This window comes from Lutjanus erythropterus, chromosome 14 (assembly GCF_056507025.1).
Source record: "Lutjanus erythropterus isolate fLutEry1 chromosome 14, fLutEry1.hap2, whole genome shotgun sequence".
In the NCBI taxonomy this organism is placed as follows: Eukaryota; Metazoa; Chordata; class Actinopteri; order Lutjaniformes; family Lutjanidae; genus Lutjanus; species Lutjanus erythropterus.
In genome coordinates, this window is record NC_139330.1 from 2,993,858 (window position 1) to 3,062,837 (window position 68,980).

The 68,980-nt window shown below is 39.6% G+C and overlaps 5 protein-coding genes across 7 annotated transcripts in view; 2 read left to right on the plus strand and 3 right to left on the minus strand.

Annotated features, from left to right (window-relative positions):
• LOC146315020 (cationic amino acid transporter 2-like) overlaps positions 1-3,589 on the minus strand; it is a 6,239-nt gene extending 2,650 nt beyond the window's left edge. The window contains exons 1-7 of the mRNA XM_084736516.1: positions 3,579-3,589; positions 2,793-3,163; positions 1,778-1,933; positions 1,504-1,669; positions 1,145-1,281; positions 626-848; positions 145-281 (exon numbers count right to left, since the gene is read on the minus strand). Coding sequence (XP_084592642.1) covers positions 145-281; positions 626-848; positions 1,145-1,281; positions 1,504-1,669; positions 1,778-1,933; positions 2,793-3,163; positions 3,579-3,589 — 1,201 coding nt within the window. The remainder of the gene's footprint in view (positions 1-144; positions 282-625; positions 849-1,144; positions 1,282-1,503; positions 1,670-1,777; positions 1,934-2,792; positions 3,164-3,578) is intronic.
• A 2,339-nt stretch (positions 3,590-5,928) lies between these two features.
• Positions 5,929-12,574, plus strand: LOC146315021 (high-affinity choline transporter 1-like). Its single transcript, XM_084736259.1, has 8 exons — positions 5,929-6,174; positions 6,963-7,079; positions 8,421-8,576; positions 9,995-10,143; positions 10,277-10,420; positions 10,626-10,779; positions 11,232-11,449; positions 11,637-12,574. The coding sequence occupies exons 1-8, from the start codon at positions 5,991-5,993 to the stop codon at positions 12,189-12,191; spliced, it is 1,677 nt and encodes a 558-aa protein (XP_084592385.1). The 5' UTR covers positions 5,929-5,990; the 3' UTR covers positions 12,192-12,574.
• Positions 12,575-17,634: 5,060 nt separating this feature from the next.
• LOC146315022 (high-affinity choline transporter 1-like) lies at positions 17,635-22,327 on the plus strand. 2 transcript variants are annotated; one of them, XM_084735552.1, is made up of 9 exons: positions 17,635-17,881; positions 18,168-18,284; positions 18,880-19,035; positions 19,338-19,486; positions 19,580-19,723; positions 20,021-20,174; positions 20,740-20,793; positions 20,911-20,957; positions 21,200-22,327. In XM_084735552.1, exons 1-9 carry the CDS (start codon positions 17,698-17,700, stop codon positions 21,758-21,760), a joined length of 1,566 nt encoding a protein of 521 aa, XP_084591678.1. In that variant the 5' UTR covers positions 17,635-17,697; the 3' UTR covers positions 21,761-22,327. The 2 variants fall into 2 exon arrangements, with proteins under 2 accessions (XP_084591678.1, XP_084591676.1); XM_084735550.1 differs by having other exon boundaries at positions 20,740-20,957.
• A 768-nt stretch (positions 22,328-23,095) lies between these two features.
• LOC146315023 (high-affinity choline transporter 1-like) lies at positions 23,096-32,971 on the minus strand. 2 transcript variants are annotated; one of them, XM_084735554.1, is made up of 10 exons: positions 32,841-32,971; positions 32,071-32,133; positions 30,686-30,878; positions 30,205-30,321; positions 29,677-29,832; positions 29,427-29,575; positions 28,692-28,835; positions 27,856-28,009; positions 26,318-26,535; positions 23,096-25,206 (listed from the first exon to the last, which is right to left on the minus strand). In XM_084735554.1, the coding sequence occupies exons 3-10, from the start codon at positions 30,867-30,869 to the stop codon at positions 24,652-24,654; spliced, it is 1,677 nt and encodes a 558-aa protein (XP_084591680.1). In that variant the 5' UTR covers positions 30,870-30,878; positions 32,071-32,133; positions 32,841-32,971; the 3' UTR covers positions 23,096-24,651. The 2 variants fall into 2 exon arrangements, with proteins under 2 accessions (XP_084591680.1, XP_084591679.1); XM_084735553.1 differs by having other exon boundaries at positions 30,686-30,881.
• A 4,873-nt stretch (positions 32,972-37,844) lies between these two features.
• ankrd1a (ankyrin repeat domain 1a (cardiac muscle)) lies at positions 37,845-45,055 on the minus strand. The gene is made up of 9 exons (XM_084736317.1): positions 44,899-45,055; positions 42,858-43,040; positions 40,859-40,987; positions 40,664-40,771; positions 39,775-39,873; positions 39,584-39,682; positions 39,238-39,336; positions 39,044-39,142; positions 37,845-38,224 (listed from the first exon to the last, which is right to left on the minus strand). Exons 1-9 carry the CDS (start codon positions 44,923-44,925, stop codon positions 38,129-38,131), a joined length of 939 nt encoding a protein of 312 aa, XP_084592443.1. The 5' UTR covers positions 44,926-45,055; the 3' UTR covers positions 37,845-38,128.
• Positions 45,056-68,980: the final 23,925 nt, after the last annotated feature.

A 68,980-nucleotide genomic window follows, 5' to 3' on the forward strand; every position in this document is an offset into this window, starting at 1 on the left:
CAACTAACAGGACTTAAAGCATCTGATGCTCATGTCTTGGTGCCAGACATTGGCAGTGATACTGAAATGGTGCAATATAAACTTAATTCTTATAATCTGTGACCGTTTTACATGTAGTTTCAGGTATAAATGTGACTGGCTTACCGGCCACGGCTCCTGAAGACAGTGTCGCTAAGACAGGACTTTGCCTGGAGCTCATGTAACGAAGAGGCTTGAAGAGCAGGCCGTCTCTTGCCATGGCAAAGAGGACTCGTGGCATTGGAAACATCACTCCCAGAAGGCTGTAAAAGAAATCAAGTGCATGAGAATAAGGAGAGTTTTAATGAAAAGATGCTACAAGTTTTCCTTTTTTTTCTGTGGGGAAATGCAGGGTCCAGCATTTTTGCAGTTTGATCCTTACAAGGAGCTAAAAGTTTTGATTTTGACCTATCCAATCTGTCTCTGTGTGATGCTAAACCACAACTGCTTTTAAGTTTATTTTGTAACAGCATCAGACACCTGGCACACATTTCATAACTATAATACCAATGTGGAAATTTCAAATCATTACCTCTTACCTGTCTTTAAGGACTGCTACAGACACTACTAAAACACCACTGTCCATGCAGAGACAACAGACCAGTACCTTGTTGAGAGTGCACAGAGGGATCCTGCAGCCACAGCATACTTTGCAGGCTCCCAGCCAACATATTCAAAGGCCACAGGTAGAGGACTGTGGGGATCGAGCAGATAGTAGGGCATCAAAAGTGTCAGAGCAGCTGACACGCCAAAGTAGGCCAAGAAGCAGATGAGCAGGGACAGAACAATCCCAAGAGGTATAGCTCTCTGTGGGTTCCGCACCTCCTCCCCTGAAAAGAGCAGAACTGTTTTGTTAACCTATCTCAGTCAGTACTACTGCAGACATCAAATAATAGGTTATGTGCCTGGAGAAACACCATCACAGTAAATTCATTAAAAAAACCACCCATATTTATCTCAATTGAATGGTTTTAACTGGAAATATCAAATTATTAACTATTAGTCATTTTCACCTAAATGAGTTTACTCAACATTTTTAAATTACTATTTATTTCACCATTTTTATCAACTAATGTTTGTAAAAAATAATTGAAAGAAATGCAGGGGGATTTGATTTTTAATGTACCTGTTGTGGCAATGCAGTCAAATCCAACAAAAGCGTAGAAACAAGTTGCTGCTCCTGCTAATGTACCGTCAAAACCGAAGGGAAAGAAGCCACCAACACCAAAGTCAACAGTTTCATTCTGTGTCGCTGTAAGGTTCCTGTAGAAAGAAAAAAATACATATAATTGATTACTTTCAGAGTGTAAATTATATCTAGCCAATAGTACAGGAAGCTAGCCACCTGTTAAATGCCAACAGAAAAACTGTGAATGATTCTAGTGTGCCCTCCCAAGTTTTGTTCAAAACATGAGAATAATAATTTCCAGGGTGGTAGGTGTTTTTCCCACGCCATTAGCTTGAGTGTAAAAGGAGAAATCTTACTCCATGAGACGAGTTACATTCAGGATAGTCTCCTGACTGATACGCCAGTTGTTGAGGTCTCCTTTTATAAAGCCGGCGATGATGATAAAAACCAGTACAGCTACATTCACTGCAGTAAAAACAGTATTTAGGATGGCTGACTCCTTCACACCATACGCTAGAATCCCTGCAATGAAATCCAAAAAGAAAAGGTGTAAGATTTTAGCTGAATTTCTGAATATTCTGGTTCCTCTAACCTTGTACCATCTTAACTTTCAGATAAAATTACAGATACCTGCAAGCAGCATAATCAGCCCAGCAGCAAAGAAGTCTGGGTATGGAGCCAAGCCAGGTGAGTCCATTGGTGTATGTTTTCCCAGAGTTTCAGCAATAACGTTCTCTATCAGGTCATCAAAGGTTCCGGTCCAGGCTTTCGCTACACTGGATGTTCCTGAGAAGAACAAACAAGTCCATTTTGGTTAGTCCTTCTTTTTTTTTTTGTAAATCAGACATGCAACACTTATTGGTCACTTGAAAATGAGCTAAATTTTTCCAAATGTAATGTTGCAGCATGTTCACGATAATTTTACCCTGGCAAGCTAGCTAGACAGTAATGAATGTATTGCTTTGATGTCTCGCTATTTGCTACTTTAGCTTCATATGAATTCATTATTTTGAAAATGTTTCTCATTTTTATAAGATATTAACCTGTTAGATGCAGAGACTCTGTCCTCCGTCTGTATTGCTTGATTTTTTTCTCATTATTTTGCTGTGCTCAGCACTTTACCAGCCCAAAACGTTGCTATCTTTCTGGTGCGTTATTGAAAAGCTCAGAAAAAGTCTAGTCTTACCTTTTATAAGTACAAGCAACTGATCTTGCAGTTTTTTTAAACCTTGGTAATATGTAATTTTTAATTTATTTAATTTCTTCAGCTGTGTGTGGGCTTGGTGAAGAAAAAAAATCATTTTGTGGAGACAGGAAATAGAGAGCAAAATTGATGGGCTGTTATTGCAAGACATATGGACTTTCATCACATATTAACCTTAGACTCAAAATATTGCACTCTCACTTTCTGACCAAGTCCTTCTCTGTAAGTTTTAACACCTTACACACATTTTCCTGAACTTTTTGGTGGTTTAGACATCCTAGTTGGCCTAAATTAAACATTCAGCCTGCAATCCATTCTGTAGTTTACATCCCAAAATGGCTGAGGTGCAAGCACTCTATTGTCTACCCAACTTCTTCATTTTGTATTTTTATCTCCATCAGCCCCTAAAACACATGCACCTTTACTGTGTGTTTTACATACCAATGACGTAGGACAACAGCAGGTTCCAGCCAGTCACAAATGCCCACACCTCCCCTACAGTCACATAGCTGTAAAGGTAAGCTGAGCCCGTCTTTGGGACCCGGGCTCCAAACTCAGCGTAGCACAACCCTGCGAAGACCGAAGCCACCGCTGCAACCAGGAAGGAGATGATGATGCTGGGACCGGCCACTTCCCTTGCCACCTCTCCTGACAGCACGTAGACACCAGCTCCGAGCGTGCTGCCAACACCCAGACCCACCAGGTCCAAGGTGGTCAGGCATTGGCAGAAGTTAGACTCCTCACCTTCTGGCTCTAGAGGCTTCTTACGGGTCAGGGTCCGAATGAAGCGTAACACTTTGCCACAAATGATTCTGTGTAAAATATGGTATTGAGGAAATGTTATTTGGTTAAGTAACAAAGGGAACTACCTGGCCTATGATAAAACACATCAAAAATTCTTAAAAAATGGTTTTTAATAAGGGGCCAACCTCCTAGTGATTTAACTTTTTTAAAAAATTAAATTTAGATTTCAACTGTGTCAGATGAATAATCTGACAGAGTTGATGTTTTATGGAGTTGACAAAATGCTGTTCATCAAAATACACAATTTTACAGCAAAATTCTTGTTTATCTTTGATTTAGAAGGGCTACAGAGTCGACATGTTATGGTTGAGACACATCTGATAGCAATATTATTTAATTAATTTGTCCAAAAATAGAAAAATTACCAGTGCTTGAGCAGTATTGCTGCCTTTTTTAAACCAGGAAGTGACACAGGGGCCTTACCTGCCAGCCATCTCTGAGCTGGTGTGTTCAGACTGCTGTCAACATTGGGAAAACAATAACCAGCTTGTGTCCACTGCTGCTGATGTATGTTGGATAGACAAACAGATTAGAAGGGAAAAGCTTGTTTGTCCCTGCAGCTAGCAGACGTCCTCCAGCCCTGCTGCCTGCTGCAGATACACACCTGAAATCATTTCATGCAATCAGTGCACAGAGGTGTGGCCCTCCTGACTGGCATCATCTGCTTCTACTGCATCAGTGTGTGTTGGGACCACATTTGTTAACGGAATCAATATTAAAAGTCACAAATGTACTAAAAAACACATGCAAAATTACTTGTACGGTAAAATAAAAATTACCCCACAGTGGAATTTTATGTGGAACTCCCATTTTTCTAATATTTATCAGGAATAACACGGCTTCTCCTATATACACTTGTTAGAAAATGGAAGAAGGAAACAAACTAGTGCAAAAATATCTATTCTACCAACAAATTCATATCATGATTTGTAGATTTTGGTAACAAATGTTAAGCCTGCAAGAAAAACAACTAAACAAAACAATTAATGATCTATTTTAGAAATGCTGGTATACATTAGAATTCTGGGGGAAAAAGTTACATAAACCAATCATTCAATTAAAAAAAAAAATCAGATCAGTCCATAAAATCAGGTTCTCAAGGTCTCACTCATCATGTGAATCATTCAGGATTTAATTTAAATGAACAGGTCACCAAGTATATTTATATATCTAATATTCGAAAAAATATTCCACAAAGCAAACCAATTACAAACTAGGTACAAATAGAAGGAAGCAACAATGCAAGTGACAAGTAAGAAAAAAGTCAGAGAAAAGAAAACAGTGGCAGTACTCATCATACCTCAGTGCTATGTAAGGAAATGCAATCCTGCGGTACTTTCTAAGCATCACTAGATGGCGTCAAGAGACCATGAATGAATGGAGACAGTTTTGTAACCCTTTTTCCTGTAATATCTTAAAATGCCACTAGAAGGCACCAAAACCCACCCCATTTTTCCTTTTTATGACCTGTGTGTAATGGTGAGGTGTGCATTTTAGAGATGGCTCCCTTCATCCTGTGGTTTACATCTTATTTTGTATTTGCTCTTGAATTAATTGGAGTCAGGAGAAAATAATTAATATAGTGAAGTCAGATGAAAGTTACTTTTTTATTCCTTTTTTTTTTTTTAAATGAGGATAATTTGCTATGCCAATCTGTGGTGCAGGTGGCGATGCCATCTTACACCAGCGCAGTTATAAGGCAATTATGGGATTATAGGATTGTGTAGTGGTTAGAGGAACCTAAGGGTGGTTGGTGAGAAATCCCACCAGAGCCCGTCTTGTGGCCACAGTGCACCACCTCTGTCCAAGATGGCCAGGACCATGGATCATCTTGATTTAGTATGGAGCTGTAGACTGGAGCCTGGGATAATCTGGGTGTATCAGGGTGGCTGCCGGTGGCTTTGTAGCAACAAGTCCCATGCAGCAGAGACAGTGCCAGCTGCTCCTGCGTCCAGCTCAAGGGGGCTGGCTCTCCTCTGTCGCTGGACCCTCTGGGCAGATCAGTAAGGTGCTTGTGTTCATGGAGGCCAGCCAGAGAAGGGTGGCTGCAGAGTCAAAACACCATCTTGGACATCAGGGAGGTGGATGATCAGGATGCTGGGACAGCGAGAGTGGATGACTGTTTGAATAAAATATGCTTTGACTGCTGTTGCATAGACAAATTTGTCAATTTGTCGTTCATTCCTTTTTAGGAGCTTCAGCTTCAGGCTGGACATCATCCTTTAACTGTGACTAAGCAAGTTTGCTGTTCACACACACAACCATAATAGCGTTATCTTATACCAAGCAAAAGCAATTACCAAGAGGGGACTCCTGGCAATTCCTTTAAAAATGTTCAAAAATCATATTTGTAGTAATATTGTGGAAAAAGTATTTGGTAAGTAATTGTAAATAATTGTTCTATTTTATTGTTGTATTTTTTAAAATGACCAGAACTGTAGGTCCACACTTGGCCAGTGTAGCATGATGATGTCCACTGTTAGTAATATAGGAATGTGTGTGTGTGTGTGTGTTTGTTTGTGTGTGTGTGTGTGTGTGTGTTGTGTTGTGTTGTGTTGTGTTGTGTTGTGTAACCATCTACAATTGCTTTTGACTGGAGAGTACTGATGTATCTTTAAGATGTAGGCTTTCCTGTTTTTTCTGGAATGTGTCACCCCCCAGATGACAAGAAAATCAGGCATTTTCACCAGAGGGCACTAAGTTATCAACATGCAAGACATTGTTGCTTTTCCTTTTGTTTCCCCTTGGATCTATCCACCCTTTGCAAAATACTCAAGCGAGTCAGTCACTCAGTCAGTCAGACATCAGCTGGAGAAGCCAGTCAGCTGGACCATCATGGCTGTTAACATCCCAGGATTGATAGCGATGATGTTCTTCTACCTGCTGGTCCTTGGGATCGGCATCTGGGCTTCTTTCAAGTCCAAAAGGGAACAGAAGAAAAGTGCAGCCACTGGAATGGACATGACCCTGCTGGGAAACCGGAATATTAGTCTGGTGGTGGGGATCTTCACAATGACAGGTGAGGAGAGCAAAGCTGATAAAACTAGGATTGAATCTGTATGACTGTAAACTACAAGAACTCCTGATTGTTAAAGACAAATATTTATAAGAATATAAGATCTTTTGAAACTGACATGTCTGTGAATAGAAGAACTGAAGCCAGTGGTCTGGACTAGTTAGTGAAGGGTATGTGGTGAGGTCTACATGGTCCTAATCCACCTTTTTCCTCCTGTTCCTGCACTGTTAAATAATAAATAAATAAATAAATAAATAAATAAATAAATAAATAAATAAATAAATAAATAAATAAATGTCAGAGACATTATTAAAATAAAAATTTATTCATTAGAATTTACATATCTTTAAAGCAAAAGATTCATTGACTGCCAAATGACAAACAGGATTTTGTGATGATGAACAATGAACAACTTCTGCACTGAAAGTGCTGCACCGAGTTCTCACTCAAACGGCCCACAACAGCTAAACTATGAAATATTAACAATGTGGTTGTAGGTTATTAGCAGGAATGAGGACTGTGACAACAGGATAACACTTGAGTGTGTTCCGTGTGTGTGTGCATAACTAACGGACCTGCAGTTTGTCTGCAGCTAATCTCGCATACCACTGGACCAGTCAGCCACATTTTTTCAGTGCACATTTGTAACTGTATGCTGAAGTAACTCTGTGATTCACTGTGTCTTTTTTGTGGAGTGACAGCCGAGGCCTGAGGATCACCTTGGAAGTTAATGATTTTTAATTATTACCAAACTTACTTAATTCCTTACTGTGTGTTTATCCATCCTGCAGCTACATGGGTCGGAGGAGGCTTCATTGTTGGCACAACTGAGATGGTGTACACACCCTCTATGGGACTAACTTGGACACTGGTGATGTTAATGGCTCACAGCTCAGCTTTTATTATGGGTAAGAGGTGGAAATTACATCTGACATGCGTAACAAAGCAAGACTCATGATGACCCAGGAAATTCCATAACTTGACATAAATTAATTGTTCTGCATGATGCGTTCTCAGTCAAGAGTTGGTCAGTTATATTCACTAACCCTGAGATCGACAAGATGCATATTTACGGAATACGGTTGCTAAAATCTGCCAAAGGTGCCAAAATCTGCAGTTCGTCAAGTCACCACTTGAGGCTGATTCAAAAAGCCAGTCAATCCATAAACCCCCACATTAAAATGCCCAACTTTACCTCAGAAATAAACATGTTTACAGCCTGCCTTCAAACTATTTAATGCACACCTACTCATTGATTATCTCGCTTACACCATGGTAATTTGCCAACAATATGAAATAAAAGCATTCTCAGATTTTTTGGTGAAAATATTGCACTATTGAGTGCTACAGAGTAAGTGAGACCTTACTGTTGTCGTGAGAGTTAATAATTCTAGTTCCTGTTCTAGTAACTGTTTCACTTTTAAGTCACTGGGGAACAAAACTCAGCCAGCTTGCCAAAAGTTTTTTTTTTTTTCATTCTCCTTTTCAAGATGTTCCTATAGAACAGACTGCAGTGGATCATATAAAAGGTGGCACTTCTGCTCAACCTTGTTAATTCGTCTCTTGTCATCCCTTTCAACAGCTTTGATGAGGAGAAAGAAAAGAAAAGTTTAGGACATCACATAAATTTTAACTGAATGAAATAGATTGTAGGTGCGTGAACCTTTGCTAAAATAAATTTGGTGTGATCAGTTTTATTGTTAAGTATAAACGCACCCAGAACGTGACTTAAAATGTTTTATTCAACAGATATGTCTTCAAATTCGTGTCAATAAAATGGAAAATGTAAGCATAAGAAATCATTAAGACTTTACAAACATTTTTGTTGTTGCAGTTTGAAATTCACATTTAACAACTCATTAAAAGAGAGAAAAAATATATAATTATTATATTAATCTGCGCATGTAATAATAATTTAATTGTTTTTACTGGTAGCTGTTACTGACACTTTTAAACATAACAATTAAATTGTTATGCTTGGCTTTTTGTCCATGTCTCTGTGTGTTTTGCTTATGTCTTCTGTAATGTGATGTGATTCTCTGTTGTCATGTTTTAATTGCTTATGCTGACTGTATTTGCTATGTGTTCTAACCGGTTAAAAAATATCAGTGGAGGGCTGAAATTAAATTAATTTAAAAATGCATCTTGATCTTTACACCTCATATGTTTTCTTCTTATTGTTTTGTTTTTCCTCTCTTGATTTTTTTTTTTTTCAAATTGCGATGTTGTCCATCCTCTTTTAAATCAAGGTGGCTTACTGTTTGCTAAGCCGATGAGAGAGAGAAAGTGTATGACGATGATGGAGCCTTTTCTTACCAAGTATGGAAAAGTATTTACAGCTGGACTGAGCCTGGGTCCACTTTTCATCGATCTGGTCTGGGAGGCTGGAATACTAATTAGTTTAGGTAAAGTATATGCACTTTAGTTGCACATATAGAGCATTTCAAAGTGTGTGTTTACAGTTCTTTTATCTTTCAACCCTCCTGTTTTGTTCTTTTCGGCCAACACTCATAGTGTTCCCGGTCACTTTTGACCAGGATCATTCTATTCCATTATAAATCTACAATAATCATATATTATCCTAATGTTGTATTAGATCTTTTTATCAACTTCAGTTCTTGTGAACATTACAAGTTTTGACCTTGTATTTGCTGTGTATGTCCTGCAGGCTTCATTTATTATATAGATATTATTTTGACTATAACAAATACCAAGATGAAACCTACTGTAAGTCACATTTTTGAAACCAGTTAAATTTTCTAAACTGTGGCACAAAATAACTTTTGTGTTCCTGGTAAAAACTGACCGGTATGATTTCTTCATTGAAAACAAAAGCCCACATGTACACAGAGAAAGCTTAGCTATATTACAAAAGTAATGCTTGAACCATACAGTGTATGAACATATCTACAATTTTCTCATGTAGCTCTGAAAAGACAGTGCCACAGTGTCAAACCAATGATCCTCAGTTTTTTGTCCTCTCATGCACATATTGGGCAATATACTGAGGTCACTGCAGAGCTTGTTTTTTGTTATGTCTTGGTGCACACAGTTGGCATCTCCTTCTTTTGCCTCTTCCTTCTCTGGTTGGCCTTCTCACTATCAGCCTGGCTTCTCTCCTCTTGATCACCGTCATGGACAAATATGAAGTCCAGAGCTTCACGTGCAGTGTATCTCTGGCCATCATGCTGCCACAGACTGAACTGTGAGCAAGGCCTCAAAAAGGTTTTATATACCACAGCTGCAAGACAGTTGTATGATTGAAAACATTTCGCAGTTTTGTTTTTAACAGGTGTGGTTCCCACTGGCTAAATTAAATCATTGAAAGGTTCCCCTGGGGGTTGAAAAGGAAGCCAAAAAGAGTATGTGTGTGTATGTGTGTGTGTCTGTGGTGTGTATGTGTGTGCGCTCAAAGACACCTGTGTGTAAAAGTGTAGTGTAGAAATGTGCTCGAATGTGTTTTTATAAACTAATTGTAGACTTACCCATTCATTTCCAGTGACTTTTCATTTTTGACCAGGAACACCACAAAACACACAAATTTTTATAAAAATATTTAAAATTTATTTCATGTGTTCAAATGCCAGGTGCGAACAAAGTCATGGAACCTCATGACAAACGGATGAAATTTACTGCACTTTTTTATAGGGGAAACTTGCAAATCGGTCAGATTTGACCGGAACACAACAGGAGGGTTAAGTAAAAGGAGGGGATACATGGATGTAAATTCTTATCTACACTGTGCAGACAACAATGAATATGAACTGGCAATATGCACACAAAGACTGTTTAGAAAATTATACTGATAGAACGTGTCTGACAGGAGGAATCATGAGTGTCGTCCTGGATCTGCCCTACACTTTGTGCGTCTGGATCTCAGCTGCCATCACCATTATCTACACACTGCTGGGAGGTCTCTACTCTGTGGCCTACACAGATATTATACAGCTTGTCCTCATATTCATCAGCATGGTGAGTTTGTTATACTTTTACTTTTTATACTGTGTGGCTTTTTGTTTTAAGGACACTTTTATACAAGGCATCGGCAAGTCCAGAGGACACCTTTATAAGTTGTGTTAATCATTTACATTTTATTTGTCTGCAGTGGGCCTGTGTTCCCTTTGTTTTGATGAATCCTCACTCTTTAGACATTAGCCAGACCCTGATGAACAACACCTTACATGCTCCCTGGATTGGCACACTGGAGCTGAAAAAGGCCGGGTTAATGATCGATGACTTCTTTTTCTTTGTAAGGACGCAACGATACTTGTATCAAATGCACTTCACTCTAGTGTTGATAGAAATGTCCAGAATTATGATAAATAATATTTATTTTATTAGTGGACTGTTTTTCATGGCTAACATCACATTACCATTCCCATAGCAGGCACATGTTTTGAAGCATTTATCCAAAGTGGATGCCACATTAACCAACTAACTGTTTCACTTTTAAGTCACTGGGGAATCTGGGATGTCAGATCTTCCACCAGCGGACGCTGTCAGCTAGTTCCCCACTCACGGCCAAGCTCACATGCTTCATTGCTGCCGTCATCATAATTGTGTTTGGAATACCTCCTATACTGCTCGGGGCAGCTGCTGCATCAACAGGTAATCATGTAACATGTTAGAGCATGTATAAAAAAATCTCACACAAGATCCCCCTTCATTATGGTGATCTACCCAGGCAGAGTACAGGCTGCATCCTTGTTGAGGATGAGAGACATCCTTTTGATATACGAGGCAGCAAGGACCCTCCCTTACATACTGTGTGGGATGCACATATTCAGTAAGCATGTCGTGACTGGTCTGCTACTTCCATGCAAATGTTGTGTATGATTGGAGAAAGCTATCAGCCATAAAGTCCATTAGAGGGCTCCCTCTGTGCTATGCTATGGTTGACATTATCATACCTCGACCAAGGTTCAAGTTCAAGTTCTTTATTGTCATATAAACAATGATTATAGAGAAGAAGTCATTGGCAATGGAATTATTTGAAGTTCTCAGTCTCCCACCAACAATGTTCATGAAATAGTCTTTCCTTCTTTGTGTTCATGCCTCAGATTGGAACCTGACCACCTATGGTTCTCCATCTCCATATGAACGTGGGGAAGCAGCACTAATTCTTCCAATCACATTGCAGCACCTCAGCCCATCCTTCGTCGCCATTATCGGGACTGGATGCGTGGCCGCTGCTTCAATGTCATCATCTGACTCTTGTTTGCTTTCTGCAGCTTCTGTCTTCACCTCCAACATCTACAAGAACATCCTGAGGCCCCAGGTGAAATTCTAATGTCTCCACAAACCAATAGTGCAGCCAAAAAGCTGATTAAACAATTATTAACCGTTGTGAATGTGTGACTTTGGAGGAGAGGGAAGGGGAGTGAAAAACAGAGAGAGGTATTTGACAGTTTCATTCATCTCTGTCTCAGCTACTTGTTCTTCTTCCTCTCTACTTTCTTCTTCAGGCATCAGACAGAGAGATTCAGTGGGTGATCCGTGTTTCTGTGGTGATAGCGGGACTACTTGGTACGTCACTCTCCTACCTGAGAAACAGTGTCCTACTGTTCTGGTTCCTTGGTGCAGAAATGTCCTTCATCATAATCTTCCCTCAACTCATCTGTGTCCTCTACTTCAGCATCTCCAACGGTTATGGAGCTATTCTGGGCTTGCTGGTGGGAGTTGTGTTAAGACTGCTCAGTGGAGATGCATATCTAGGGTTAACACCAGTCATACACTTCCCAGGATGCGCTCTTGAGGACGGTGTTTATGTCCAGTATGCACCAGTTAAGACCATCTCCATGATGACTGGCATTGCTGCCATTTTGTTGTTCTCCTACCTGGCTTCTGTGCTCTTCAACAGAGGGCTGCTACCTGAGAGGTGGGATGTGTTCAAAGTGAAAACCCAGCACTCACCACAACCACTGACACCCATAGGTGGCACCACGGAGCATAATCAGAATCTGAATAGAAACAACTCTCAGACTGAGGCATCACTGCCAATGATTAGCACTAAGTTTTAGTGTTCCTGTGTGTACGGGGGTACATCACGATTTGATTTGATTCCAATTTAGAGGGCTACAATGTGATGATAAAACGATTCTTGATGCATTCTGATGCATCAAAATTTTAAGGTTTTCAGTGCTGGTGGGATTGTATCTATCTGCAGCTGTTCATGCTCAGCTATTCTCAAAAACTCAGGAAGTCACCTAGTTTAGAAGTAAACATGATGGGCATGCTACATTTAGGGGTGGGAATCTTTTTTGTGTTACAAGAGTTTGCCTGTTCCTTTCAAAGAAAGTTAGGGTTAGGGTTAGGGTTTTAGGGCTTTTTCTCTGGGAACCGCTTGGTTAGGTTTAGGAAAAGATCATGGTTTGGGCCAAGATAAGTGCTTTATGTAAGTCACGTGACAAGACACGTGACACATGTTTTCAAAAATACAGAGCGAGCACATTTTGGAGACCATGAAGAAAGTTTTATCAGGAGTGTAACACAAAATAAAAGCAATGGAAAGTTTCTTGTCTGTCTAATTGTCTTCCCTTTACTTGCTGCCTCTCCTTCTCCCATCTTTCTCTGAGCTGTACAAGGTGTGAGTGGAAAGATAAAGGGGGTAGATGGTCAATTGTTTTCATAAATTATCCTTGGGTGCTAGTCACTACATTTCACGGACACAGTGATGCGATCATATACAGCTCCTGATCTTTTAACAGAGTAACTTTTGGAGCAGTAGACACCCAAAGACTACTATCACATGTTGGTTGCTAGTATGTAAAATTTGTGCATATATACTGTAAAATACAAATGTAACATGCAGATTGTAGCAAAGTAGCAAAGGCAAAGTGGAAGCAAAGAAATTAATAATAAGAATAAGAATAAGAATAATAACAATAACTTTATTTATATAGCACCTTTCATACATAACATGCAACTCAAAGTGCTTTACAATGTGGCATTAAAAATGACAACATAGGCAAAAACAGACAAGACAGAAATACATAAAATCACAATAATAACACAAAATCAGAGTAAAAAAATTTTTAAAAACAGGCATTAAAAGACATAATGGAGGATAGAAAAAAATAGAAATGATTCTTAGTAATATAAGTTCTAATAAATAAGCGGGAAAATGCTGATAGTAAAAAAAATGACAGACCAGGGTAAAAATCTATTACACTAACTAAAAGCTTTCCTGAACAAGCAGGTTTTCAGTTGAGTTTTAAAAGTGCCAACAGAGCTCGCATGTCTGAGATAACTGGGTAGAGTGTTCCAGAGTCTTGGAGCATAGTAGCTAAAAGCAGTTTCCCCACTTGTTGTGTGGGCTACCTTAGGAACATTTAAAATACCAGCGTCGGCAGACCGGAGTGCTCTTGTTGGTTGATATGGAATTAAAAGGTCGGAAATGTATGAAGGTGCTATATTGTTAAGAGCTTTATATGTGAGTAAAAGAACCTTAAAATCAATTCTAAAAGAAATGGGGAGCCAGTGCAGGGAAGCTAAAACAGGAGTAATGTGATCTCTTTTCCTTGTCCTTGTTAAAAGTCTAGCAGCAGAGTTTTGGACCAACTGAAGTTTTCCAATCAGTCTCTTTGGTAGGCCAGTAAGCAGTGCAGTTGCCCAACCTGCTAGTGATAAAAGCATGTACTAATGTCTCTGCATCCTGCTTTCCTAAGAAAGGCATGACTTTGGCAACATTCCTCAGGTGAAAGAAGGCTGCCTTGGTCATTTTGCTAACATGGGCTTCAAAGGTTAAGTCAGAGTCCAAGATGACACCAAGACTGGCAACTTGTGATTTGGTTTGTTGAGCCAAGTTTCCAAGTGTGTTAAAAACTGCCTCTCTTTTGCATTTTGGCCCTAGCAGTAGTATTTCTGTTTTATCTTCATTTAGTTTCAAAAGATTGTAATTCATCCAATGTTTTATTGCTTCTAGGCAGACAATTAGAGAGGGAAGGGCATTCGGGTTGGTTGACTCAACAGAGATATACAATTGGGTTTCATCAGCGTAGCTATGGAAATTATGCTGAATTTGTTAATAATGTGACGTAATGGGAGCATATATAAGGAAAAAGCAGGGGACCAAGACAGCTTCCCTGTGTGATACCAAAGGGTAGATGGTGTTTCACAGAGACATGATCACCCATACTGACATAAAAACTCCTACCAGTTAAATAAGACCGAAACCAGTATAAAGTGCTGCCAGAAAGACCAACCCATCTTTCAAGACGATTGATTAAAATTGAATGATCAATGGTGTCAAATGCTGAGCTTAGGTCCAAGAGGATGAGGACTGACACTTGATTCAAGTCAGTAGCACGTCTGAGGTCATTCAGTATTTTGATTAGAGCCGTTTCTATGCTATGATTGGACCTAAAACCAGACTGAAACTTCTCAAACATATTGTTCTCATTGAGAAATTTGTTGAGTTGATTAAAAACTATTTTCTCCAGGACTTTACTCATAAAAGGCAGGTTAGATATTGGCCTATAATTATTGATATTGTCTGCATCAAGATGTGCCTTCTTCAGTAGAGGCTTCACTTCTGCTGTCTTAAAGGCATTGGGAAAGATTCCTGTTTGAAGTGAAGTATTAATTATCTTTAATAAGGAGGAATACAAGCTGTTGTATATGTTCTTGAAGAGTTTGCTAGGGACAGGGTCAAGACCGCAAGTGGAGGGCGATGTGCCAGTAACAATGTTAAGAAGGTCAGTATGGGAAACACTAGCAAAACATCTTAAGACTGGGTGTGTTACAAATGTTATCATCTGTACCACTAATGCCCGACCTGATCGAGGTAACTCTATTTTTAAAAAATATAGCAAACTCCTCACATCTCTGGGCAGAAGCTTCCATGGGGCCAGAGGGAACCTGGTGTAGAAGTCTACTGATGGTTGAGAATAGGACTCTAGAGTTTCCACTGTTCTTATCAATGATCTTAGAGAAATGGAGCCGTCTCTGTGTGCAGACATTTTTATTATACAATAAAAATGTTTCTCTAAGGATCTTGTGGTGTACCTCTAAATGGGCGTTACCACCCGTTCAGCACTACTGGCTACTGTCAATGGCAATAAAAACAACTCTGAGATTGTATGAACAACTCTCATAGTTTATGAAGTGAGTGCATCATCAATGTGCAATTTTCAATTTTCATTCAAAATCACAAATTCATTCAATGAGTGATTTTTCCTATAATTTGTTGATCATGATTATGATCATAATAAAATACAGGACAAAGATTTTAGGCAATTAAAAAATACTTTGTATAAACTTACTCAATATTTGCAATTTTATCAACAAACTCAATTTGCAAACATGATATCTGCACAAAATTATTGCTGGAGAACTGAGCACTGAGAAATGTTTTAAATTTAAATTGTACTTTTTCAGTTAAGAGTTTTGTTCAGTTTTTGTTCGTAAACAATATAACAATATAACCAAAATAAATCCCTTTCATTACACACAATTGTTTGTGAAAAATAAAGTAAATAGTGTAAATTTAAAAAAGTGCAAATAACTAAAGAAAAGCAAAAACTACTATTGGCTCTCATTCATGACCCCCAAACCCCCAAAGCCCTCCTGTGTCCAAGGCATTATTCCCTGATGTCCCCTTCTGGGCCCTTTCACCATGTTGAGAACTACAGATTTATAGGTTTTGGTTCAGAAATAATAACATGTTTACATTTTTCCCTTTTATTGCACTTCTTCTCTAACTTACTAACTGTCCTGCCTTTGAAAAAATTCTTTCATAAAAATAACTCCAAACGGTGCTCCTCTTCCTATCTGCCATCATACAGCCAGCAGTGCGCTGCTGAGTCATGTGACTGCACACCGGCAACAACTCACAGCACAGCAGGGGAGGAGGGGGAGGGGCAAAGTGAGCATGAGCCAAGTGAGAGGAGCGGCGTTTGCACAACCACTATGATGTAACAGGAGTTGTGTACTGAACGTAGAGAGCAGAAACTAAAACTTAAATATCAATCTCATCACGCAAGTATTGATCAATACCGACACCAACGTTGGTATCGATACCATCGATATTTAAGATCGATCCGCCCACCACTACTGCATTGCAATGCTCATTGCATCCTTTCCATTAAAAAACAAGGCATGTAATTTTCATGCAATTAATTTACAACTTAATATTTTTCTAACCTGTATTCAAATAATGCAAGCTTTCATACCAACAATGGAATTTCACAGAGAAATATTGGGGCTTGTATATTTTAAGAGCAAGGTCGATTTTTGACCAACTATACCCAGTGTTGTCCTTATAAATCAAAGTGAAGCTCTTAGTTTAGCAGGACAGATTTGATGCTTTTGAAAAAGATATCCTGATATTGGTCTGTTCAACCAGGGCCTTGCTGTGACATGGTTTGACATTTCTGTGTCTACTGGCAAGATGGTTACCAAAGATAAAACAAGATTTCAAAGAAACAAGGCAAGCACATTTTGCAGACGTTGGGGCAACATTAACAGAAGAGTAACAGAATATAAAAACTATGGAAACTTGGAATCCCTTTACTTGCTGTCTGTTCTTCTTCATCTCTCTCTGAGCTGTCAAAGGTGTGAATGGAAAGTTACAGCGGGGTGGATTATTGACTGTTTTCATGTTTTAACGTGAGTCATTCACTCAATCAGTCAGACATCGGCCACTGGAGAAGCCAGTCAAAGCCCTCCATCATGGCTGTTAACGTCCCAGTGAGTTTTTTACTCATCAAGCCAGTCACTCAGTCAGTCACACTTCCACTGGTGGGGAAGCCCATCAGTGCACCATCGCAAGTCTAGTTGCTAGATTTACTGTCAGTAAAGCAATAACTCGCAATTTCCACCAGGTGTGGCCGCTCCAGGCAGTCGGAGAGATTTGCAGCATTCTAGACTATGCTTGTGATTCCACCAGAAGCGCCGAGGTGCATTTCAGATGCTGCCCAGAAGCGGCTCGGCGCTCCGCTCCATGGAGAATATGCACTGAGTCTATTTTTGACAGATACCGCATCAGTTAGCACAGAGCAGATTGAAGGGGCAGGAAGTCAGAAACAGAAAAGCAGGGAGAGTACAGTTAAATTTCAAAATAAAAGAACCTGTGCAGACTTATGATCATAAAGACAGACATAAAAGAAACTATTTAACCACATAGCCTGCTTATCCATGGTAGAAGCACAAAGAGCAAGGAAAGAGGACCTAATCAACAAAATCTGAGCAAGTAAACATAATCAAAAAATTGCAAAATTGTTGCTGAAACGCTTCTGCAATGCCGCTGGTGGATGCAGCATCAATGCATATGACAAAAATCAGAACAGACGTGCCACATCTGGTGGGTTGCTCAAGATAAGTTATGGTGTCTGGTTTCAAACCAAGAACTGCAGAGAAGAAAAGCAGGTATTTTAATGAGGGGCGTGGTTTCAACATAAAGGATGTTTGGCTTTTCTTTTTTCTTTTTTTTTTACTTGGATGCATCAACCCTTTCTGAAATTCTCAAGCGAGTCAGTCACTCAGTCAGTCAGACATCAGCTGGAGAAGCCAGTCAGCTGGACCATCATGGCTGTTAACATCCCAGGAGTGATTGTGATGATGTTCTTCTACCTGCTTGTCCTTGGGACCGGCATCTGGGCTTCTTTCAAGTCTAAAAGGGTACAGAAGAAAAGTGCAGCCACTGGAATGGACATGACCCTGCTGGGAAACCGGAGCATCAGCTGGGTGGTGGGGATCTTCACAATGACAGGTGAGGAGAACACAGCTGACAAAACTAGGATGAAAACAGTCTGTGAATTACAAAAGTGATTATTAAGGAAATTATATACAAGAAGATGAATATCTTTAAAATTATTTTTTGGAGAGGCTTTCAAATACATTTCTCCTCTGCTCAGCAGTCAGTAGAGACAGAGAGACTAATTAAGTGACTGTAAAAAAGCCCGGTCGGCTCCTCTGTGGTCACTGCTGCACACAGAGTAAGTTATTCTAACTTATTCTGACTTAAACAAATTTCTTGTGTCTTTTACATCCTGTAGCTACGTGGATCGGAGGAGCCTTCGTTGTTGGCACAGTTGAGATGGTGTACACGCCCTCGATGGGACTAACCAAGGCCCTCGTGATGGTAACAGCATACAGCTTATCTTTTATTTTTGGTAAGAGTTTAAAATTATATCTGACAATGTGTCTTCATGTCTATCTGAGGAAAACTGGAATTACTGTATCTTAATAATGAACTGGGCTCATAACATTAATGAAACCCTCCAAAATTCTCTCATGACAGCCAGGCTGCATGTTCACAGATTACTATTAGACACTGTTGCCCAAAACGCTGCAGACCTCCAATATTGCAACGGACTTAAGTGAGGGGACATGAGGGAGTGTTTTCACACTTTATGTGAAGACATCTATATCTCATTTGTTTTTTATAAACTGTAGCAAATTGTGAAGGGGTTGTCTTTCAAAGTGACATCAAGTTTCAAAACATGTGGTTGGAATGCCACAGCAAGACAAGACAGCATCTTGCTGACAGCATCTTGCTGCCTGGTCTTGTTCTGATCTGCACAAAGGCAAAATTAGAAAAAAATCAGTTCAGAGATAACTGACTGAACCTCAGGGCATCAACAGAGTCTGCTATTTTAATACTAAAAGGCTGAGAATAAACAGATATATAAAATCAGCTTATTGCGGCATGTGACACGCTCCCTTGATTTATTAACTTTTGATGTTGTCTGTCTCTTTTAAATCAAGGTGCCTTCGTGTTTGTCCAGCCAATGAGAGAGAGAAACTGGATGACAATGTTGGACCCTTTTGATGTCAAGTATGGAAAAGTAGTGACAGTTGGACTGAGCCTGAGTTCACTTTTTCTTGATGTGGTCTGGATACCCACAATACTGATTAGTCTAGGTACAGTATGTGTATCCACTTTACTTCCATATATCACTCATTCTCACTGAATAAAATCAACTTTAAAACAAACATGATTAGAATAGCACATTTTTATACAGGTGTTATCAGTAAGTATTGTTAGTTTTAGATTTTGATGGCTTTTAACACATTTTTAAACAAAATAAAGCATTTTGTACATAAAGAATAAGTTTAAAGTAAAAATAAAAATGTAATTAGAGTGTTGATAAGTTTTTAGGACAGATACGACTTACTGCAATCAATATAAACTGGTAATATCCACACACAATATTGTTTGACAGGAGGAGTCATGAGTATCGTCCTGGATTTATCCTATTCTGTGTGCATCTGGATCTCTGCTGCGGTCGCTATTATCTACACACTGCTGGGAGGTCTCTACTCTGTGGCCTACACAGATGTTATACAGCTTATCCTCATATTCATCAGCATGGTGAGTGTGTTAGACAAGGCACCAACAACTCCGAAAGACATCTTTTTAAAAGTTGTGTGTGTTTATCTTGTGTGTTTTTATTTGTGTCTGCAGTGGGTCTGTGTTGTCTTTGTTCTGATGAATCCACACTCCTTGGACATTAGCCAGACCCTGATGAACAACACCCTACACGCTCCCTGGATTGGTAGACCAGAGCTGAAAAAGACCTGGATAATTATTGATGACTTCTTAGTCTTTGTAAGGAAACAACAATACAGCCAATGTCAAATGCATTAACTGTAGATATTTAAATAATTATGATAGATAACAAATGTTTAAGTAACTGTTGAGACTAAAGTATCTGCAACAGTATGATATGATAAGTGTCAAGGTGAAACCAACTATCTTCAGACTGTGGTTGTAAAGTTTAAGAGAGCTCACTCTTCACTGTACGGATGCTTCATTGCAAACAGCAGGCAGACATTTTACAGCGTGTACCAAATGTTGATGCCACACTAATGCTTAAATCAGTGAACAAACTGTTTTACGTTTAAGTCGCTGGGGAGTATGGGATATCAGAGCTTCCACCAGAGGACCCTGTCTGCTACTTCCACAGCTACGGCCAAGCTCACATGCATTGTTGCCGCTTTCTTCTTGCTTGTATTTGGGATACCTCCCATCCTGCTCGGGGCAGCCGCTGCATCCACAGGTAAGAACAACTTTCACTTCAGGTGCCAGTTGGGTCAACTGAGTCAAAAAGTCTTAGTGCATCCACAGTTTTGATACCAAGGTATTACTAATATTTATATATTAACTTCAGTTCAGACAGATAATAGGCAGAAGATTAGGATATCTGCTAATCTGAAATGATGCAACAGCAATTTCTGGTTATACATGTAATAGTATGTTTAGGACTTCATACTTTATTTGGATTGGATTGAGAGGACCTTTGCCAATGTAACAAGGGTGTAATAATATGAAGCTTTCATGAAATTTCGCAATGAATTAGTTTTGTTTATGCGTGCGTTCATTGTACCTGCTGATGTGATTGCATCTGCATCAATCCAAACGCAAGAATCCTAGCTTTCGTCCTATCTATCTATCCTAGATATAGCAACATGTTCCCATGACAGTGATTTCTGGCGGGCGCAGTGAATCTCCTTCTCCTCCTCAGAAGAGTTTTCATTTCAGGTGGCGAAGAAAATTAGTTAGAAATAGTTAAGAGTTAATGTGACAATTTTTCAGTCTTTATTTCTTTTGTGTCCATGTTTCAGACTGGAACCTGACCACCTATGGTTCTCCATCTCCATATGAACGTGGGGAAGCAGGTATGGTTCTTCCCATCGCCCTGCAGCACCTCACCCCATCCTTTATCTCCATTATCGGGATTGGATGCGTGGCCGCCGCCGCAATGTCGTCGTCTGACTCTGCTTTGCTCTCTGCAGCTTCTGTCTTCAGCTCCAACATCTACAAGAACATCTTGAGGCCTCAGGTTAAAAAAAATCACTTGTTACTTCAATTTACCATGTCAGAACAAAAAAACTGCATAAACTACTGTTTGCTATGAAGGTGTAATGTTTATTTGGAAAGAGAGGCAATGTGTGGTGGAGAGTGTAAATGGAATAAACTGGCATGGAGGAGAAACAGTAGGAAGATGAGTGAAAGAAGTGTTTTAAAACAGGACACTTAGTTATTTGCTATTTACCTGTTCTTCCTCTCTAATTTCCCCTTCAGGCATCAGACAGAGAGATTCAGTGGGTGATCCGAGCTTCTGTGGTGATAGTGGGATTATTTGGCACATCGCTCTCCTACCTGAGAAACAGCATTCTACTGTTCTTGTTCCTTGGTGTTCAAGCATCCTACGTCGTAATCTTCCCTCAACTCATCTGCGTCCTCTTCTTCAACATCTCCAACAGTTATGGGGCTGTTATGGGCTTGCTGGTGGGACCTGTGTTAAGACTGCTCAGCGGAGACCCCACTCTAGGGTTACCACCAGTCATACACTTCCCAGGATGCACTCTTGAGGATGGTGTTTATGTCCAGTATGCACCTGTTAACACCATCTCCATGATGACTGGCATTGCTGCCATCTTGTTGTTCTCCTACCTGGCTTCTGTGCTCTTCAACAAAGGCCTGATACCTGAGAAGTGGGATGTTTTCAAAGTAAAAGCCCACCAGGCACCACAACCTCTGACACCAATAGGTGGCGTCACAGAGCCTAATGAGAATGAGAAATTGAATAGAAACAACTCTCAGACCGAGGTATCAGAACCAATGATTAGCACAAAGCCTTAGCGCTCCTCTGTGCTGCTCACCAGGCACATGTCTAAAAGAATTTTTGTCTTTCTGATTGGCTTCTGCATTGCATAGCTCATTGCACAGAAACATTAGGTTTTCTAGGTGCCGAGAGAGTTTATTTAAATATTTAATCTTTTTAATAAGGGTGTGCTGTTTCTGTAATTGCCATATGACCTAAATGCTACCGAACAGCAGGGGAAATTCTTGTTGGTTTTTGATGGCATTAAACATTATAATTGTGCAGTACAACAGAGATCAAATATTTTGTGAATAAACCAGAAGCATGATGTTAGCAGCTACTTGTGCTACTGACTTTGTCCCTTTTTATACAATGTCAACATCCCAGGGCGTCTTATAGAGCCATGGATATGTTTACACTGAAGTCACTAGTCACTTTCAGCTGCTAACAGGTACTGTGCACATCTTCTATGAGTTGGTATGTGACGAAATGGCAATGAGACTGTATTTAACCCAAGTATTTGCAGCGTGGACTGCAAATAGTACAGGTCACTGGTCCAGATGTGGTCCCAGATGAAAAGATTCTGCTGGACACAACTGGAAAACATTGTACTGTGATTGGTAAGGCTGTTTCTAAGCGATGAGACCAGTGATCGTCACCCCCGCGGGTCCAAACCAATATGAAAAGCGTGCATAGAGATGCACAGTCTGTCCACCCTGTATATATACTCCTAAACAGAGTTCAACTGAGGATGCAACATATGTAACAGAGGCTGCAATGCATCTCTTCCACCCCCGTAAAACTGAGCTTGGCATTAAGTCTTGTTCAATTTTTAAGATGCTCAGGATATGTGATGGTAGGTGTACACTTGCCAAGTAAAAATTCTTTTCACCCTTTTCCGACAAAGCATATCACTGTATGTTTAAGGTGGAGGATGTTTTTGTTTTTCCTTTACTGCTCTCTGGAATGTCATCCATCTGTTTCAAAATAGCACCTGTGTTTTTCTTCCTGGGCCACAAATGTATGAAAGCAGGACAAAGGTTATTCAGAGACAAAGACATGCATCCAAACTGGTTCGGAGCAAAACTACTTTCAGCTAACATTTAATTCTCCGCCACTGATAACAGGTAACCTAAACACACCTATGACATGAACTCACTCTGACTGTTCTCACTACAGCTGATGTCCTCAGCCTCAAGACAAGTATTACATTTAAACATAAGATTGCTTTAAAAAAATCGATTGTATCCACATTTTGGTACATGGAACCTCATTCTAACTGAAACATGCATTTCCTAGTTCCCAAATAATAACATTATCATAGATGGGTACATTTTTGGATGTGTCACTGTCAAAAAAATCACATCAAGAAATGTGAATATACTGTGTTTGACTTATGTCTCTGTCCTCAAACTAGAATCTTACATTCCACCTTGGAAATTTGAAAGCTTTATTACCTAATTTTGTGATTCTTGTAACAGTTATTTATTGTGTCCTTGTTTATTGTGTAGTTGTGCTTCTGTTTGGTGATTGTTTTCTTGTGAATGTTTCTCTCTTGGAAAAGAGATCTCAATGAGTCTAGTTGATTAAATTAGGATTAAATAAATACAATAAAACAAATATACAGATCTTGTCTTTGCTTTTAATTACAGATACATAACTTTTGTTTATTTGAAACATAAGTGTTTTATTTGTTTATTTGAAAGAACACACCACAAGACACGCAGGACAAACTTCTTTCCTTGGGTTGTGATGATTAAAGTTGATAACATCTGAAAAATGTGCATAATATTTTGCAAAAAACACACTATATGAAAATAATTTTCAAATGTGAATTAAAAAAACTGCATGTGAGACTGTGGAAACATGACAGCTTCGACCTTGTTAACAGGTCATCAAGTACATGAGATTCTAATACAGGAAGTTTTTTTTTTTCATAAACATTTGTAATTAATTCCCAAACATTCAACCCTGATTCCAGTAGAGTAGAGACCACAGTGAAAAATGTAAATCAAGTGCCTCACCTTGTGCTTTCTTGTGAACCCTGAATGAAACTGTTAACCTGTGTGAGGCTCCAAACAGGTTTTGCCCGTGTGTTCCACAACTCTCACAGTTTCTGTTGCCCCTGTCCCAATTTGTTTGAAATGTGCTGCAGGCATCACAATTAAAATAAGCATTTATTACAAAAATCAACCAGGTAAAACATCTTTTTACATGGTCTTTGTGTAATTTTCAGTTGAGTATATTTCCAAAAGGATTAGTAAATTGTCACATTGTTTTATTTGTGTTTTACATGGTGTCCCAACTTTTGGATATAGGGTGGTAGTTACTGTGTAAGTACACAGCAGTTATTCCTGCAAAAAGTGAGAAATTCACAAATATTCTTATCTTAAAGGTTTTGATTGTAACCTGCTGACTCGAACAAGTTGGTTTCACTATATAGAAGTTTAGCTACACATATTAACTAAATACACAATCAACTATTAAACACTGATAAGACAGGATTCCTAATAATTCTCCCTTTACAACACATCCTCGCACCTCAATAGTCAATGATTCCCAAAACATGGCTTGGTTACTCAACATAATCCACAGACCTTGTGGTAAGAAGTTACATGTAGGAACTATTTTCTTTCTAGCAGATTCTAAAGTAGGGTCATGATTTTTGGAAAGACACAGGCACAGTTTGGTTAAGTTTGGGCAACAAAACTACTTGGTTAGGTTGAAGAAAAAGTGATGGTTTGGGTTAAAGTACACTGCATAAGTCAATGTACACGTGACATAAGTGATGTAAGGTAAGTTAAGTAACTTAAAATAAACTGTGACTTTAGGCTCGACATGGGACACACCTGGTCCCCTGTGTGAAAGTCCTGTTTGTTTGTCCCATCAATAAAGCCCACAAGTTCGCCGTCACATGTATGCAGAGCATTCAACACGAGGTGTTCATCATTGGCTCTGAGGCATCTTGATGAGACTCATCAAACTTCTCCTTCTCATTACATCCTCTGGCTTCATCTGTAGGTGTCTGAGGTTGTGGTGAGTGCTGGGCTTTCACTTTAAACACGTCCCACCTCTCAGGTATCAGGCCTTTGTTGAAGAGCACAGAGGCCAAGTAGGAGAACAACAAGTTGGCTATGAAGGCAGACAGCATGGCGATGGTCTTAACTGGTGAGTACTGGACATAAATACCATCCTCAAGAGTGCATCCTGGGAAGTGTATGACCGGTGATAATGCTACTGATGGCTCTCCACTCAGCAGTCTTAAAACCAACCCTGTCAGCCAGCCCACGACAGCCCCGTAACTGTTGGAGATGTTGAAGAAGAGAACGCAGACAAGCTGAGAGAAGATCAATATGTAGGTAATCTCACACCCAAGAAACACCAAAACTATGATGCTGTTTTTCAGGTTGGTGAGCGATGTTCCAAGCAGGCCCCCCACGACCACAGTAGCACGGATCACCCACTGGATTTCTGTTTGTGATGCCTGAACAAAAATAAAAAATCAAGAAAAAATAAGTTGCAGTGAAGCAGTGAGGCTGAGGTTTCACATTCACATACAGAAATAGAATAGAATAGTTTTGGGGGTTTTTTTGGAGTGGGGTTGTATGAAGTATTCTATTATCAGTGTGTTACCTACAGTAGATGCCAGTCAACCAGGCCAGCTGGGGACTAATACAGACATGGACGATACACATTTGTGACTAAAAGGGACATACCAGGCTTATAAACCCATCTGCGGTTCTATAAGACGCTGCAGGCTGACAACTTTTTACTTTTTCTCCATACATTTTAAGACAAATATCTGTACTTTCTACTATTTGTGTTATTTCTGTTTTAAAGCATTTGAGAGGAATTATTGATTATTTTTCATCATCATTGTGCACCACCTTCACAACATCAAGACTGATTTCAACCTAAATTGACAGCAACACATGAAAAAGACCATTCTCGTTAAAGCTATCCATGCATCTTGCCCACAACAGATGGAATGAGACAAAAATGACATAAAAAACACAACAAGACAAAAAATGTAATATGACAAAAATTAGGAAACGACGAACAACATGTAACAGAAAAAAAAGTACATTAAAAAACATTTAAAACAATCCTTTAAAACATCAAACATACAATTCCACAAACTAATCAATGGAGGCAGCAGTAGTCGACTTACTCCCAAGTTCCGTGAGGTAAAAATTATGTTTGGTATATTTATATGTTGTCAATTTCTCTATGTGGCATCAAGGTAAAATGTTAGTATAGCTTTCACTTATACTGGTATTGATTTTTTTTTTAGGTGGCTAAAATACATTTTGCTGCAGTCGACCATCTACTGTAGGTAATACACTGACTGTGGATAAGTACTTCATGTAAGCCCATTTCAAAACACACAAACTATCCCTTTCTCATTCTGCTCTCCTACTTTACCTTATGCCTTTTTCCCCACTGTGCTGCTTCATTTTGAAATATCTGAACTCTCCTGCCCTCCTTTCCACCTCTTTTCATTTTCTCTTTTAAGATTTTCAATTTTTTGTGAAAGTAACAGGACATTTTCTCTCCTTTTTTGTGATGGAACAACTGTTCCCTTTTTTTCTCACCTTAGGCCTCAGGATGGTCTTGTAGATGTTAGAGGTGAAGATGGAGGCCATGGAGAGCAAAGCAGAGTCGGCTGATGACATAACAGCAGCAGCAATGGCTGCAGTTCCAGTGATAGAGATGAAGGTTGGGGTGAGGTGGTGCAGGACGATAGGCAGGACCATAGCTCCCTCCCCACGTTCCAGTGGAGACGGAGAACCATAAGAAGTGAGGTTCCAGTCTGCCATGTAAAAAGAGAAGACAAACAAATGACAGATAGACCAAAGTGTCCTCCTCTGACTGATGTCACCAGGAACTCTGGCTCTTTATTATCTTTGAATGTTTATGAAGCAGCTTCATTAAGGCCGGGGATTCACACAAATGTTTATATTATAAACATAAGTTAAGACCAGGTGGCATCCTGTGGGGCTTAAAATTAAGCAAATGAAGAAGTGCCAAAAGACGCAGTCCCTTGTTAAAATACCCACCATTACAGCTGACATTAACATGTTTACAGCCTGGTTCAAAAAACAGTCTTGGTGTCTAGAGCTAGTTCCCCAGTTCAAGACAACTGTATGTTGGTTCAATTTTTATATAAGTCACCTGTTTAAATTAGCTGAGTGAGCACCGTGAGACATAAATAAAAGCAGAACGCTGAATTTGATGCCTGCAACATGTTCTTAAAAAGTTGTGACAGCAGCATGTTTATCACTGTGATACATCACATTTTCTTTTATCAACTCTCTGTCAGTGTTTGTGAACTGACAACACTAATTGTTGAATTTTCCAAAGTGAAATTCTTTCTCATTCTTGCTTGATATACGACTTCAGGTGCTCAACAGTCCGGGGTCTCTGTTGTCGTGTTTTGTGCTTCGTAATGTACCACACATTTTCAATGGGAGACATGTCTGGACTGCAGGCAGTTCAGTCTAGTACCTGAACTCTTTTACTTCGAAGACACGCTGTTGGAACACGTCCACAATGTGTCTTGGCATCGTCTCACTGAAATAAGCAGGGACGTCTCTGAAAAAGACATCGCCTGGATGGCAGCATAAATCACTTCAACACCTGGATGTTCCTTTCACCTTTAATGGAGCCACAGATGTGACAGTTACCCATGATGCCATGGACATGAAAACACACCCCTACCATCATGGCTGCTGTCTTTTCAAGTTAGAGCTGGTAACATTCTGGATGGTCCTTTTACTCTTTAGCCCGGAGGACACAATGTCCATGATTTGTGAAAACAATCTGAGATGTGGACTTTTCTACTTAACTTGCACTTATGGATGCAGCGACAAACTTTGTTTACCGACAGTGGTTTCCCAAAGTGTTCCTGAGCCAAGTGGTTTTAATGCAGTGCTGCCTGAGGGGTCAAAGGTCACAGACATTCAGTGTCGGTTTTCTGCCTTGCCCTTTACATGCAGAGATTTCTCTGGGTTCTCCAAATCTTTTAAAGATATTATGGATTGTAAATGGTGAAATCCCTAAATTCCTGCACTTTGTGTTGAAAACTTTGTTTTTAAACTGTTCAGTTTATTTTCTCAGGAGCTCTTAGTACCTGTGGATAAAGCCACTGCTCCCATCAGCATAGGAGGTATTCCAAATATCGTGATAGACACAGCAGCAACAAAGCATGAGACCCTGGCTGCTGATGAGGAAGTAGCAGACAAGGTCCTCTGGTGGAAGGCCTGATATCCCAGGTTTCCCAGTGCCTTCAAAGTAAAATAGTCAATTATTAGTTTTTTTTTCAGAATCAATCTGTAAAAGCTGATCACATTACATTTTGAGATTTTATACAAGAAAACAGGGCTGGTAAATGACAAAAAGTTCATGTAACAGATAACAAATACTGATTATTTAATGTGCATGCATGTGGTTCAAAATGGCTCAGTTAAATAAACGTGTGAAAATAGAAAACAAAGAGGAAAAATATCTGCTATTGGACTCTTTTCACTTCTGCCATTAAGAGAAAAATATCTCGTTTTCACAGTCCACTAATTGAGTGTCCAACACAAGGAAACAGAAACTTAATTTTGTTATTTATTATTTATAATAAAAGTAATGCTACTTTATATATAATCATCAATTTTGCTGCTTTTATCTCTTTTATATCATCTTCGGTTCAATAGATTTAGAGAAAACAAGTAATTTGAAGACATATCAAATAATTTTTGTGCCTAAAAGTGACGTTTAGCATCACACGAGACACAAAGGCCAGTATCCTGAGTGAAAATCCTGTTTTTGATCCATTAATCTGCTACAACCACCTTGCTTAGTGGCAGTCTACACTCACACTCGCAGTAAGCTCACACCACATACTGAGGAATTACTGGCAATCTAGTACACATTATCTCTTTAGACTGGAGAAAACCACGTTTGTCTTTCTGAGCTTACCAGAAAAAGGAAAGTATCGATGTGTGTCCAGGCAAACTTGCTCTCCAGTTTGTCAGTCCACGGTACCTGAAAGGTGTGGTTCAGAGCTGTCTGGGTAATATTCCCAGAGGAGGGGTTTATCAGGACAAAGGGGACACAGACCCACTGCAAAGACAAGGAATACATGACAGCAAGTAAAGTTAAAAGACGTGTCCACATTTGTAATGAATGGTCAGTACAACTGAGGCAAAGTAAATGAATCATGAAAGTGTGTGTGTTTTTCAGTTTACCTGTCACATTAGGTTCTTATATCAGCCTGCATGAGTAAAGCTCACATTTTAATGCCTAACATCAGATTTTCACACAGCCACACACAGAAAGTATAAGCATGTGTCCTCCAACAGTTGAGTTATAAAATCAATGGACCTGCGGAGCTTCTCTCCCCAGGATGCAACAGCGCTGCAGACGCTGTCAGGCGTCACCTGCGCTGTGCACTCCTTCATGTGATGAATGAAGGATTCATTTCAGCCAAAACAGAGTTGGTGATCATTGGAACAATGGTGAGTTTTATTTTGTTTCTGTTGAGTTTCAGTGAAGCTGACACTCAACATTCAGTCAGGTGTAATAAAACCATGCAATATCAACATCTTCACTCAGGTGTGTATATTGTTCCTATTTTATGTGTATATATATCTTGACTTATGTTGCCCCAATGGTGATCAGGACAATGAAGAAATAAAAGTTTAGGATCCTCACCATGGTGATGAATATGAGGATGATCTGTATGATGTCTGTGTAGGCCACAGAGTAGAGACCTCCCAGCAGTGTGTAGATGATAACCACAGCAGATGAGATCCAGATACTCACAGTGTAGGACAAACCCAAAATCACATTCATGGTGGAACCTGTAATGCAAACATACACGTCTCGACTCAACTGTGCTTCACCATGGACTCGTTTCAGCAGTCTCTGTTGCGGTTGTCGGTAAAGTGTTCACATACTGTACCTAAGCTAATTAGTGTTCCAGCCAGCCACAAAATATCAACCAGAAGGGAACAGAGTGACTGAACGGCCATAAAGGCTTTTCCATACTTGATCTGGAAAGGGTCTAACATGGTCACATACTTGTTGTCTCTCATCGGCTTTGCGAACACGAGGCCACCTTAAAAACAAAAAACAGACAGACAGATTGGCATGCTACCTGGTGTAAACAGGACATGTATCTGGACAGCAGAGGTGGGAAGTAACTAAGCAAAAATTCTTTACTGTACTTAAGTAGAGTTTTCAAGTATCTGACAACTTTTTACTGGCCCGTCATCAGGACCAGTCACGCTGAAAACCGGCCAGTTCCAGTCTCTGGCAGGGCTCCAGCTCTCTTAAGATATCCATGGGACAAACCAAGCCTCTCAGAACAACACTGGACTGTGAAGTGATTCTCACTCAGTGGCCTGATCTGTCTTCTGATTGAAGTACTGTTTGAATTTGTTGTTTAAAATATGTGGACATTTGTATATTATTATCATTTAATACTTACCAAAAATAAAGGAAATAGAGAAAGCTGATAACAAGATTATCGCTGGCACTAGTCCCATAGAGGGCGTGTACACCATCTCAGTTAATCCCATGACAAAGCATCCTCCAACCCACGTGGCTACAGGATGGACAGAAACATACAAACACAGAAATGAGTTCACAGGTGAAACAACTGCAGTTTAGATGAAAATGAACAAATAAGAGGAAATGTTGGTTAACAAGCTTTACTGCATTTTCCTCTGTAGAGAGTTCAGTCAACCCAGCACTGACAACTGTCAACCAACCTCGATCTACTGGTCCTTTCCAAACAAATAAGAAGGCTGCCAACTCTCTGCTGTGTCACCACCACCGCCTTTAACTGAATTAAAATTAATTAGATTCACATTACACAACTGACTCTAGCTTGAAGTGATCCACCAAGTCTTTCCTGTTTTAGTGTCTGTTGTGATAAGTTCAAAAAGTGCAGCAGTAGCATCTGTCACCTGTCATTGTGAAGATCCCCACCACCTTTGTAATGCCTCGGTTCCCCAGCAGGGCCATGTCCATTTTGTCAGCCGCACTTTTGTCTTCCTCTCTTTTGGACTTGATAGAAGCCCAGATGCCGACTCCAAGAACCAGCAGGTAGAAAAGCACCATTGCTATCGCTCCAGGGATGCCGACAGCCATGCTGGAAACCTACTGAAAAAACAATGATGATGTCACCTATGTCAAAGTGCACTTATCAAAACCACCATTACAAAGTGCTTTACACATAAGATACAGCACTAAAATACACAGTAATGTATACGTAAACAAGAAGGCATAAGGAATAAAAGAGGAAAGAAACTTAAAAACAATTAAATCAAATATATTTAAAAATCCAAAATAAAACACCAGGAATGCAATTTAGAAACAATTGAACAATGAAACTTCAAATACATACAGCAGAGCTAAGTGCAACATTAAGAATAAGGTACAGTGTAACTGTGTAACAGTGTAAGATGACTTGAAATATTAAAATTATAATAGATGTTGGCTCTATGCCGAGCTATTTTGGAAGCTGTTACATTTCCTTGAGGTCATTGAGTGTCATTAGACAAGCCTGAATTCACAATCTACCTGCTACCATGTGTTTCTGAGTAATTGCAAATTTTTGGAAAATTTTTGAAAAACAGAATATTAATGGGGAAAAGATGCAGATGCATTGAATGACTGAAATGCCAAAATAATTTTTAGTCTCCACCAAGGCGTTTTCAAGATAGTTGCGAAGATGTAAACTTGACCATTACGGCGCCAGCTTGAGGTCAGTGATTGTCATTTTTGTTGCCTGAGTAGTGGGTGGAATTTGCGTGAATTTTCGTGTTACAGTTTTGCTGCACAAACACTTTCAGCAAAGAAAACTAAAAAGAAGAAGACAGAAAGAAAGAACAATCAGAACAAAAATAACCTCAGTGAGCAACGCTGCTTGGACCCCTAATCACTTCTCAAGGCCTTCCTGCATACAGCTGGTCCCCTTTGACTGTGTAATACTGGTACTATTATCATTATTATTGTTCCTATGTCTGTATGTTCATCTGCACTGGAGTTACAGCTTTCCCCTGACTGGAAGGTCAGTAATGTGTTCTCTTTTCTCGGTTTTTGTTAGGACTCACTGTCACATTCTGTACAATTTGGAATCTATTAACTGGTTTCTGTTTCCTCTTAAAAATACCATTACAACAGTCCAACTATGAGGAGATGAAAGCATGAATATCAAACAAAATAATGAAAAAAATCTCATCTAGAAGTTGATCATAATGACAGTAACTGTTAGTTGAAACCTCCTAGTGAACATATGATGATATATGGAGCAATTGATACACAGAACGTAGAGGAATATGTCTGTTACCTGTGGCTTGATAGATGTTCAGTGCAGCAGGACAAGTATCCCAAATACAGGAAGTTTCAAGGGCTGTTGACACAAGACATTCAGAAGGACAAATGAACTTAATCAGCGTTTTACAAACTGTAAACCACTACCCCACTGCTGGAACAGAGTCACTGCAGAAAGGGTGTGACTGACCAGGGATAAAATATGGAGTGAAACTAAGTGGTCAGGCTGCCTTAAAATTTTGACTGTATTTAAAGAGAAGTTGAGGTAATTTTGTTTGTTTGATTCTAAGAACATTTTTTATTTTCTCATGCCTTGACAAGCGATGCAGGATCATCAAAAGTTAACAGACAACACTAGGAAAATTACATTTTTGTGCTTTTACAAAACTTTCATCCTTAATTTAAAAAGGGTTTGCATGGTTTACAGTTCTCTTGAACACGGGAACCATAAACTTTTCTAATCTCCAGCATTCTGGAATCAATGAAAAAGATCACTTTGTGGTAAATTAATAATATTTTTAAGAAAAATTGTGTAACTCATATAAAAAACTTCACTGTAGATGCTACTGTAGACATTTACTTAATAAATCAAGTTTTAAACTTTGCAGGAGTAAATGGCAAGCCATTAAAATTTCATTAATTATTGCAAAATTTAAAACAGTGGGAATTCTGCAGGATTATGGAATATTTTGCAGAGCAACGGCTTAAAAATCTTTTTGCTTGCAATGTGCAGCATTACAGTATTTCAGCACTTCATGCACAGCATGACTATGTAACTACTGTTACCATGAAAAGAGTGCTGCCAGGGTCAAAACTTTTCCGTTTCCCAGAATAGCAGAATTTACAGGCTCTATTACTGCAATGCAATGGACACACATTGCAAAAACAGTCACAGCTCACACTGAAACTCGTGTAAACAGGCGTCAGACAGACTGTCAGGTAGAGCAGCAGGTTCATCCAGACCTGCAGCCACCAGCCACCTGCAGGGCTTCATGTCAGCTCACCCACAAATCACAAGGGAGTGATTGTAAAGTCAAAGTTATTTGTTTTGTTATGTGTTTTATCAGTCTGTTCCCATCCCAATATGCAAATACAGACAGTTTGTCACGGCCCCTCAACGTCTCATGCTAAAGTACAAAGTATAATTTATTGGCTGTATCAGACGCAGCCAGAAAGCGTTTTTATCATGTGGTTAATGCTGTGAAACGGTCATAGTTTGGGGAGGCCGAGGCACCAAAACTACTCATTTTGTTTTTTACAATATTATGTATTTATTATGAAAATTCCTGCCCGCTCGGTCTGTTCTGTGCTGTTTGACACGCAAAAAATAGGCTTGGTGTGTATTTGAAGGAGAGCAGAGCGGAGAGCCCCCTGTGGGACGGGTTGCAGCACAGCTAGTGGAATCACAAGCACTGTTCAGAATGGCTGTGATCGGCTCTGCAGCCGTGCCCAGTGACATTAAGCCATGAGGCATGGACTGACAGACTGATAGTTTAAAGTTTGAAATACATAAAGTGGTTCAAAGGGAACTTTCCTACTTTAAGTGTAAAAGTTAAAAAAAAAAACCCTATGGACTTGCATTTGTGTGCTTGCTTTTATTCCTTTAGGCTGGTGTGAAAGATGTGTCATATTAAATCCATCTGCTGATATGAAACTGCCCAGATCAGTATGAGTGATGTATACATGAATGCATCATCTAGTAATTTATACTAATTGGTCATGTTGTAACCACAAATTCTATGTGAGTGCACACAAAGTACAACTGATCGTGTTTTTCAAGCAACAGAACACGATGAGATGCCTTCGCATGAATGGAAATGCATTGCAGAATTCTTTAGTGTAAGTTCAGGATTGTGCAAATCATAGTATAGGAAAATCTAAGCTGTAAAAGGTTTCCACATAAAAATCTGCTGAAGCATGTCTTTACAAGTGTTTACAGTCTGTGGGCTAATTTAATGGAAACTTCCCACATTTTACAAAACACTCAGTCATTAATTTACCGAGTCATTATGGGGTATCCAGTGAACAATAACAAAACTGCCTGAAGGGCAACATAAATCCATTGGTGTAGATCAGGATTGTGTAAGAACCCGTTGTACATACTGTTGCTTAACAACTGTTGCGAGCATGAAAACACCAGTAAGCAGAAGTGTTTATAACCTGTAGGTTAATTTGGTGGAAATAAGGTAGTAAAGGGAAACTCCTCAGATCTGACACATCAGTCAGTTACTTGTCAATAAGAGTATAACTTAGTTTGCACTGGTGAAGGCGGGGCAGGAGGGGCAATTGCCCCCTTGGTGCACCAGTGTTTGAAAACACGCTGCAAAAGTGGCCTCTTGGTTGCCCTTCCAGTAGACCAAACATGATAAAGTTTGACGCCAAGGTGCCCTTCAAGTGGACAAAACCTGAAAAAGTGTCCTCTTGGCTGATCGTCCAGTGGAGAAAAAGTTCTATAGTGCCGTATAGGCTACATGCCCTACATGCTAGACAATTAGTTGGTGTCTTCATTCCTCAAAATTGTTAAAGAGCTAATATTTCCTAATGTTTTTATGTTACAGACATGCAGTAATTGTACTTTTAGTCACACAATAAAACAATTTTAATCTAAACCAGGGATTGGAACTGTTCCAGCATGATATGCATCACAACCTTTGGCGTGCTGGTGCTCAGTTGCACCCAGTTGGTGCCCTTTATATTTTGTTTTCACCCCTGCCCTTTAGACAGCCTAAGTCCACCACTGTCAGTTTATAATAGCTGTATAATGTCTTCTATGTGTCTGGAGTTTGCAGGGCCACCCCATTCTCATTCGCAATACATCAAATCATGCCAGTGAAGATATGCCTTCAGCGTCATTCCTGGACACACCTGTCTAGCTTTTCACTTTCATGTCTCATTTGAAAGAAACTTTATCATTTGAATCAATGCAGCTGTCAGCACTGGCATCTGATGGGCGGGCTGAAGCATTTAGACTCAAGTAAACTCAAGGTTGATACCCAGTAAAAAGGCACTGAATATGTATTTCATAGACATTTAGTAACCTCTGAGTGTGCTTCAGAGAGAGAGCAGCTCACTTTGCTCCAATTTAATCCCACAAACTCTTCCTTCACTTTGCACAGCAGCTAGGAAGCAAACATGGAAACTTCTTGAACTTTTTCTGCAGTATTTATTCACGTTCATCCAAAGTGTACATTTACTGCCACTACACAACTTCACTGCTAAATTTTGGTTTTCAGTTAAGGAAATTTGGCAGCTCGTTAAGGAAGTTTTGCTGCTCATTTGCTGCTGGACGCTTTGAAATGCATGGACAAGACGGATCCTGTGGACAGACACTTCAGTGTGGTGTGAACTCTGTTGTCATAGGAGTAATTCCTTGCCCTGCACAATACGCAAGGCCTGGAGTTTCATTCTAATGAGATATAATTCTGGTAATATAGTGATTCCGTTAACAACGACAAATGCTTTGAGGAAATAGACTAAAATTAGGGGATAATACTTAAAATTGTTAATATAAATATAACTTATTTGAGTGAATTACAACCAGTAGATGTGTTTCAATCTGCATAGAAAATAAGTTTAATGGCATCAAAGAAGGAATGTCAGTAAATTAGTCTGTATTTCACGCGGATGATTTATATAATATTTGACTGAGGACAGGAATTCAATATGTGCCTACAGGTTATTAAAGGGAAAATTCACCACTTTTTATATGGATGTCTAATCAGTGTTTTTTGTGGTAAATGTGGCCAGTTGAAGCAATAAATTCTTCAGTGCTGCTATATTGACAAGGCTGAGTTCCCCTGCAGCTAAATCTGTTGCTCTTCCTGCAGCATTGCTGTCACAGTAATGTGACAAGAACTACGTGTTATTTCAGCTTTGATTTCTAGTCTCCTCCTCTGGGTAGCCAGAGGCGTCCTAGATGAGGATTTTTGTCTCCTAATGCCATCCTCTGGCCAACAAAGTAATAGCTATAGATATAGGCGTCACGATGTCACATGCATCCTGGTAGATGTAGGCGCTGCCAGCATGGCAGACAGCAGAACTCAGCTTTCTTGGTCAGTACAATGCCTCCATACTGCTCGTCTAGTGTAATCCAAGTCTCTTAAAGCTCCGACATGCAAAGCTGACTTTAAAGACGTCATTTAGACCATGTTTTTAGACCAAATCCTCACTGTAGATCCTTAGCTTGGAGCCAAGTTCACATGTGCATGCACAAGTGAATGGCAAGTCAGGGTTTTAGGAGACTTGGATTACATGAGCAGTATGGACCATAACAGCAAACCTGGCCTTCATTCAGTATATAATGACTGAATTTTCATTTTTGGGTGAACTATCCCTTTCATCTCATCTGCTAAGCCTATAGATAAAGATATAGAAATCATCCCTTATTTCAGAATAACTGGCATTCTCAGTGAGTGGAGTAAATCTCTCAATAAAAGGAAGCTTAAATTCAAAATCTGCTTTATTCAATCAATCCAATAAATACAAGGAAGCAAAATTTACATACAGCTTTAACAATAAAAAATAAATAAGCATTCATATATCAAGACTTGTTTCATCCACATAAACCTGTCAGACATTCTCTGAACCAACAGTGACTTTTCAGCATCTTCTCTCTCACACTCTGTGTGTGTGTGTGTGTGTGTGTGTGTGTGTGTGTGTGTGTGTGTGTGTGTGTGTGTGTGTGTGTGTGTGTCTGTGTGTCTGTGCTTTTAACCCAAACTGTTACAAATCCAGAGACAAGAGGGACAAAATTCCCAAAATATCTTCACTGCAACAAAACAGACGGGGTGAGCAGCTGGAACGTCAGGGTCAAACTTTGGCAGAGTTTATAGGCTGAAGGTTGGAGCTCTTTTTGTATCGCTGAGTTGACCTTTGATAAGCTGTTTGAAACCCTGACCTTAGAGGAAACTGAGACTATCTGAACAAGATGAACAGTCCCAAAATTGTCTGGACTAAACCTACAAAGAGATGCTTGAAGTTTAATGAAAGTTAAATGCAAAAGGTTGCAGGACTGTGTGCTGTTTGTAATGCATGTTACTGCATTTGCAGCCCAGGGAATTTCTCTTGTCTAAGGAAACTAAAGAAACATGGTGGATTTTGTGCACATCAATAAAAGACGTGTCAGTGAGATTCTTCTCAACCTGATCCAAAAACTTACTTCTTCCTGTCTTATATCTCAATCTCAATATGCATAAGACCAAAGAACTTGGTTAAACTCGTCTGAATGTTTAAGTAAAATTAAAAACACGCATCGTCTACCAGCAAAAGGACACTTCCCTTTTATAACTCTTCACACTTTATACAAATAAATAACTTATGGAATCGATTGACTATAGATGATGTACATCTGGAAAGCCTTTCATTGGTTAGTGAGTTCAAATCTGTAAATATAATTGGTTAAGCAATCATTAAACCAACTACCTCTAGACAGTCACTCAGTTATTAAGTGTATGGTATTGCAATAAATTAATCAAACCTGATAAATCGATTGCTGACAGTTGTCATGAATCAATAAATAATCATCTTCTCGATGCAGCATCGCTGACTTCAACTCAGCTTTAAAGTAAAAGACGTCTTCACGTCATCAGCAGAGACATTGTCCAGCAATATTTGGCAATCAATGAATCTATCAGTGCTAATAATCACATTATTAACAGAATGCTGATTAGATTTCACATTGTTGATCAAAGGCTCTTTGCTGCCTTCTCACATCTGGCAGCACACAAGACAGATGTGTTCATTTATCACTCCCAATGAGAAAATGTCACTGTGCCAGTAGGCGTCAAAGGAGTTAAAGTAAAGTAACAAAAGGTTCAGTCAGGCTGATGCTATCTTTTTTAAGATATCCTCCAGCACCCTGAGCCAACATAACATTAATAACAGGTATTTCCTGAGGGGGTCAACAAGCCCCTCTGATAAACAGAAAAGACTTGTGTCTTTATGGAAATGACTTGAATGGGCGAGAAAAACACAAACTTTTTCCCTTTTCTAACATTTTCTTTCCTGATAAAGCCAGCAGATCCTGAGGCTGAATCTTGCGTTGAATTCCTGTTTTTACTGGAATGTGTGTGGCTCTACTGGTCTACTGGTTTGTCCTGATTGAAGTTGAACAGGAGGCTCTTGGCTCCGTTCTGCCATGAATACAGTGTCTCCATTGGGGTCTTTCCATCCTGTACAGGAGAAAGAAGCGCACAAGATGGTAAATCAACTGGAAAAGTGACACTTTTATTCTTAAGATTAGGACCGCGTGGGCCAAATCTGTCCCCTGATAGGGTGCTGAGTGGCTCCGACCATTTTTAATTTCTGTAACAATAAAAAATAAAATGATCCACAGTTTTTCTAAGGAACAGGGCCAGCCAGGGGCCAGAGAAAAAGTTGGTAAGACTTTTTAAAAAGAGTTTCAGTTTGGCTCAGGACTCTACTGAAGCAAGTTGCCTTGAAACTGAGTTTTCTTCTTACAATTTTAAAAAGTGAGGGGTCACTTAGAACCATTAGGATCATAGTTTGAATATGGGGCCCCTGAAAAAGACATGAGCGCCCCTCAAAGTTTACTCTGAGACATTTAAGGGGAGAAATAAAACAGTTAATTTACAGTGTTACAGATTACATTCTTTTCTTATATCGTCTTTTTCTGTTTTATATTCCGCAAGAATACTCTTTATTTATAGTTAAAAACACAAGTTTGTGAAACATTGTTTAACAAATGTTTAACTTTTGTGTTTTACTATGTGATGTGTGATTATTGAAGGGATGTGAATGAGTGACTGTGTAATCCAAAGGATGCTGGGTGTCTCCAGCAAGTTTAATTGAAAACTGACCATTTGGGTTCAATGGAAAGTTAGTCACTTTACTTTGCACTGATTGTCAGATGGCAGCTGAGGTTCTGAAATATTTGTGTCTCTGAATATGTTGCTTTAAATGCCAAGATTTTAAAATGTTTGTCTCTGATTCTTTACACCCTGTGTGCTGAAGTGCTGTTGAGTACTTACGCAGTTCTTGGTGTTGAGACTGGCTCCGTACATCATCAGCAGCTTGATCATCTTGAATCTGTTTATTCTCACAGCATCATGCATGGGCGTGTCTCCGTCCTTCAGTCGGAAAGGAGAAACAAAAATATAATCAGCACATTCAATCAGAACGAAGATGACTGGTGATGTCTGTGTTGTGTTGTCTAAGTCCTTACTCTGTCTTTGGCGTTGACGTCTGCTCCACAGTGAATGAGATGCTCAGCACACTCACAGTGTCCCGTCCTCACAGCGACATGGAGAGGAGTGCTCTGCAGCTGAGGAGAGGAGAAGAGTTCAGTATTCTTCATTAATGCAAGAAAAATTCCTAGAATTATCACTAAAATCATTAAAGGCCCAAGTTTTATTCTCTGAGACTTGTTGTGCATTGTCAGTGATGCGGGTGTCTTCTTGAATACCACCACTAGATGGCGTTAAAGTAAGTCACACATGCTGGAATATGAACTTGCAGCTATGCAACTTCAGCTCTTTTTTTCTCCAACAACAAATTCAGTGTGTCCCCACCTTGTCTCTGTAGGTGATCTTGGCTCCCTGGTCCAGGAGGAGCTGCAGGGCGGGCAGGCTGCCTCCTCTGCAGGCCCAGTGGACCGCTGTGGCATCGAGCTGAAACACACACACACACAGAGTCAGTCTAACAGTTCAATGTGTGTGTATGAAAGAATGGCTGTATACATTAAAGGACAGAGTTTTCTCACCTTGTCTTTTTTCTCGATGGCAGCTCCGGCCTCCAGGAGTCTTTTCATCACCTCCACGTGTCCTTTGAAGGAGGCTTTGTGCAGAGCTGTTCTCTGGAACTGGACACGATCAGAAAAGTTTGTTTACTGATACATTGAAAATAATAATAAGAATAATAAGATTGTAAAAACTTTGTGCAATAAAATGGAATCAGCTCATCTTTTTGATTTATCATTGATGTAAATACACCAGTTTTATTCACTCAAGTTAGTTAAAGATAAAATTTGTAGCATTTATTTTCACAAAGCTCTGCAGAGCTTAAAACACAAGTTCTTCTACTTGAAGTCTTTTGAATTGAAACAAGTTGAATGAATGTACTGTACAGAGTTCAATCAAATCATTAAATTCATCATCACAAAATTACCTCAACTTGTCTTTTCTAATTCAGTTCACTTTTCAGTCACATTTCAAGGCAATCTGGACATTTTTAAGTTAAAACAAGCAGTTTATTTTTTACAGTGCGTGGTCTGTATGATCACAGTAAAAAATTATCAATCAACTCAACTTTTCTCAGTAATTTAATGTAAAAGTTTTATTTACTCAAGTTTATTAAACCTAAAATTGAATCATTCCAAAATTTTCTAATTCAGTCCACTTAAAATATTAAGGCAGCCTGGACACAAACTGTTTTTACAGTTTATTTTTTACAGTGAAAATAAAGTTCATTTAATAAGTAATACTCCTTCTAAAGGTTGTGTTACTGGCCTTGGCTGATCAACTACTTTTTGATAAAAGTATGATAACTTGTCAGAAGTTAAGCCTTCTTTTGTGTGCATTATTTTATTATTTTAATGAGCTTTTTCTTGAGAGGTTTCCATGTTTGTTCCACAGATGCTGTGTGACACTCACATGGTCGGCTACATTGGGGTCTCCTCCATCACTCAGGTATTTCTCCACCACAGGCAGTTTGTTCTCCATGGCTGCTGTCAGAAACAGCTGCTCATCCACCGTCTCTGGCTGAAAGATAGAGATGCAGAGTAAAACCTGGAGGTAAACCTGTGGTCAGACAGAGAGCTGCTCCCTGCTCTCTGAACATAATCTTACCACGATCTCGGGCTCTGGCTGGCGTTTCCTATGGAGGGGAGCCTTCCTCTCCTTCCTCCTCTTCCTCAGCTGGAGGATGTTGAACAGGTCGTCCACCGTCTCCAGCTTCAGCCTGCCGCTTTTGTCCGTCTGACCGGGCAACATCAAGACAACAAAACAACAACAAAAGAGATTTTATTCAAAAACCTGCTTCTATTCTTTCATTTATTCTCTGAATAATAACACTGCGAGCTATACTTTAAAAAGTGAACACGTAAAATGTCCTTAAATATAAAAAGAAGAATTTTTCAGTGTGAATAAATGATATTGTGTGTGTTCACCTGTAAATAGTATTTTAATGTAGTAGCTGCTTCAGTCAGTTTGTGGAGCAATGAGGTATAATTCATGACCTCATTCATCAGTAAAATAATAATCTGCAGGTCCTCAGTAAAAAAAATAAATAAATATTTAATATTTAAATACCATTGCTTTGAGGTTTAGAGTGTAGATTACTCCTGAGTAGATTAGTTAGAAAAGAAAATGTTATTCTCCCAGAGGCCACTAGGTGGCAGCAGGGACCAGCACACACACTCAGCAGGCACTGATCACACACTGCATGTAAATATTACATCAGTCTTATCTGAAGTGTAGCATTAGTTAATTCTGCACACATATTTATCATCATTAGTTCAAAGTAAAAGCCTGTAGTTGCATTTCTGATTTGTTTAGCTGGGATTTGACGTCTCAACCAATGAGATCCACAGATGGAGCCCTGATAGTTACTTCTGATTCATAGTCATTAGCAACTTTTTTATTAAAACTTTTCTCTTTGTGAAAGTACTTAAAATGTTTGATACATGTTTTGTTTATATTTTTATCCCCATCTTTTTTTTTAGCTTATTAATTCTATTGCCTTTACTTCCTCTGTGCTCACATCATTTGGCCTTATTTTATTTCTTTTTAGAAAGCACTTTGTAATATTGGGGAAAAAAGTGTTATATAAGTTAACTACAAGTAGTACCTCTACTTCTATGACTGCAGCTATTACTATTACTGCTATTAATGTCCTCTCATGCCCTCTATCTCTAGTTCAGTGCCTCACTAATATATCCAGGCAAACATCACATCAAAATGAAGATATTGTAAGAAAATAAACTCACTGGGTCATTTTGACCCACTTATGTACCTGAGGTTTAAGAATTTCCTTTTGCACATTCACTGCACTGCATCCACCTCCATGTCTCATGTTTGATGTGTTATAAAGGATGTTAGAAATGATAGTTTGCAGTCTAGAAGAGCTGAAATAGTTTCTGTTGCAGTTAGTGTGGAGTCATGTCATATGATGCTCTGAGTGTCTCTGTCCATGTCTCTACCTGTGTCTGTCTGTCTGATTGTGTGAGGGGAGACAGGTGTGCTGCAGTCAGAGCAGAGCCACAGCAGCTGCATCTCATCTCTATAATCAAGCCTCTAAAATACTCAACTCTGCTATTTCTCCTCTGCTGGATCAAAAACTTGACAGGGGTTTGCTGTCCTTAAAGCCATTATGTGCCTTTTTTGCAAGATTTTTTTTTTTTTTTTTTGCATAGTTCTTGTTTATTCTTATTAAGAGACGCTTAATTGAGATAAGGTGTGAGTGGTGCAAATTCTCCAGTCTGAAAAGCATAATACCATTGTAGAAGAAGAGGGTGCAACAAGATGATGTTATTAACCTCAAACAGTAAAAGATAATGTAGAAAACAGGATGTACATCAGACATTTCTGTTAGTTTCATGTATTAATGTGAGGTTTCCATCAGATCAGTGTGGAGCCATAATGATGATGAGACTGTCAGAACAGAAACAGCTGATCAGTCATCTGACTTAAATGTTTATGTTACATAATAACTTATTCAGAGAAAGTGTTTCCATCTCCCATTAACTCTTTTTCCAAAAATTCTAAACCCATCTAAAGCGAGCGTAAAAACTTTTTTGGACTTTTCCATCAACTTTTTCTTTTGCGATACTTCAAAATGTGTTCTTACATTGAGAGCCGCCACGCTGACTTCCTCGTGCTCACTGCCGCTGTCGCCTTCCTCTGCCAGGTCTCCACCCACCAGCTCCCTGTGGGACCTGCGGTCGTCATGCTTCTCTTGATTAACAGCTGCCTCGTACACGCCCCCTTGGAAGTCGGCGGCTTCTTTGACCTCCGACCTCTTACTGGACACCTGAAGGAGAGAAGAGACGGAGATGTTGTGAAGTTAAAATGTTAAAAATCTGGACCCGAATTTCAAGGGCCATGGATTGTCTGGGAAATCGGATGTTTATGGGGCTGAAAATCCTCTCTTTGTCACTCTCTTCCTCTACTGGAGCTGCATTACCACCAACTGTTACTTTCACATCACATGAGTACACGGTTAGCAGTCCTGATGGCCAGATCATGTTACTTTGCAAGGCAGCTAGATTTCCCGAGAATATCTCCTGGATTAGAAACAGTACATCGCACTTCGCTGCCCATTAGATGGCACTCTGAGGCCCACCGGTGGGCCGCGATCCACTGGTTGAGAATGGCTGTTGCAAACCATTACATCACCGTACAGGAGAAATAAATAAAACACGATTTAAAATGTGTTAAACACCAAAGTAAAACACCATAAGTGCCATGATAAGAGTTTCAAAACTCAATAATATACAGTAATTGTAAGACTAAACAGAGCTTACATGAAAAATCGTCGATAACGAGAGAGAGAGAAAGAGTTTGGGGAAAAAGGTTGAAACTGTTAGCAGATTCCCACACTAATCAAAGCTCAGCAGGAGAGCTTTTGTTTTGTGCTGAACACATGAGCAGCTCTCAGCATTCAGCCGCTGCGGAGCCAAATCCTGCAGCTAACGGAGGAATGTAAACACAGCACCGCTTCAACACTTTAACACACACACTTCAACCCTTTAATGAGCCACAACTGTTTATATGTTATTGAATCACTCGTGTGCTGAGAGTCTGTGAAGTTTTATGGAGGAGAAGCCGTCAGTAACAACAGCAGCTTCTGGGTAATGAGCCTTAGGTAATAGTTTGCTGTTTAATTGCCTTAATGTTTAATCACTTTCACTTAAGCTTAAGTTAAGACAAATCGTGTCTGTTATGGGAACTGGTGTATGATTCTTACGAATTTTGCCTGACAGCAGGTAATATGTAGGAGTCGCATGTATCCAAATATTTTAAGGCAGGTGCCGGACCAGTAGAATGAAAACATAAAGGACAGTCCTCACACTGCAGTGTCATTTATTGTCACATCCACAAGTGATGTTTCAAGCTCTTCTTCAGACGACTCAGATGTTTTCATCGCTTTGTGATGCCGGGCAAAGATGATTCTATGGAAGATTATTAGAGCCTGGCATTTAAATAAAAATGAGAGGGATAAGATTTTTTTCTATTTAATGTTGAGAATAAAGTCAAACTTGTATTACAGCCAGGGACAAGAAACAATCAATTAGAGGAGGATGATGTTTTCCAGCCTTTAAAAAAAGAGAATTAAATCAAAATGTCAAGAACAAAGTCAAACTATCAGATTTAGTGCCAGTCATAACTCAACCACTGTTTTATTTTAAATTAAGTTTGAGAATAAAGTTGAAATACCTTTTCAAAAAGACAAAATAGTATGTTAACTTTTTTTTGGATCTTTCAACTTAAGTCTCAAAAAACAAACAATCTCATCAATTTGGAAAGTTTGACTTTATTCTCAACAATTGAATGTTATTCTTGAAAAGCAAAATAAAATAAAATCTTTCTCCTCTACTTTCTTTCCCCCTTATGATTCACAAGTAAATCCCAACACTATTAAAAAAAATCTGTCCAAGAAATTCTCCACAGTTATCTTATTCTAAGCATCATCAGTTTGCAGCGGAGCATCACTACATTTTTTTCTGTTCAAATTTTCCTCAGAAATTCAATTCTTTTTGTTCAGAGATAATTTACATTCAGTTTCTTTTCTTATTTTAAAAAGTGTAACTTCTCTTGAGAAACAAACTGCCTCTTCGTCCCTCTTATAATCACTGTCAGTTACATTTCCACACATCAGCAGATCTTACCAGTTCCTCAACGCTGTGCAGTCCCATTCTTCTCCTTGATCTGAAGCAGTTAAATAAAGCTGTGGGTAACTGGAGGGAGAGTTAAGTCCACCGGTCTCCTGATGTGATGGACAGTGTCTCTGTGTCTGTCTCTTCTGTCTGCAGCCGGAGCCTCTGCCTCTTATATAGCCCCGTCCAACCTCAAATCAGATCACATTACTGTCCCCATGTGCTCATTTGGCATGTTCAGTGGTACCTACATCACCCCCCCACCTCCATATTCAGTCCCTCCCACTATCACTTCTGCCCAGTTTGGGCTGCTGGCTTCTCTGTGTCACCGTACAAAGATGGAGGTGAGGTAAGAGGTGTCACTCTGTTGCCTCACGCTCTGATCATGTTCATATTTGTGGATCCATAAGACGATGAGACTTAATTAAAGGAGAACCTACATGTTTCTTAGCTTTATACTTTGATTGCTTCTGTTCCTGTTACCAGCTTCATTACATCTTGAAGAGATTGAACATCATGAGTTTCTTAACCATTTATCTATTTGGAAATGAAAACAAAGTTAAACATTTAGTGGTGAGTTGCAGAGTCATGTCCTGGTTCACCTGTAACACACAGTACAAAACTTAGTTATGCACACAGGAAACAGTGAAATACCGGTGAACAGTTTGGATATTCTTGTTAATATGAGAATTTGTTCTTGCTTGTCTGACTGTTCCTGTTATCTGGCCTGTCTGGTGTCCATCACTGTGACTACAAAAGCTCAATTTTCCCATTTGTATCATTTATATCATTTCCTACACGCTGAAGTTTGATTCTGAAAATATACTGAGCATAAAAAACCTTGCTTAAACAGATTCTGAGAACATTTGTAATTATCAAATTAATCTCAAATTAACTAAAAATGGATTTCCCCTGACATAATGTGGCACACAGGAGGGTTTAGTCAGGAACAAACTACAAACCAAAAGAGACAAGCAAACTGTTTGGAGGACAAGATCACAGCGATGACAGAGGAGATTGAAGCTGGACAACACGTATTAGTCAGTGGACTAAATAACTGGTTGACACACAAAGACAAACATGTAGCTTGGGAGTGTGTCACTATTAATTCTTCACCCCTTTATCTGGTCATTTCACGTTATTAAACTAATGCAAAATATTTAGATCAGACTTAAAAAATCTGTTTATGATTTCAAAGTGAAGCAAGTGATTCTAATCCATAATTTCTTAACCCACCTTGAAAAAAGGTCAAGATTCTTGTTCTAAGTAACCTTTTTTCTTTTTTTCAGGATAAACAGTGTTGTGTTGTAATACTCATTTTTGCCACAGGGGGCTGAAGTGCAACATGTTTTCATCCAGGTGATTTTTAATTTCTCCAAGCATTTCTCCTGTTTTCAAGTCAGAAACAAAATAATTCAGATTGGAAAATGGATTAGGGCTTCTGTAAAAACATATTTGACAATGAAGAAATAAAAATACACACCTTATTAGACCTGAACAGACAACATGGGAGAAAAACTACCCAAACCTCTAACCCGACAGGATAAATATCCACACGTCCAAAAACAAGCTGCTTGTGAGGTGTAAATTTGGTTCACAAGCTCTATTCTAAGTGAACCAAAAGGTGCACCACACTCAGCTTTCCCACTAATGCTCTGTTTCTTCACGCTTTTCCAGAAAACTCTTAGTAAATCAGCATAAAATATTTACAGAATGACACAAACATGTATGTAAGTCGACAGGAATAAATCTCAGAGTGATTCATCTTCTCAAACATACCGTCTTTGGCAGCGTCACTCTGGCATGTAGCCTCAGAAATGCAGTGATATCACCATGAGGAGAAATAAATAGTCACACTTCCAAACATCCAGTCACTGCACAGCAGCCAATCACAGATCGAGGTCAGAGGTCAGCAGGATGCCTGAGTGTCTGACCGACAGCCGGCAGCGGGTGACGTCATGTCAGGTGCAGTTTGTCCCGCAGTTAAATGTGGTCAAACTGCATGTTACACATCTCCGAGCGACGTGCAGTACGTACTCTGACAGTGATGACACCTGACCGTATGTGACGGTCACAAGACGACTGAGTTCACTTTCCACCAATCGCCAGAGAGCGAAGATGTCAGATGTAATGCATGAAAAAAGAACTTCAAACAAAAGATCTTATTTCAATACTTTCACTTCAACTTGTACTTCTGGGGAATAAAACAAAGTAAGGGGCTTCTGAGAATGTCTTTAGTTTTGAGGGTTTTGTTGTAAATCAAAGTATGTGCTGACGATCATTTTGACCCGATGATGGTGCTAATTAAAAAGTCAGAGAATCACTAAAGTTATTAAAGTTTCATCCTGAGGGAGGTGTGAATTTATGCACTAAATTCCAAGGTAACAGTGGTCGAGAAATTGCACTCAAATCCACAAATGTGAGCCTCATTCTTTAAGTTTATTAGCATTTTCATTTTAACTGTGATTTCACCATCTGTCACTTCAACTTTTTTCACTATTTCAACTATTTCAAATTCAAATTTGCAAAACATATTTCTTTGACCAGCCTGTGTAAAAACACACCTTCTGTAGCATAAAAAAAGAAAAAGACAAAAAGTTTTTGGAATCTAAAACGTATTCCTACTCGCAAAATTAAAACACAGATTTCAAAAAAGTTGGACACTGTGTAAAACATAAATTAAAACAGAATAAAATGATTTGCAAATCCTTCTTGACCCATATTTAATCAAAACCAGCACAAAGACAAGAATTTTAATATTATACTTTATAGTTTTTTGTAAAGATACACTCATTCTGAAGTTGATGGACAGAATAAAAGAAAAAAAATGCAAAAGAAAGTTATTAAGTTTATAAAAAAATCTGCTGTCTTTGTAAATAATGAATTTGCAGGAGGGTGGTGATACACAAAGGAGCAAAATCTTTTTGGAGCTCAAATTCAGTCAAAACGACCCAAAAATATAAAAGAAAAGTGCACAGAGCTTTAATAAATATCTACAACAATGACAGATGTGTTGTTTTCAGTGCCTGTGCCAAAATAAAAAAAAGAAAATAGTGAATAATAAAACCTTGCATCGTTTCATTGAGACGTACATGCATGACATTTGCACGAGGGACTGCTGTGATTGGTGGAACAAGCAGGAAACTACGATTGGTCAACTTTGTGGAAAAGTTGCAGAGTTTGGACAAAATTACACGGGTGTGCAGGGACTGAAAACCTGTATGTACTTTTCTGCATCTACATTCGTTAAACACACATTAAAATCAGTAGATAATAAAAAGGTTAAGATGACAATAAAAAGTAACGATGGTCGCATATTTCTGTTCTTCTTTTAGACCTTTCAGATGGAACCTGAGCCGGCGCTCTGATGTTTGCAGCCATGTTGTCCACGCCTGACCCTTCAGTCCCTCTGTAAGTGAATTCATAGCTGCGGGCTATTTTTGAAACTGACCTTGTGACTGAAATAGATGTAAAAGGGAGAAAATATTTTGAATGGTGACCTTCAGAGTTACTGTGCACAGCTTTCGCATCGAGCTGTAGATGTGTTTGCCGCAGCAGAATGAAGTTCAGAGTCTTGCTCAAGTGCGCAACACAAAGGGCAGAGTGTGTCAAACTTCACGCACAGACAGGACACAAGTGAAGGAGTGATGAACAGGAACATAATGGTGACTTTGCTATTCCTGTCATCAGCTGATGAATTCAGACAGCAAGAAAACAGCAAGGAATTTGAGTTCATTTTGATCACCTGGGGATTTCTAAATGCAAAATAGTTACTTGGAAGGTGGCAAGAACAGCTGCCAACAAACCTACGCTCCTTACATTTTTTCAAGGACGCCTAACTGGAAACGACACTCTCTCCTCAGTGGTAAGCACATGACTTCTGCATGTCACTGCCCCAGTATGAAGAGCCACCTGACAGACACTGGACTGGCTCTGCAAAGCAGGACTTTTTTAAACTCTCTAATTGTTTTCTCCCAGTATTAGCAACGAACGCTGGAAGATCGCCCGCAGTCTCTACTGAGCAAAGAGCTTAGATATTATAGACTCACTGACTTGTGAGTCTATAATATCCATAGTGTCTTTGAATCATGCACAGAAAGAATATTTATTCCAATCAGAGAAAAACATTCAGATTAAGTGGACCTTTAAGTTAAATGTAAATAAATTCAGACATTTATATACATTCGCAAGTGACTTTCAGTTTTCAGAGAGGCAAGCTGCTCTAACAAAAATTCAACCAGTGCAAATGACATAGCAGAGAACAGACAGGACAGAGATGCTCTGGTTACAAAGTGATGAGGTCAGATCCAGTGGACACCAGCTAGAAGTCTGGATGGAATGTAAGTATTCACATATTCACTGTTTTCATGCTTCTGTACCGTTGACAGTCGTAGCTGGAGGAATTATGTTTTCAGCTTGTGAACGTGACTCTAGAACAACGAATTGCCAGACTTCAAAACTGGTATAAATGTCCACATGGACTCAAAGATATACTCATTAGATTTTGGGGTCAAAGGTCACTGTGACCTCATGTCTGTCCCCTTCTTGTAAACGTGATATCCCAGGAACACCTGAGTGGAATTTCTTCCGATTTGGTACAAATTTCTAACCTGACACACCAGATGGTTTGTCACACAGAACCATCTGGGAAGCCGTTCACAGAAACTGTTTGGAGAAAGGCGGGTGCTTTCAAACCATCTGTCACGTCTTACACGGGCTAACTTCAACCAATCAGATCAGCTCACCGTACCAAAGCCAAAGCTGGCTGGAAGAAGAGTGAAAACATCTGTTCCATCAATAAAAGCCTTCATTGTTGTTCTTTTCTCTTCTTTCAATGACTAAATCCTCTCCAGTTCTGATATGACTGATGCTATCACAGTATCAATGCTAACCTCTTCAGGAGCCGCCACTGTTTGTTTGAGACGAGTGGTTTCCACGGACACTTCTCACTGTCTGTGCATCTAAAACCTCATCTGTAGCTACCGGTAGTCCCTCTGAGGACGCTGATTAACTTGCACCACCTCTGGTGCAGACACAAACAGAAAACTCTGAGCCTGGTGAGATGCATCCTCATGTGATCTTATGATCCAGGTGTCTCACAAGCTAAACAAGCATCCAATTGAATTCAAGGATGAGGTCATTAGATTTTAGAGGTCAAAGGTCACTGTGAACTCACAAAACATGTTTTTGGCCTCAATAATTAATTTGCTAATTATGACAAAATAACACACAAATATCTAACAGAATAAAGTGATTAACTAATGACTTTTTATATCATTGTAATGTTCAGCTCTCTATCAGTCCTCCTCCTCTTTAAAAACAGTCCCCAAATGAAGACAAAATGTTTTTCACTGGAAATTATTCACTGGAATCAAACAGATCAATATAGTGATGACTTCTGTTTTGCCAAAAAAAAAAGCTTAATACCTTTTCATACATTATGTGTGTAGTCATACATTTTTTTTACATTGAAAAACTTGTTAGACCTTAAAAGAAACTGTGTGAAATGTGTGTGAACTTGAAATGATCCAGTTTCATTTAATTCAAACATGACATCACGACACCTTCCTATGTATTCTCTGCCAGCAGAAGCACTGACCATAAATTACAAACAGGCATGAATAGAAACAACTTTTTATTCGTTTATTTTTGTGCTGTGATGAAGTTTGTGATGGTTTTGCTGACAGCTCGGTCAGGAATATCGTGCTGTTGCAAAGAACACTTGGCACCAAGGGTGAGATGAAATAAAAAAGGTGCTGCTCACCAAAATAAAGTCCCTTGTGGCTATTTCAGCTGTGACTCCCTCCTCTTAAACACACTCCTCATCTCCTTCTCTCATATTTATCAGCAGTCTAAAGGAGAGTGTGAAGATGACACTATCTTTATACAGTAGGCTGTGTGTGTGTGTGTGTGTGTGTGTGTGTGTGTATGTGTGTGTGTGTGTGCGCGAGAGAGAAAGATCCCGTGCAGCCCGGTCAGCGGCGTGCCGGTAGTCTAAGACTGGTTCGGCGTTAAACCCACAGGGATACATCATAGGATTCTGTAATTATAAATAGGCTCTGTGCAGAATTCCTTCTCTGGAAATATATCTAGTTTACTCTATTATTAGCCGCGTAAATCCTCCTCTCACCCACAATCCTCATTGGAGGGGTGGGGGGCACTGCATCTGCGAGATCGATTGCAGCGCCTCTGCACTGTTTACGAGTGTGTCATCGTATGAAGATAATCCTTCACTCAGAGAGACAAACCGTCCGGTCGTAATTCACGACGCTGTTTGCTTTCTGACAAGCGCCAGCGGGCTCCACAGCCCCCCGACCGTCCTCTGCCCATCTGTCTGAAAGAGCTGTAACTCTGACAGGGATGAAATTTAAAGGTAATTTGTCACGCTGCTGCCATGATTTTTTTTTTTTTTCAGAATAGACACGAAGGCAAATGACAGCAGATGGGACGAGATAAAATGTGACATGAAACTTATGTTAATGGAGAGATAATGTTCAGTTATGTTCATGTAAGATGCTGAGGAAACAGGCAGCAGTTTAAATTAAATGGACCACCATCCCGAGGAATTGCGTTCACACTGGACCATTTCACCCCTCAGAATTTATATCCAATACCAACCTTCAGTCCCGTTTGTGATATGGACATAAACAGAGGCGTAGTCCTGGAAGGGAGGGGTTGCAGTTTGGTAGGTTGAGGATTGCAAAACTGCTTTTCACAGATGATGTGATCCTGATGGCATCATCAGTCTGTGACCTCCAGCGATCACGCTCTCATCCTACCGGTCAATCTTCATTCCTAGTCTCGTGAAGGGTGGGTCATGACCGAAAGAACAAGATCGTGGAGTCAAGTGACCAAAATGGGTTTTCTCAGGAGGGTGGCTGGCATCTCCTTTAGGGACAGGGTGAGAAACTCAGTCTTTCATGCAGAATGGAGCCAGTTGAGGGGGTTCGGGCATCTTGTAAGGATGCCACCTGGTTGCCTCCCTAGGGAGGTGTTCCAGGTACGTTCAGCTGGGAGGAGGTCACAGGGCAGACCGAGGACAAGGAGGAAGGATTAAATTACACTAGAAGGGTACATACAACATAGTTTAAAGCATGGGGGCACTGACCAAGCTGCCATATTTGACACGTTGGGAGCAAAAAAAGTGAAACGGGAACTGGCTTTCTTTGGAATTTGAGACCCACAGAAAAAGTCCTGTCAAACTTTTCATCAACTGGTTTTAGTGAAAATCATGTCAGAAACTTGTTCCATCCAACATATTCAGGTCTGGATATTGCTTATTACAACCAGTATAACCTCAGTACTCTGTACAAAGGCCAAGAACAGTCTCATTGCCAACTCATCACATACCAATGATTTGTCAGCATCCTTCAGTGGCTCTTATAGACGGACACAGAACCTGTTCATGGCAGAAAAGTGACACATCAGGCTTTGATGTGCCGCTGATATAAACCCACCCATGGCTGTATAAGACAGTCTGGTGACGAAGAATAAAGGAGGGAGAAAGTCCACGCATGAGCTGTGGTGGATGAATGAACATTTCTAAGTTGTAAGGCACATAACATTGTGTGCAGCGTGTGACTTTTGAGTTACAACATGACCCTAAAGATGGTCTCATCCTCAACATACACAAGTTTTTTTTTTTTGTTTTTTTTTGCCTAGACCTAATCAAACTTTTGTCTGCCTCTAAAAGACACCTTGTTCTCCAGAATGAGACGCTGACAAACGTGTGGTGGAGAACGTGTTGGCTGTGCTTGTTGTTTGTTTTTTAATGCTGTTATCACAAGATGATGAGTTTCGTTATCTTGAGAAAACAAGTTTGTTATGTCGAGATAACCAGATAATTATCTGATTTGGCGAGAAGACAAAAGGTTGTTTCCTCTTTCAACTTATAACATTGATGAGATCAGGAGTGCCATGCCAGCATGTATACATGCTATTATGACCAATATAGCTACTGATTTAGGCTGAGGAGGTCAAGTAGTACCCATTACTGACCAATGCATCAGACTGTACATCAACCTTATTTAATAAACATACTTTATTTTACCATATATATAGTTTGTTTTCCAGTGGCCACATGCCAGAGACATTTTTTTGGGTTCCTGGACTGTATATATACTTTATGACAGTAACACATGACCACTGTATGTGAGCCTATCACTTACAGCATTTAGCTGTAATATAAATAACCTCATATCAACTCATGATGGAATACATTCTTTCAACAAGTGGAAAAAAACATAAAAAGTTCATATGGTCTGCTTTGAGAAGCATGTTCATGTCATGGTCCACTCCTATGAATCTTATCATGAATAAACTGGCCTTTCTCAAGATAAATTAACTCATTATCATGAGGAAACTAAATCTGTTATCTCGAATTAACAACTAATTAACTCATGATCATGAGATAATGGCATTAAAAACTATCTTGGCATGCACAGCGGTTCTTGTCTTCTGTACCACAGCAGGACTCAACACTGTAAGAGCTTCTGTTAGTCTTTGAACCACAACACTGGTGCACAGAGATGCTTCAGGACCTGTTGGTTCAGGTGTTCCCACCAGGAAATAACTCATGGAAATAAAGTTTGTTGCTAAGCAGCGGCAGCCAAAACTTGGTTTACAAGGAAAATAACTTATTTGTTGCCAAGCAACATTATCTTATTGGCTGTGTTGGGAACCGCTGGGAAATACTGAGGTCTTCAGTGTGGGGAATAAAGCAGTTGAACTGTTTCAAATTATGAGTCATGCTTATTAACATGTTCATCAGTGGGTCTACTGTGACTCAGAGGAGCTGCAGAGTCAAGAGAGAAGAAGAAGAAGTTCACATTGATTTTACTGTTTGTTACATTTTATAGCTGTGGAGACCAACAAAAGGCAGAAAGAAGACAAGGAAAGAGAGTCACGATACAGTAGTGTTTGAACACTTATTTCCTCCTTAAATCAACTGTAATTAATATTTTTACAACAATAATAAATCAAATGATAAAGTGAAAACAATGTGACATTTCTATCAACAGATTTTTATGTGCATTCTGAAGTTTTTGCATAGAAAAGGTTGATGGAAACAACAAAATTCAGCAACAAAAAACTTGAATACCTTTTCAAAAAAAGATTTATTGTGTTGAACAGGAGATGGAAACACTTTTTCCAGTGTTCTGACAGTGAGAATTTTAATTATATGACTAATGAGAAGAAGAAGCTGTAATAATAAATACATTTGATTTTGTCCAGAGGTCCAATAAATAAAAATAAGTCTTTAGAGGGTTCAAATGAATCAAAACAGTTTCAGTTTTCTTCTTGTAATGCATCTGCCACAGTGAAGTAAACAACATCGTCTTCACTCCATGTTTTTCCATGTTAGCTTCTGCATGTCTGTAAATGGATATTGACTGTTTGTGTGACAGTGTGTTTTGATGCTACAGTTTATGACTGTGAGAATGAGGTCAGCCTGGATGTTGTGGCACGAGTCCGAAGCTGTCGGTCAGTCCCTCTGACCCGACACCCCCCCCCATAAACACTTCCTGTGTGAGCTCTAATGGAGCTCAAGAGCAAAGCATCTCCGTGTGTATTAATAGACACAGAGAGCTCGATGGCAGTAATGAGGGTCTTTAAGATGGTGGAGATGCGTTGAGATTAAACGCAGGTGTCACACTCACATGTACACAAACACACACACGTTCATCAGCATATATGGACACCAATAAAAGTGCTTATCAGAGAGATTCACTGCTCAAGGTCACAGGGTGTGTGTGGGTGTGTGTGGGTGTGTGTGTGGGGGGGGGGGGGGGGGGGGGTGCTTCACGTGTGCACATGTGATCATCCTCATAAAAGTGGGGGCAAAGTTCAAGTGTGGTGGGCCAGCACCTGCTGTAACCAGACACACACACACACTGCTACATTACACCATATACAAGTTATTTCTGCCTGACACCTCAGATGATAAACAATCTATAATGCTGCTCTAATCTCCTTCACGCCTCAAACAAAGTTCCACTCTGCAACAACAGAGCAGTTTAACAGAGCAGAGTCCAGCTGTGCAGGACGGAGAGTTCATCAAGTTCAAAGAAAAGATAGAAACAAATGTCAAAGTCAATTTTTACAACGCATACATTTTATTTTCATTTTCATGTTTACACAAATTACACTTTTGCATATAAATTATAGTTATAATTAATGCAAAATCATATATTAGGTTTTTGTACTAAACATTGCCAGTAAACATAAAACACTATTTTTAATTGCACGTCTCTCCATTACAGAGTCAGTCCTTCCAGGATGTTGCGATAAAGAAATTAGCACAAATGCAACCAGTCCTGGTGAATTCTGCACAACCTTGAAATTTTAACAACTTGCAGCAACTTTTCAGCAAGTTTGACCAATCATTGTAGCTTCCCACGAGTTCCACCAATCATTTTCTTTATTTATTTTCTCTTTCCACCAATCCTACCAGACCCCCATGCACACGTCATACATGTACATCTCAATGAACCTACACAATGTTTTTTTTTTATTTGGTCATGGATACTGAAAACAACACAAAATTTGTCTTTGTTACTGACATTCATAAATGCTTTGTGCTCTTTTATATTTTATAATCTAGTGCTTGTTTTTCTTTTTACTGAGTTTGAGATCCAAAAAAGATTTTGGTGCACTTCTTCATTTATGAATAAAGCATATTTTGTTGGATTTTTTAAAATGATTCTCCCTAGAACAAGTTGCCTCTAATTTTTGATGAATTATACAAAAACCTTTTTTCTTTATTGTAATTTTCACTTGCTCCCACAATTTCAATGCAAAATATGCCTAAAATCATGTGTCAGTGTCATGTCTTTTTAGAAAAGCTGCCATGAAATCAGGCAATTTAGGCTGCAGCCTAAGAGATACTTGAAAGATACTGTATATTCATATATAATCCATATATTCTATAACATTAATGCCCTGATATGTACTAAACATGCTTTTATTTTCACTCCCATTTTTCTGTGCACACAAAAGATTTATTTTTCTTAAATTTTGTTCACAAATTTGTTGAAATCTCTGTTAAGGTGCTTCCACATCTGCATTCGGTTCATATTAGTTCTGGTCTGGTTCATGTTCACGTTAGCTTTTGTCCAAGTTAAGCAAAACATGTAAACATGAATACAGACTGACAGGTAAGTTGCTGATTACTGAGTAACAAAAAGGAGGCATCTTAATGATTCGTGGCTAATTACTGTGGGATCACTGTCACACGTCTTAATGGACTTAATGAACTGACACAGTACACACACTGGGATACAAGCAGAGCGGTTTTAACAGCTCAATCATCATGAATTAATCGGGGAAAATACCCACACTCACATGCATTTGTTTTATGATGATAATTAAATGATTTGCATAAGTATGTGTAGTTTATAGATGGTTTATAGTGTAACAGCACTTCCTGAACAGATGTAACAATCAGCAGATGGATTTATGAGTAATTACTATGCTGACAAGCAAATTGCACCAGATTTCACTTAGAACCAGACTGAGTCCAAACTTTTCAGACTGTCAGGGTCCATCGTTCACAGCAGTCCAAATGAACCAGACTAACCAGAGAAATGCGTCATGCTCTTTTTTAACCAAATCAGACAAGTCAGGTATGAAAGCACCCAAGTCTGGACTCCACCATCCAAGTGAGTTGCAATGATTGTTGGGTAGTTTCACCAGAGAGTGTAGTTTTGTCCATCCTCTTAGACTTGTTGCTGTTTCCAGCTAGCACCGCCAGGTCAGCGTTAGCTAGTATTATCTTTTGTTGCCAGTCAGTGTCAACCTTGTTATTGGTGGTTTAGTGTTAGACAGACACTCAGCTTTTGCTCATGGTGACATTTTCTTTTCTTTTCTCTCCCGAGTTGATTTTGTTTTGCTTTCCTTGATCCTTTGGATACAATTAAGGATTTACAAAGGACATAAATTGTAGTGCTAGTCAGAGACTCACAGAAAGTGTTTGCTTAGCTCGTTGCTATAACCGGAAGCCCCAAAATAATATATTGATAGTTACTTTTATAGTTTCTGTTCTTTGTATGTACAGCCCCTATACTGAGCACTTCTCCCTTTCCAATATAATCCATCCACCTGTCAGGTGTGACATATTAAGATTCTGATCTAACAGCATGGTTATTGCACAGGTGTGCCTTGGACTGCATGGTCACAATAAACAATCAGTCTAAAAGGTGCAGGTTTATCACACAACACATTGCTACAGATACAGGTTTGGAGACAGTGTGCAATGTGCATGCTGCCTGCAGGAATGTCTACTAGAGCTGCTGCCTGTGTTGAATGTTCATTTAAGTACCATAAGTTTCCTCCAAAGTTGTTACAACAGCATGTTCCAACTGACCTTTTTCACAGCAGCCATTCTGACATGAAAAACTGGGGTAAACACAGCTGTTGACAATAATGACAGTTCACCCGAAAATCAAAAATAAGTTTGGAGAGGAATTATCACAGAAAACAATCATTCTTTCAATTGACGTATGAGCATGTGTGGATTGCGTTAAGATGGACATGAAAGAACATGAGCCTCCATCGAGAATCATGTTTTAGGTCCTACATGTAAGCAGCATACATGTAAGTTGCTGCTCCACATGCTGTGAACACACACTGGTGCTAAACCAGACATAGAGGGAACAATCCTCTGGTATGTATTTGTGTGTGTGTGTGTGTGTGTGTGTGTGCGTGTGTTTCTGGGAGTGTGTGTTTTCATGCATGTGTCCACAAGAATGCCAACTGCTCGCCATGAACAGGTGGAGCGGGCGCAGTAACGGGGCGTCAGAGGCCATGTGGCGAGGAAAGGCTCGCCGACACCAAACAGCAGCTTCAGAGGGATCAGTGCTGATCCTCAGGTTCAAGGTTAAAGACGGGAGGGAGGGAGGAGAGAGATAATAATGATCAGAATAATAAAGAAGAAAGAACCAGAGGAAAACGCTGGTCACGTGACACACCTCTGAGGTTAGAGTGATTCTGGTTTATTGCAACAACACCCTGACATAATAAGTCTGACACCACAAAAAAACCATGAGCAGGAAATTTAAGGATAATTAAATAACCTGTAAAGAGCTGGTAGGTATTTATTGTCTGGCTCCAAAACATTCATCGGTGTGGATGTTTGTTCCTCCTCTGTTACACTGACTCACCCTGCAGCCTGTGCCGCCCGGCTGCCTGGCAGCATATCTGTGGTCAGAGCCGCGGCGTTGAGGGAACTCTGAGCGCTGGTGCCCATCACACCCTGAAAATGATCCCAGTTTGGTATTTTCTGACTCAGCTGCTGTTCAGCTGCTGCACGCTTCATCCGGAGGGTAGGGCACATAACCCAAACATTTGGCAAAAAGGGATACAACACAAAACTAAATTTAAAGGGGCTGACAAATGGCTAATGTTTGAGTGTGATGGTGAAGAAGGGGACTTAAAAGTTACTCAAATGAAGGCTGAATACAACATTTCTATAAAGTCTTAGTTGTTTAAGAGTAGATTTTGGAGAAAAAAAAACTCCCTTTGCACAAATTAAATCAGTCAGAGTTCAGATGAAGAGAATTATAAAATGAATCACAAATAGATTTTTAGAAATTTGTTGACATGATGACTCATAATGGCTATAATTTTCTGAGAAAGTAATAATCTTGTTGTTGTTGTAGGATTTTGAGATCCCTGAAGCACCTTGGACTTTGGATTCTTGAAGAAAGAGACGGGGAGCAACTGCTGAACCTCATCATCTCTCATTCCTGAGGAAAGGAACATCTCTTTCACTCTCTAATTTTTATGACAGCAGCATGTTAGGACTGAATCTCAAACCGCTGATGTTCAGAACTGAGAACCGATCTGAAACGGACTGAACTGACTTAACTGGTCCTGAAACTTATTGACTAAACAGAGCAGAAGTTTGGGCTACTGAGCCCCAAAATATGGTTCATAAGATCTCTTACCCACAGTTTCCACCGGGCGCGGCTGCATCGCGTTACGGCCACGCTGCGGCAGTCGGAGCGATCTGCAGCCTTCCAACACAATGCTTGTGATTCCACCAGAAGCACTGCGGCAGAAGCGGCTCTCCGCTTCACATACGCACCGAGTCTATTTTTGACGGATGCCGCTTCAATTAGCACAGAGCGGATCAAACAGGCAGGAAGTCAGGCACAGAAGAGGCAGGAAGAATACAGTTAATTTTCAAAATAAAAGACGCTGTGCAGACTCACGATCATGAAGGCAGACAGAAAAGAAACTATTTAAACACGTAGCCTGCTTATCCATGGTAGAAGCACAAGGAGCAAGGAAAGGAGTTAAACTGCAGAAATAATAGTATAATAATGGCAACCATGCTGACAGTTGTTTACTGTAAGATCACAAATTTGTTTCAGTGCACATTTTATGAATTCTACTTAAAAGTACTAAAATTAAGATAATGTCTTGTTGTCACAACCTCTGTGTTCATGTGTTAAATCTATTAGAAATCAAATATTAAAATGCTGATAATTTCACTGTTAAGGCTCTTGCAGGCTCAGGTGGAAAAGAAACCAGTCAACTTGATTTACAGGTGGAAGTGAATCCAAAGTCCTGCTCTGCATGGTTACACAGTTGTGCATAAGAGCATGGTTAACTTCCTCCTCAGTTAGTTCTGCTCACACCACCTGAGCCCAAGAACGAGTGAGAGTCACTGCTCACACAGCTTTTTATTTTTTCCTGGTCAGACCATTGTAATGCACTTTATGCTGGCATTAACCAGAGCTCCCTCCATCGTCACCAACAACACTGCTGGAGTGTCACAGGAAAAAAAAAAGTGTTGCAGAATCTCCTAAACAATGGAACTGAATAGTGACCAGTTTTCAAATGTAAAAATCAACTGGAAAAGTGATGGTAAGATGGCTAATAAATGTATTTCCCAGAATAAAGTTTCACTTCATTTAAATTCCTACTCATCCAAGTCATACAATAGTTAGTAAAAGTACTTAAACTTTAATGATCTAACTATAGTTCATGTGTCAACAGGGGTCCGAATGACACAAATTTAGTTATCAAGCCATGTTTGTGAGTTCCTGCACAGGCCTTGGATGTTTTTGATGACCAAGCTGACTGTAGATACACAAAAACACAGAATCAAAGATGATTAGTCGAGTCTGCCTGTAATGTAACTGCAGCTCTTTAGCTCGGTGAGATTTGCATGTGTTTAACAGTCCTTTACCCATGCAACTACTCATCCATGGCATTGCTTGTAAGTATAAAAGTGTTTCTCTGAATGTGACTGGTGTAAATCATGCAGAGAGAATAATGAGTCACTCAAAGTGAAATGATGAGGATGAGTCAGTCAGTCAGTTGGGAACCTGCTGAAGGAGCCTCTGAGAGACAGAAAATAAAGATGAGAGGAGGTGAGGAGGGAGACAGAGAGGAGGTTAAAGAAAAGAAAAGGAGCAGGGGGGGGGATTAAGATGAAAAAAAAGACAGCGAGCGAGGAAAACATGGCAGAGAAGAGAGTTTGGGGCTAAAAGAGACAAACGAGGAGAACAGAGCACATCAGATAGGAGGGAAGGAGGAGGAGGAGGAGGAGGGGGATCGTGAAGCAGTGGTCAGTAATTGGGGGGTTCAGAAGTCGATCCACATTCCTGACGAGTGAGGATATCGAGCAATGGCCGCCAGCAGTGAATGTAGGGCACAGAAACACCCTGAGATCCCGTTCAAGACCAGAGAGATGAGGAGGACAAAAGCTTCTCTCAGTATTTTTCCATTATTTACATTTGCACTCTGGAAAATTGTTGTGTCAAAGTATATCTTTATTTTCTTCTCACAAGTTGGCTTCAATCTTCACTCGTCCTAACAAATTATTAAACTACATTATTTTCTTTAGCTCTGTGTGTCTCTCAGTGTCAGTCCAGCATTTTGGTTGAGACTGAAGTATCTCAACTATGAGACAAACTGCCTTGTTGAACTTCCCCTGATGTTTCATACATGACCACTATGACGTTAACGTTTGTGTTATAAAGGAACCTCGTACCAAGTAGCATTGAAACTTCTTGAGTCAAATGATAACTAAATTCAATCCTTTTGTACCCACATCTAGAAAAATATTAGTATTTATATAGTTTTGCTGACATCAAATCACTCCATGGTGTTGGAATCACTTTAAGGGTCCTGGTATCTGAAATAGGCTGAAGTTGTGTTTGCATTTACACACAAGATCTAATGTTAATCAATATTCTGTGTTCTTCTATGCATCCAAAATGTCTCACACAGTTGAAGTTCATTCGGTGAAGCTGCCATATAAATCCTGCCCTCCATCAGAGCTGTCTAAAGAAATATTTCTTCCATTTCTCCTGGAGAGTTTCTCTGTCCTGTCTGTTTATAATGACAGTTTTTTTGTTTTGCCACTCAAGTATTAGTGATATTTGGAGCAGTAACATTACTGCACACATGGAACAGTTTAAAATGACTGAAACAGGGGTGACCCAAGTGGGGTACTGAGTTATGCATGGGTGGCATGAAGGAAAGAGCATAAATTTACCATTTATTTTAATTTAGACATCTCCTTTAATTACTAACATTACGCTTATCTTACAGTGTCTTATATTCCTTTAAAATACAGACAGACAGACAGAGTGACACCATAAACATATAATATATAGCTTTCATACTTTTTTCCTCAAAAAGAAATGCCTCCATTGTGCCTCTGTCCTCAGGCTTGGAGACTCATTAATTCATCCTCAGCAAGAATCTGTGATTTCTTTATTGTGTGATGTACGGCGTGTTTTATTTAACTTTAATGATTACAGAGGCTGCATTCAGTAACGTTTCCATGCGTGCAGTAATGTCACTGCAGTCATGCTGCCGTGCGTAAATGCGCACACAGCAATGGGAAACGCTTCATACTATTTCACCCTCCTAATCAGAATCATTTTTATGACCCGACCCGCCTGACCCCCGGTTTAACTCATGTTACACCTGAAACACACCTATGATTAATTATGAGATGAAGTAAAACCTCTTTGTGCCTTACAGCTCACTTTGCAGCCAGATTATTCACACACCCTAAATGCACTTATTCCGTGCACTTTGGACCGTGTGCTATACATCATCTAAATAAGGCTCTAAGTCCTCTTCTGAGGTACTTACTTCCTCTGCAGTGGTAAAATTATATTAAAGAGTCAGAATAATCCCCAAAATTCATAATAAATCATGCACACCAACATACACACACTGTCTCCCACACAACACACACAGACACACAGCTATAAAAATTATATGTATATATTTAGCTCCTGTATCTATGTAGACTAGTGTGCTCATTATACAACAAATAAAGTATGACGCTTGTGTGATTTAAATAAACAGATAAAAATACAAACTGATGAAACTGTTGCCATGTTAAACACCATCCTGAGTATACAGTCTCTCTATCACACACACACACACACACACACACACACACACACACACACACACACACACACACTCTGTCCTTTTCTCTTTGTCTTCGTGAATCTGTTTTCTTTTCTTTCTGTGCAGCTGTCTTTATTTTTCTGCTCTGCTTTGATATCCATCTACTGTATCTGTATCCTGTCACTGTCTTTTTTATCTCCTTCTGTTCGACCCTCTTCCTCTTCTTATTTTTCCCTCCTCATCGCACTCCTGCCCTCGATTGTCTCACCATATTTCTCACCGCATTTTTCACCGTCTCATTCTTTCCCTCGTAATCTTGAATATAAAGCATGATCGTTCATTCTCTTCCATCACTTTCACTTCCATCTTCTCCCTCTGTTCCCCTCTCATCTCTCTCATTCTCTCGCTGCTTTGTCTCATCAGTTCATCTTTATATGTATGTTTTTTTCCTTCATCTTCCCACTCCTGCTGACCTCTCAGCCACCTCCTCGCTTGCTTCTTTCTCTCCCAGTTGTAACCTCCTGTCTCTACACCTCTCCCTCTTTTTTCTCTCCATCTTTTATTCTAGATTTTACTCTAATCTGGACTGACATGAACCTTGCTACAGTAATCCTTACAGTTGCAACTAATTGGTCTAAAGAAGGTTGAAATCATCTTTTTTGTATTTTTTACAGAAACGAAACATTAAAATAAAGGTATCATATACAATATATTTATTATTACATTAATTTGATTTACTTTCCACATATACAGGTGAATGCATTATATCTTAGATGTTTGCTTATTGTGTGCTGGAGGTATTTGTATTTAATTTGCTGTGGGTTGCTTAATTCTTGCATGTGTTATGTTGAATTTGTACACTCATAACCGAGTGCAATTTTATTCTCTACAGAGCCTTTCTTTTTAATTAATTAAGGCAGTTTCATTGCAAAAGAACACCTGAAGATCGCAACAGGCAAAGAAGTTGCTGTGAAATCAGGTATTTTAAGCTGCAACAATCCCAATAAAAAGCCAGAAATACCAAAGAAGTACCAAAATCCTGGAGGGACTGAACAAACTTGTGAGGAGGCGGTTAATGGCAGCAAGAGCAAGAAGTAAAAAGATGTAAAGCGAGACAGGAGGAGGATGACAGCATAAGATTTGAGGACTGCAGAGCAGTGCTCAGTTGAGGACCAGGTGTGTATGTGGTCAGTGATTAGTGCAGGCTTCTGTATCTCCCTCAGTGTACCTGTGGGTGTACCTTGATCATGGATTCAGGGGGAGAGGAGGGGTTTGAACCGAACTCTAACCCAAGCAATGCAGCATGCTGTGGCAACAGAGAACTGCAGACCGGCCAGCGTTCCCCAGTCCAAGCGTGGCCCACGTTGTCCCCCAGGCCCGACCATATGCCATCAAGCAGCAGAACAACCACACATAAAAGAGAGATGACAGGGGGAGAGACACAAAAGGGTTGAGAAGGGACTGATCGAGACACGAGCTGCAGAGAGTGAAGCAGGCGGACGCAGCTGAATCCTAATACGAAGAGGTGAAGGGCTAGGACTGGTGTTGGGTGCACCACTGGTGGTTCATTTTACTTCCTGTCCAGGAGGTGGCAGCAGCATGGGAAGGTGGACTCAGTGGCAGATTGGATGGTGGTGCTGGACATGGACTTGGAAAGAGCAGCTTGTTGGTTGGAGTGCCTGGACAAGTCCAACCAGTGATGGATTTTGCAAAGGACTCCACCATTTCCAGACTTTTAATCTTTTTCTTTTCCTTTTTCACAAGGCCTGCTTTTATGTCAGTGGCGTAGATGACGTAGGGTTGGTGGGTTTTGTAAACCCATGGGCCCTCTTGTGGTCAAACTTTTTTTTTTTTTTTTAAATGTAATGTTGCCGCGGTTGACCCTCGCAGCGGCAGGTAGCACGGAGTGTAACGTCAGACTGGGTCACTGCATTTTGTTGCATATAAGGGGGGATACGAGCGGCCCCTCCCAATTTGAACTGATCCATGCGTCTATTGAATGTGATTGGCTTAGCCGTTATCGTTATTAACCGTTATTTTTCTGGAAAAAAAGAAAAAAGCAAGCAAGGTAGAGGAGATTTGCAAAGATGCTGAAAAGAAAGAAGCCACCAGAAAAAGAGATGTGTGGTGCAGATAAGCGTAGGGCAAAAAAGAAAAAAAAGTTAATTGAGGATGCGGCCAAATGCACGAAACTGACAGATCTCTTCTGTCGTGGTGGGAGCAGCCAGGCCAGTGACGACACGGGTCCGAGCAGCAGCACAGCCACAGCAGGTAAACAAGCACTGTCTGCTGTAACACGGCGCTATCATGATCTCAGACTTGAGACTAGGGTTGACTAGGGTTGGATCCGCTCCAGCTGCTTGGTGTGGCCACAGCCACAGTTGAAGCCCATAAACATGACGTGCCATGTGTCTTTCTCCGGTCAGTTGTCATGGGAACAAGACGCTCTGACGGTGGTGCGCATTTAGACGATAATACATCCATGGTTTGGAGCAGAGACAAAACAAACGTGTGTGAATATATAAAACGGAGCTGAAGAATGAAACAATAGTCAGGCCCCTTTGACCTCAAAACCCATTTAGAATACAGCCCAGTTACGCCAGTGTTTTATGTTGCTTGCTTTACCATTTTACTGCATTGTGCACCAACATTTTTATATTTATTGAATCATTTGTAAATAAATTATTCAACTTGAGTCTGTCTCCCTCGAGTAATTTCTACAGCTCACCTCTGTTAACCAAAAACCAAGAAGTCCTCAGCTTCAGTGGCTCTGCTTCTGTGCTCTACCTCTGCACTAAATCAAGACATAATCTGTCTGTCCTTTCACATTTGTATTTTTGTGGTGTTTCTCCTCTGTTGTGTGTGCCTTTTGAAAGATTTCGAAAGACAGTTTTAATGTCACAGGTTGTACTGTTTTACATCGTTCTTTCTTTCTTTCTTTCTTTGCACAAAGAAAGACAATATATTACTGCACTGCAGCCTTGTGTATGCACTGCAGTTAACAGTCAACATTTCAAACTTTAAAAACACTAAACTGCCACACTCCTTGTCTCATTTTCACGATTCATCTAGTTACTGATTGACCCATTTGGAGCAGCATCATTCAAAGACGACGACCTGTTTACTGCTGCCTCATTATAGTAACTAGAGGGTAAAAAATGTAGCAGAGTCACTCTTCTTGATGAAAACAGGCGTTATTCCCATTTTGTCAAGTCATCTGACAGGCGGGAAATAATGCATGAAGTCTAGGACGACTTTAATGAGAACTACCTGCACCTCTGGAGACGGTGGGAACAGATTCATTCAGTCCTGATGGTTGTCCCTCAAGAGGAAATAACACATCTTTCACTGAATCTGTTGCAGGGCAAAATTTTCATTTTGGAATTTGCAATCTCAAGGACTGTCCAACTGTGTGACTGGGAACTGTGTTGCCATGGTGATACATTCCACTTCCCAAAACAAGAGGTCATATCCCACAGGGTGATGTCACTGAAGACTGTTTTCCCTCCAGTGGCCCCTTCTGTGTGTCAGTGCAGGACCAACAAATCTGCAAGAAGCAAAGTTACATTTAAAGTGGGGAGTTTGTGTTATGATTCCACACCAACGTGAAGTGGTATCAGGTACATGCAACACAGTCCTGACACTGAAAATAATGCATCAACACAGAGAAGTGTCTGCAGCCACATGACCAGTTCTGTGAGTACAGTTCTGTTGTAATGTGTCCCTACTCTAATGAAGTCTAATAAAGGGTCTAACAGTAGGACACAATGCACTTTAGTTTGCAGCACAGTTCTGTTGTAATGTGGTCATAATTACCTCTAATGAAGTCTAATAAAGTGTCTAATACCGTCTAACAAAGAACATATTATTTCTAGTTAAAGTATAAACTTTGACTTGCTGCATCCTCTGAACATCTTGAGCATCTGTATTCAGTTTAGCGCCAATCTACTGGATAGTTGTCGAGACATTTCACAAAAACTAAAATATCAACCTCATGGTGGCACTACAGGAAAAGTATCAGTAGGATTCATCTTGGGGAGACCATGAATGTCTGTACAAAATTCTCTGGCACACTGCTGGTCTAAGTCCTGCCATTGGTCACCTGCTTCAAGTGGCATTGCAGCATCTGCTACCCAAAAAATAAGAACAGCCTCTTAGTTGCAAGCTACACACATAAAATGGCAAGTTAGCATATGGGATGCTAATATTACAAAGGCAAACAAGCTAACAGCTGTTTTTTTTCTTTTTTCTTTTCTTTTCTTTTCCCATGGCATTGTCATTTTAATGCCAAAGCTCACCTTACAACATGCAAATGTTCCAACAAAACAAGTTCCACCTTGACATTATTTTGCAGCAGCACCATCACTGCATCCTGGGCTTAGCTCCGCCCAAGACGTTGTTTATTCCCATACAGCAGAATGTGCATGTGTGGAGCCCTCAGTCCTCTGGAGGGAGGTCTGGCTATGCGCGACTATTGATAACCAGATGTTTTCTGCAGCTTGAAGTTGGCAGATGAACAGTAGGTCAGAGTGAAATGTCTTGACAACTGTTTGACAAATTGCCATGAAATTTGGAACAGACAGTTATGTCTCCCTCAACACAATTATTATCCCTTGACTTTTCATCTAGTGCAAGCAGTTCAAATTTAACCTTGTCCAGTGCTGAAGTTTATAACCAGGGTTGTTCTGATACTAATATCAGTACAGCAAAATGCCTCTGATACAGCCTAAATTGCTGGTATCAGTATCAGCAAGTACACAAGTCTACAAGTCTATCTCAATCTCGTATCACACAATTTATTAACCCAAAACCGGACCCTGCTACATCCCAGATATGACCAGTATGTCATTTAGGATAATGAAGTCGTGTTCTATGGCATTCATTATCTGTATACATTAGTTCACGTTTTACAAAGCGTTTAACCCGAGCCAGGCCATACAAAAGTGATAACAATCTTTTCACATCCAAACAGGGTTAGTAATATACAGCTGTTCAGCTGCACTACAATCAGTTATTATATCAGGCAGAATGCATATTCAGGTATCTGGGAGGAAAAATGTTATCAAAGATATTTATAACCAAAGACCTGAGAATTTAATTGCATTGCAGTCTGCCTCAGCTGTACTTTGTGTTTACTGCTAATTAAAAAGTGTTAGCATGCTAACACACTTTCCACACTTTTTCTGACATGCCTCCCTTCAAAAGCTGAAAAATACAATTATTATCAATCATTCTAAAAAAAAAAAAAACAAGATTGAAGAAACCACTGTGCTAAACTAAGATGGTGAACATGCAAAGTGGACAGAGCCACCATGACATCACCCACTGGTTTGTTGAGTAATATCTTGAAGCCTTGATTTTGTAAAATTGTATATTTTTTCCTTTGTGCAGTTCTGACTGAAACAGCAGCCAAGGTGGAAGAAAAGTGTGTGTTTATTTATATATCGTCTCCGTCTACTTAAATCTAAACAGGAACTTTTTTTTCTCTTTCCTGCTCTGTCTCTCAGCTTCCTGACACATCGCACGTCCATCTTTGTCTCCCAGACATCTCAATCTCAGCAAAGAGAGGAGGAGGAGAAGAAAAAGAGGGAAGGACTTCTCAGTGTCTTCTTTCACTCCTGTCTGTCTATCAACCAAGTGAGCCATGAGTCAGGTTTTGTATGGTGCAGCTATTTTTATTAAACATTCAATTTAAAATTGGAATATTAAGACTATTGTATGAAGCATTCAACATGTTTCATGAAATCATGGAAACGTGGGATTTTATTGTCCAAATGTTTCTGTCTGGTCTTTCTGACCTCTCAGATCTGGATACAGCAGAGACCATCAGCTGGATCAGGAGTGGACGAGTATAGTAGTCTTTTAATCACAACAACCTGATGAAAAAATCTCCAAAATATGAGGAAATTAAATAAAATTATAACAAAAGCTGCACAAAAACCAAGGAAAGTCAACTAAACACAAAAATCCACCATGAAGTATCTTTAAAAACATAAAAAGCAACCTGACAGAAGAACCAGCATGAGAAAAATACACTAAAATCTGTAAAATATGAAAAAATGAAACCTTAACTTAAATATGGCAAAACAATCATTCTCTACATCTCTGTCAGTCTGAATATTGTGTCAGCTAAGGAGGAGAAAAGGTGCAGAAAATGCCCCCTGAGAAGGCTGCTTTTCTCCCTTTTCTCACCGACTTTAACTGTGTTTTTGTCTGTTTAATTATTCATTTCAGTCCAGTGTTTTCAGCTTGTCTGATAAATTATCAATCAGGTTATGAAATAATACAAGCTCGTTCACTTATTTGTTTTATGGTTTGAAGCCCTGCTTTGTATGACGTTGTTGTTTTGTGTTGTGTTGTTGTTGGGGATCACCTGCTCAGTCAAACAGATCGTGACACCAGGTGATCATCAGTGTGTCTGAGGAGCTGGACACTGTTTAAGATGTAGGAGGAGGAGAGGTAAAAAAGCTGGTGCCCTCATCAGTTTAATACTTTACTTTTAATGCAAATATTTACAGCTACTTACATATAATTAAATCACAAAATAAATGGAACTGTAATATGTTACATTAAGTGAGAACAAATAGGTTTGCTTCATTAATCTTTTTTTAATAAATGGCAATCTTTTTGCCCTTACTCCTGCATATCGACCTTCTTCTTCTTTGACATCATCTGCCTTGTAAATGGGTTGGCGTCATGACCCTCTAAT

Coding starts and splice junctions, on each gene's coding strand:
- LOC146315022 (XM_084735550.1), top strand. CDS start 17,698: ATGGCTGTTAACATCCCAGGAGTGATTGTGATGATGTTCTTCTACCTG. Junction 19,036..19,337: donor CACAATACTGATTAGTCTAG/GTACAGTATGTG, acceptor ATTGTTTGACAG/GAGGAGTCATGAGTATCGTC. Junction 19,724..20,020: donor TTGATGACTTCTTAGTCTTT/GTAAGGAAACAA, acceptor TTTACGTTTAAG/TCGCTGGGGAGTATGGGATA.
- ankrd1a (XM_084736317.1), bottom strand. CDS start 44,925: ATGGGACTGCACAGCGTTGAGGAACTG. Junction 40,988..42,857: donor TCAGCGTGGCGGCTCTCAAT/GTAAGAACACAT, acceptor TTGCCCGGTCAG/ACGGACAAAAGCGGCAGGCT. Junction 39,337..39,583: donor AGATCACCTACAGAGACAAG/GTGGGGACACAC, acceptor TCCTCTCCTCAG/CTGCAGAGCACTCCTCTCCA.
- LOC146315023 (XM_084735554.1), bottom strand. CDS start 30,869: ATGGCTGTCGGCATCCCTGGAGCGATAGCAATGGTGCTTTTCTACCTG. Junction 29,576..29,676: donor TGGAACACTAATTAGCTTAG/GTACAGTATGTG, acceptor TTTGCATTACAG/GTTCCACCATGAATGTGATT. Junction 28,836..29,426: donor TCCTCATATTCATCACCATG/GTGAGGATCCTA, acceptor TTGTCTTTGCAG/TGGGTCTGTGTCCCCTTTGT.
- LOC146315021 (XM_084736259.1), top strand. CDS start 5,991: ATGGCTGTTAACATCCCAGGATTGATAGCGATGATGTTCTTCTACCTG. Junction 6,175..6,962: donor GGGGATCTTCACAATGACAG/GTGAGGAGAGCA, acceptor TCCATCCTGCAG/CTACATGGGTCGGAGGAGGC. Junction 10,421..10,625: donor TCGATGACTTCTTTTTCTTT/GTAAGGACGCAA, acceptor TTCACTTTTAAG/TCACTGGGGAATCTGGGATG.